Here is a 72089-nt window from a genome sequence, read left to right as displayed (position 1 = left end):
CTCATTCTCTGAGCAATTGAAGTGCTCTCTGCAGTAATTTATTTTGTTTATTGCCACATCGGCATATACTAAATAATGATTTTGCTTGACCTGCTCCCATCTGACAGGCAGAGCTCCAGGGATCAGTCATAAAAAACAACTGTTACAATCTTGGAAGCCACTTTGTGGATGACAACATAATAATATGCACATAAAAGTGCTGAAAAAATAAAAAAACAAAAAATAAGAAAACGAAGTGGAAAGGAAAGACAGAGTAGAGGGAAGAGAACATGGAGAAGATGAGAAAAAGTGGTATGGGGTGGTGACCATGAGTTCATACGTCCCAGAGGTGGATGCATCAAGTCTTTTATTATGTATTAGTATATATACAATTATGATGAAAATCATCTGTCCTAGCTCTGCAACCTCCTTCTACAATTCCACCCTCTCCTCTCAAATAGACATCATGGACTTTGCAACTTACTTCACTGACAAGATCTCTACAATCAGGCAAGAGATCTTCCATATTTCTTCTTCCCCTTACAATACTTTTCCTAACCTCACTCCCTCTGCTGTTCTATGTTCATTCGCACCCGCTACAGTGGAAGAGGTTTCTGCTCTGCACTAGTCGTCCCACCCCACCACCTGCTCCCTAGATCCAATTTCCTTGCATCTCATCCATACTCTGTATTTTTCTCTTTCTCTAACTCTCACTAAAATTCTCAATCTCTCTCTCTCATCTGGCATATTTACATCGCCCTTCAAACATGCAACTGTAACCCCAATTCTAAAGAAGCCCAACCTTGACGCTAACTCCCCATCCAACTACCGTCCTATCTCACTACTGCCTTTTGCATCCAAGATCCTTGAAAGAGTTGTGTATGTGAGATTGACAGACTTCCTTGAGTCCAACTCTCTGCTAGACCTGCTTCAGTCCGGTTTCCGGGCTAAGCACTCTGTGGAAACTGCACTGACCAAAGTATCCAATGATCTACTCCCTGCAACATCTCGTGGTCACTACTCTATCCTAATTCTCCTTGACCTTTCTGTGGTCATCAACAGCTTCTTCTCATCCTCCGCAATATCGGTCTACAAGATATTGCTCTCTCCTGGTGCTCCTCCTACCTCTCCCAGCGCTCTTTAAGTGTTTCTTTCTCTGGGGTGGCAACTTCCCTCTTCCGTTAGATGCTCACCCAGTCTCCACTCCTTCAAAAAATCATTAAAAACCCACTTCTTCATAAAAGCGTATCAATTAAACTGTTACTAGCTCCCGACTGATTCCTCTCTTGCAACTGTCATTAGTCTAATACTATCCTTACCTTTTGTGTCACTTTACCCCACTCCCTCTAGCACGTAAGCTCATTGAGCAGGGCCCTCAACCCCTCCGTTCCTGTGTGTCAAACTTTTCTGGTTACAACTACATATTTGTTCGTCCACCCACTGTAAATTATATAAATAATAACATCATAATAATAATAATAATAAGATGATGGTACAGGTCTGCTAGCAGTATCATCCCCATGGTGGTCGTACAAGTAATCCAGCCAGGGATACCACAAGCATATATGTTTTCCCATCAGATTTTGTACTTAGGCAAGCATAGCCTCAGAGGCTTTCATTCCTGATACCAGTCTTTCGGCAGATTTTCAAAACAAGGAGACCAAAGGTTTGGCCATGTTCTGTAAAAATCCAAGAATTGATTTTTCTATATTTAGAAATGGGTTAGACATAAAGGAGAAACTTCTTGGGCCAAAAGGGTGTAGAATCATCTAATATATCTGTGAAAGTGTATTTGACTTTCATCCAAAAAAAGGCAATGTCAAAGCAGAACCATCATGGATAAATATACCAATTGCAGAGCCACATCTCCAACATACAGGTAAGCAAGCAGGGAAAATCTTATAAAGAGTATCAGGTGTCCGATGCCACAAAAAAGGATTTTGTAATTTGTCTCCTGTAATATGATGCTAACTGAGATATGATGGTTAAAGGGACTCTATAGTCACCATATAAAAGCAAGAACGACAGGTCCCCCAGCCTTCCTTCTTGCTTTTATATGTACTTTCATTTATTAAAAATAAATTTCGAGGTGTTTTTATATTAAAAACTTACCTCCGTTCCAGCGCCGAGCTCCCCGCTAGGCCGCGCCCCCTTTTTCGTCAAAATGACGAAATCGCGGGGCCCAATGGGACGGCTTCGCGCTGGACCAATCGCGTTCTTCATAGAGCGGCATTGAATGCCGCCCTATGAAGAACCTGAGCGCTTTACCGCGCATGTGCGCGGAATGCGCGTTCGCGAGCTGAGCTGTCTGACTGACAGCTCAGCTCGCTTTCTAAAATTATCAATAAGGGGGGGGACCTACTGTCCCCCCCCGGCCCCCACCCCTGTGCGGCGGGTGGGGGCCCTAAAATTATCAATAAGGGGGGGACCTACTGTCCCCCCCCGGCCCCCACCCCTGAGCGGCGGGTGGGGGCCCTACAATTATCAATAAGGGGGGGACCTACTGTCCCCCCCGGCCCCCACCCCTGTGCGGCGGGTGGGGGCCCTAAAATTATCAATAAGGGGGGGACCTACTGTCCCCCCCGGCCCCCACCCCTGAGCGGCGGGTGGGGGCCCTAAAATGATCAATGAGGGGGGGACCTACTGTCCCCCCCCAGCCCCCACCCCTGAGCGGCGGGTGGGGGCCCTACAATTATCAATAAGGGGGGGACCTACTGTCCCCCCCGGCCCCCACCCCTGTGCGGCGGGTGGGGGCCCTAAAATGATCAATGAGGGGGGGACCTACTGTCCCCCCCCCCGGCCCCCACCCCTGAGCGGCGGGTGGGGGCCCTACAATTATCAATAAGGGGGGGACCTACTGTCCCCCCCCGGCCCCCACCCCTGTGCGGCGGGTGGGGGCCCTAAAATTATCAATAAGGGGGGGGGACCTACTGTCCCCCCCCCGGCCCCCACCCCTGAGCGGCGGGTGGGGGCCCTAAAATTATCAATAAGGGGGGGACCTATTGTCCCCCCCGGCCCCCACCCCTGAGCGGTGGGTGGGGGACCTAAATACAAAGGGGGGGGGACCCTAGTTAACCCTCCCCCCCCCCAAAAAAAAATATCTCCCTACCTACCCCCCTCACCCTAAAAATAATGAGGGGGGACCATTAACTAAAAACCTGTAAAAAAAGAAAAAATGAGATAAAATCAACTTACCATTCGATGTTTTCTTTCTTCTAAAATCTTCTTTCTTCAGCCCCAAAAAAGGCCAAATAAAAATCCATAATAACCGACGCAATTAAAAAAAAAAAAAAAAAAAAAACGAGCGCAAAAAAAAATAATCCATCTTCACCCATGGAGGGCTCCACGCAGACTGAGCTCCGCAGGGCGGGGGAAGGCTTATAAAGCCTTGCCCCGCCCTGCAATTATGCTAAGAACACTCTGATTGGTGGGTTTAAGCCAATCAGAGTGCTCTTTGTCATTTTACAAGCGTGGGAAAGTTCTTTGGAATTTTCCCACGCTTGTAAAATGACACAGAGCACTGTGATTGGATGGATTTCAAGCCATCCAATCACAGTGCTCTGTGTCATTTTACAAGCGTGGGAAAGTTCTTTGGAATTTTCCCACGCTTGTAAAATGACACAGAGCACTGTGATTGGATGGCTTGAAATCCATCCAATCACAGTGCTCTGTGTCATTTTACAAGCGTGGGAAAATTCCAAAGAACTTTCCCACGCTTGTAAAATGACAAAGAGCACTGTGATTGGATGGATTTCAAGCCATCCAATCACAGTGCTCTTTGTCATTTTACAAGCGTGGGAAAGTTCTTTGGAATTTTCCCACGCTTGTAAAATGACAAAGAGCACTCTGATTGGCTTAAACCCACCAATCAGAGTGTTCTTAGCCTAATTGCAGGGCGGGGCAAGGCTTTATATGCCTTCCCCCGCCCTGCGGAGCTCAGTCTGCGCGGAGCCCTCCATGGGTGAAGATGGATTATTTTTTTTGCGCTCGGGTTTTTTTTTTTTTTTTTTATTCCGTCGGTTATTATGGATTTTTATTTGGCCTTTTTTGGGGCTGAAGAAAGAAGATTTTAGAAGAAAGAAAACATCGAATGGTAAGTTGTTTTTATCTTATTTTTTTTTTATTTACAGGTTTTTAGTTAAAGGGTCCCCCCTCATTATTTTTAGGGTGAGGGGGGTAGGTAGGGAGATAAGTTTTTTTGGGGGGAGGGGGGGTGGGGGGGAGAGGGTTAACTAGGGTCCCCACCCCCTTTGTATTTAGGGCCCCCACCCACCGCTCAGGGGTGGGGGCCGGGGGGGGACAATAGGTCCCCCCCTATTGATAATTTTAGGGCCCCCACCCACCGCTCAGGGGTGGGGGCCGGGGGGGGCAGTAGGTCCCCCCCCTTATTGTGAATTTTAGGGCCCCCACCCGCCGCACAGGGGTGGGGGCCGGGGGGGGGACAGTAGGTCCCCTCCCTATTGTGAATTTTAGGGCCCCCACCCACCGCTCAGGGGTGGGGGCCGGGGGGGGACAGTAGGTCCCCCCTTATTTTTTATTTTAGGGCCCCCACCCGCCGCACAGGGGTGGGGGCCGGGGGGGGACAGTAGCCCCCCCCCCTTATTGTGAATTTTAGGGCCCCCACCCGTTGCACAGGGGTGGGGGCCGGGGGTGGACAGTAGGTCCCCTCCCTATTGTGAATTTTAGGGCCCCCACCCGCCGCACAGGGGTGGGGGCCGGGGGGGGACAGTAGGTCCCCTCCCTATTGTGAATTTTAGGGCCCCCACCCACCGCTCAGGGGTGGGGGCCGGGGGGGGACAGTAGGTCCCCCCCTTATTTTTTATTTTAGGGCCCCCACCCGCCGCACAGGGGTGGGGGCCGGGGGGGGGACAGTAGCCCCCCCCCCCTTATTGTGAATTTTAGGGCCCCCACCCGCCGCACAGGGGTGGGGGCCAGGGGGGGACAGTAGGTCCCCTCCCTATTGTGAATTTTAGGGCCCCCACCCGCCGCACAGGGGTGGGGGCCGGGGGGGGGCAGTATGTCCCCCCCTTATTTTTTATTTTAAGGCCCCCACCCACCGCACAGGGGTGGGGGCCGGGGGGGGACAATAGGTCCCCCCTTATTGATTATTTTAGGGCCCCCACCCGCCGCACAGGGGTGGGGGCCGGGGGGCCGTATGTGCCCCCCTTATTTTTAGGGCCCCCACCCACCGCTCAGGGGTGGGGGCCAGGGGGGGGGGAGGAGAGTAGGTCCCCCCCCCCCCCCCTTCAACCACTATTGTGGCCGGACAGCATCCCTGTGGGTTCGTGCTTCAGCTGTCAGCTGAAGCCACGCCCACAGCAGTGCTGACAGGCTGTCAGCACACAAAGCGCGTTCACAGTGCTTTGTGTGCTGATAGCCCGTCTGATGCATTCACCCAGAATGCATCGGACGAGAGGCCTTTTTAGGGCCTCTGAACTCGGAAGTCCCTCTGGTGGCCGTCTGATTGACTGCAACAAGAGGTGTTCCAAGCTTCTAATGTAAACACTGCATTTTCTCAGAAAATACAGTGCTTACAAGAAAAAGGCTCCGGGTAGCTGTAGCACTCACCTAAACAACCTCATTAAGCTGAAGTTGTTCAGGTGACTATAGTGTCCCTTTAAGAACCAGAATCTTGGATCACTGATTGTCTGAGAACGAGATCTCCAATATCTCCTCTCGCCTTCTTGTGAAAACCCTCGTAGTATGCAAAATTAGCAACTGGTTGAGGCAGGAAATTCACCTCTTAATAGTTTCACCCTTTGCGTGCAGGTCTTTAATGGTTGGTATTATAGTAATGATCTGGATTTAATGGCATATTTCCATTAAGGTTGGCACTCTAGGCGAGGTCCTCCAATCTCCTATGCCCAGAGCCAGCAAATTCCACATTGTCACAATATTTAATGAAACCGTAAATGCATAATTTATTATAACAACACAATTAAAGTCCACAATAAGTGACAAATAAACTAGACACAAGTGGTTGGCCTACAATCTAGTTATTCAAAACACTCAGCTGTTTGAACCATGAGAATCATGGTGTGCTACGTGTGCAATGCAGAATATCTCATGGATGGTTAAACTATGGAACCAAACGATAACAGCAATATCAATGTTAACAGATTACACACAAAACCTAACTAGTTGATTCAGATATCACCTAACACTAAGTGTCAATATCAGATACAAATTCAAAACCGCCCATGCTTTGATATGCTATGAAGAGCATCTGCATTCTGTTCTGTGTGATGGCTGTCTAAACTCCCACCAAAGATTAGGTAAATAAGACTTGATGAAAATGAACCTTGTCCCTCAAAATAAATTACAGTGAGGCTGCGAAGGTCTGAGCCATATATAGCTCCTGACTCTGAGTCCCCCAGAACAGGTTCAGTTAAAACAATACTATGTTCTTCCAGTCACACAAAACAACTAACGGAACAGCTGCTGCATCTTGTATGTAGGAAAAGAACAAGTAACAGCTGAGAACAAGGAGGGAGAATAAAGGGCATTGTTACCGCATGAGTGGTATTCGGCACTGATTTTATTGTACAGTCCTTTATGCATTTAAAAATAAAGAAGTTACATGTAAGAATGAAAAAGTATAAATACTTTGTACTTTTTTAGCAATCCAGAGAGAGCCAAACTAATCCGCTCAACTGCTTCCAAGCACGTGGATTGCTAGTGGATTGGCTAGGCAACGTTTTATTGCTTCAATCATATTTTACTGTCAGGGATAAGGAAATGGATTGAGAAACTAATTTAAAAAATAAAAATAAAAAAGAGATACTGGCCACAGTGTGATTTGTGCATCCGTGGCACAAATCCATCTCGGAAAACTCAAAACTTGTCTAATCTATTAAATTGTTTTGTTCTGCAATATGATTACACTGTTCATCATATTCATTATAAGTATAGGCTAAAATAACAAAACTGTCCAATACTCATGTCCAGTGGAAACCTTCATCTTTCTTGTCTGGTCTCATTAATGACCTCTTTCTTTGGCTACATGATCAGCATGCATTGCTTACTAGCACTTTGTTCACTATTTCATGGTTTAGGCAGCCTACAATACACATCTCCTGAAACCAGGAATAAACACAATGAACACATTCTTCGGCAGGAGAAGCTCGATGTCTGAGTGCAGCACAGCCCAATATAGAATACATATAATGGACTATATAATCTACCAAAGAGACACCCTATATATTACTATAGAGTACTTCTAACAAGTAAAAACACTGAATACCAATGGCTGGGTTGCAAAGGCTGATTTATGAAACTTTACAATGTAAAAAATTTAGCAGTATAAAATTAGTAAGAAAGTTACTCTTTCAGTTAGCGTCTTAGTCCACCGGCTGTTCCCTCCCTCCTGGGAGTGTAGAAAAAAAACAGTTCTCTCTGATCGGAGGACCAGCAGAACCTTAATGGTTGAAGTGAAAATATTTGATCAATACCTTTAAAATCTGGCATTTAAGATCCTGTGTTAGAGCCTCTTAGTTAGCAACCTTGTTCAGACGCATTTCGCCTTCAATGTGGCTTTTGTATCGTTGCTCTATTGCTCTAACACAGGATCATTAAAACAGAGTTTAAGTGGACATGTAACTTTGGTAAGTTGTCAAACCACTCTTAGATGGTTTTATAAATTACTCTTGGAGGAAGCCTGTGCACCCGTAGCCACTACAGCGGGCTATAATGGTTATGGTGCTTAGAATGTTCCTTTTAAAGTCACTACAATTACATTTTTAGTGTTATAAACCCAGTCTAGAGGAAATATATACCATTAATGTTTGTTTTGCAAATTGACAACTCACTTGTTTATTCACCTGGAACCACACCTCCCAACAGTCCCAGATCTCGTGTGACCCTCCAGATTTCAGTGTCATTCCTTCCTGGTTTGGATCCCTGGCAGTGCCGATTTTCCTATAGGCTGACTAGGCTTCAGCCTAGGGCCTCAACCATGGCAACGCTCTGATTGGGTTTCGCGAGATCCATGGTCTGCTGCTCTGCGGAGTTGCAGACCAGAAATGAGGGCCGCCGGACCACCAGGCAGCCCCCACTGGACCACCAGGGATTTAAGGTAATTTTTTTAGTCACCCCCCTCCCTCTCACAATCACCCCTCCTCTCCTCATCACCCCCCGCACTCTCACAATTACCCCCCCTCTCCTCATCACCCCCTCCCTCTCACAATTACCCCCCTCTCCTCATCACCCCCCTCCCTCTCACAATTACCCCCCTCTCCTCATTACCCCCCTCCCTCTCACAATTACCCCCACTCTCCTCATCACCCCCCTCCCTCTCATAATTACCCCCCTCTCCTCATCACCCCGCTCCCTCTCACAATCACCCTGTCCTCCTCTCGACTTTTTTTTTTATTTATTATCCGTGCCAAGGTTAGTACCAATCACAACATGTTTCATTTAACATATTGATATATATCACAGTAATGATGTATTTTATTGTCTCTCATGTAATTTACAAACTTAAAAATGGGAGGTGAAAGGGCCTCATAAGTGGAATAGCCTAGGGCCTCTTTTCATCTAAATCCGTCCCTGGTCCCTGGTGTGTCCAGATGTGGTTGATCTTTCCTGCATTGAAAACTTAGAAATCATTAAAACTAGAATCTACTGGTTGCTGGAAATGCAATGTTATTGAATATTGGAAAAGTAAGAATATTTAAATAATAAAGGAAGATGCTGAGAATGAATGAAATTTCTAAGGGAATATGATTTAAAATTTTTGGCTGCAACGGTTTTCTCCTAAATTCTCATTATTGCTTCTTATGGTTTTTTTTGGTCAACCTTTATTTTTGCAGTGCTTAGATGTACAAACAGGCAGGGCCGGCCCCCCCACCACCCACCAAGTTGCCTGAATACAGTAACACACACAGGCACCAGGGACGTGTGTATCGTGAGGCAAATATGTATATGTTCTGTATGTTTTGAATTAGATTCCATGGTATGCAACCACACATTGTTATCATAATGTATCAGAAGGCAGAATCTGTAATGTTCCTGGATCTCTGTAAACTTGATTTCACAGAATGTTGGATGGAAAGTCATACTAATTCTTTTTTTATTAAGGCACACTCTGGGGTTGTTTCTACCACGTATTTTAAATCCATTATTCATATAATACAATAAATGAAGACCAAAAAAAAGTGTTTTACAATAATAGTACAAACTGAATGTTGAATTGAATGTTTGTTAGATAAAATTGTATATGACAAAACCAACATCACATAAACAGTAATGCAAAATAAAACCCTTCCTACATAAACAGCACCCTCTTTCTAATATAAACATTTCTACCACCTATAGGGAAATAACATTGATGTGTGACATGTAGCAAAATGTTAATGGTCTTTTGAGCTGTTATAATATGGAAGGAAAAACAATCCCACCATTATGATACTTTTTTTATTATTATAGGATGAATGGAAAATAGATCCTATACCGTATGGTAAATACGTTTTGGTGATTAAAATCCTTCCAAAGAGAATTTATCAAAACTCTCATGACTTGACTTCAAAACCCCAATAACCTGAAAAAGGACTTGAAAACAAACGACCAAATCCGCAAATATTAGTACTCGAGTAAAATAAATGGCACATACCATTTAAAGGACAAATAAGTTTTTTTTTACAGTAAGAAAAACAAGGATGTGAAATTCTCTGCCAGAAGAAGTGGTTTTATCAGAATCAGATGTTTAACCCCTTAAGGACCAAACTTCTGGAATAAAAGGGATTCATGACATGTCACACATGTCGTGTCCTTAAGGGGTTAAACTGCAACTAGATGCATACTTGCAAATATAAATACAAATATAAATACAAAATATTCAAGGATATAATTTTTAAATTGTGGGGTAATAGCATCTTGATCTGAGGATAAATCTGACTACCATTCTGGGGTAAAAAAGGATCCCCCCCCCCCCCTCTAGTTTGTTGTAAAATTGAAAGTGCTTTAAACTGGATTTTTGCCTTCTTTTGGATCAACAGTAAAAAAAACTGATGGGAGAAAGGCTGAACTTGATGGACGCATGTCTCTTTTTAGCCTATGTAACTATAAGTACTTGACTGTCTGTAGCCTTCAATCTGTGATGTAATTAAAAAAAAAAAAACTTTAATACACCGATTTGATTTGGTCTTTCTTGTCATTAAACGGTGTGATATTGGTCTATCAAACGCAACATTGGGAGCTAAATGATGAAATTACGATTTAGGCCCAGTTTGAAAACTATAGTATTCTCTGGCTCTGAGAGACTATCTGTATACAAAAATTTTTATTATAAGTGAACAGAAAGGAACACCCAAATAAATAGTAATTGGGATATACTGACTGTAAGGTGAAAGGAGTAGGAGAATAAATACTGAAAAAAGGTCTGTGACAAACTCCACTCTCCAAGTGAGTTTGCCACGAGCTCCTGGAGGAGTCTGCTTGCCAGCCTTCTGCCCACAGACCCTGCAGGGAAACCTGTAAAAGACTACCAAACTTGACTGACTGTTAGCACTGATTTCCCTGGATCTGTTTTGGGCATAGAAACATAGAAACATAGAAACATAGAAACATAGAATGTGACGGCAGATAAGAACCATTCGGCCCATCTAGTCTGCCCAGTTTTCTAAATACTTTCATTAGTCCCTGGCCTGATCTTATAGTTAGGATAGCCTTATGCCTATCCCACGCATGCTTAAACTCCTTTACTGTGTTAACCTCTACCACTTCAGCTGGAAGGCTATTCCATGCATCCACTACCCTCTCAGTAAAGTAATACTTCCTGATATTATTTTTAAACCTTTGTCCCTCTAATTTAAGACTATGTCCTCTTGTTGTGGTAGTTTTTCTTCTTTTAAATATAGTCTCCTCCTTTACTGTGTTGATTCCCTTTATGTATTTAAATGTTTCTATCATATCCCCCCTGTCTCGTCTTTCCTCCAAGCTATACATGTTAAGATCCTTTAACCTTTCCTGGTAAGTTTTATCCTGCAATCCATGAACCAGTTTAGTAGCCCTTCTTTGAACTCTCTCTAAGGTATCAATATCCTTCTGAAGATAGGGTCTCCAGTACTGTGCACAGTACTCCAAGTGAGGTCTCACCAGTGTTCTGTACAATGGCATGAGCACTTCCCTCTTTCTACTGCTAATACCTCTCCCTATACAACCCAGCATTCTGCTAGCATTTCCTGCTGCTCTATTACATTGTCTGCCTACCTTTAAGTCATCAGAAATAATCACCCCTAAATCCCTTTCCTCAGATGTTGAGGTTAGGACTCTATCAAATATTCTGTACTCTGCCCTTGGGTTTTTACGTCCAAGATGCATTATCTTGCACTTATCCACATTAAATGTCAGTTGCCACAACTCTGACCATTTTTCTAGTTTACCTAAATCATTTTCCATTTGGCTTATCCCTCCTGGAACATCAACCCTGTTACATATCTTAGTATCATCCACAAAAAGACACACCTTACCATCAAGACCTTCTGCAATATCACTAATAAAAATATTAAAGAGAATGGGTCCAAGTACAGATCCCTGAGGTACACCACTGGTGACAAGCCCAAGCTTTGAATATACTCCATTGACTACAACCCTCTGTTGCCTGTCACTCAGCCACTGCCTTACCCATTCAACAATATTGGAATCCAAACTCAAAGATTGTAGTTTATTGATAAGCCTTCTATGTGCAACAGTGTCAAAGGCCTTACTGAAATCTAGGTAAGCAATGTCTACTGCACCACCCTGATCTATAATTTTAGTTACCCAATCAAAAAAATCAATAAGATTAGTTTGGCATGATCTCCCTGAAGTAAACCCATGTTGTCTCTTATCTTGAAATCCATGTGTTTTTAGATGTTCAACAATCCTATCCTTTAACATGGTTTCCATCACTTTCCCCACTACTGAAGTAAGGCTTACTGGCCTATAGTTGACCGACTACTCCCTATTACCTTTCTTGTGAATGGGCACAACATTCGCTAACTTTCAATCTTCTGGGACTACTCCTGTTATCAATGATTGGTTAAATAAATCTGTTAATGGCTTTGCTAGTACACCACTAAGCTCTTTTAATAGCTTTGGGTGTATTCCATCAGGTCCCATTGACTTATTTGTCTTTACTTTTGACAGTTGAAATAGAACCTCTTCCTCTGTAAACTCACGTGTAATAAATGACTCATTTATCCTTTTTCTTAACTGAGGTCCCTTTCCTTCATTTTCATCTGTAAATACCGAACAAAAATATTCATTGAGGCAGTCAGCTAGACCTTTATCCTCATCTACATACCTTCCTTCTTTTGTTTTTAATCTAACTAATCCTTGTTTTACTTTTCTTTTCTCATTTATGTATCTAAAAAAAGTTTTGTCTCCCTTTTTTACTGACTGTGCTATTTTCTCTTCTGTGTGTGATTTGGAAGCTCTTATAACTTGCTTAGCCTCTTTCTGCCTAATCTTATAGGTCATTCTGTCTTCCTCACTCTGGGTTTTTTTATAATTACTAAATGCTAACTTTTAGTTTTTTACTATTTTGGCCACATCTGCGGAGTACCACAGTGGTTTCTTGAATTTTTTGCTTTTACTGACAAGCCTAATGCAATTTTCTGTTGCCTTCAGTAGTGCAACTTTTAAATAATCCCATTTCTTTTGGACTCCATTTAAATTGCTCCAGTCGGATAATGACTCCTTTACACATATTCTAATTTTAGAAAAGTCTGTTTTTCTAAAGTCTAAAACTTTTGTTTTTGTGTGGTGTGACTCAGTCACTGTTCTTATATTAAACCACACTGACTGATGATCACTGGATCCTAAACTTTCACCTACAGTAATATCTGATACCAAATCTCCATTTGTTAACACTAAATCTAGTATGGCCTCTTTACGAGTTGGCTCCTCAACGACTTGTTTTAGAGACAATCCCAGTAGGGAGTTTAGAATATGTGTGCTCCTGGCACAAGTAGCTATTTTTGTTTTCCAATTCACATCAGGAAGATTAAAGTCACCCATGATGATAACTTCCCCCTTCATTGTCATTTTAGCTATTTCTTCAACTAGTAGATTATCTAACTCTTCAATTTGTCCTGGGGGCCTATAAATCACACCTACACGAGTTACTGTGTGATTACCAAATTCTAACGTAACCCAAACGGACTCTATGTTCGCCTCACTAACCTTTATTAGGCTAGATTTTATGCTATCCTTTACATACAGGGCCACCCCTCCCCCTTTCTTGCCTTCCCTGTCTTTTCTATATAAAGAGTACCCTGGTATTACTATGTCCCAGTCATTTTTCTCATTATACCATGTCTCAGTAACAGCGACTAAATCTACACTATTAGTTGCCATTATTGCCACAAGTTCATGGATCTTATTCCCTAAACTGCGAGCATTTGTAGACATGACTCTAAGCTTATCATTTTTTAACACACTTGCTACAGGCACCTTCTGTCCTTGTTTTGGGGGACAATTGGATTGATGTTTTATCACCCTTTTGCGCCCCCCCCCCTCCTAGTTTAAATACATCCTAGCAAAACCTCTGAACTGCTCACTGAGAACATTTGTTCCCTTTTGAGAAAGATGCAAACCATCTTTTTTGTACAGTTTATTTCCATTCCAAACAGAGCTACCATGAGCAATAAAGCCAAATCCTTGCTCCCGACACCATTCACCAAGCCACAAGTTAAAGTCCGTAATACGCATCCGCCTGTCGTTCTGAGTGTTATGCACAGGCAGAACTTCAGAGAATGACAGTGTGGAAGCAACCTGCCGTATATCATTGGCAAAAACACTAAAAACTTCCTTAACCTCTGAAACCTCATTGCAAGCCAAGTCATTTGTCCCTAAATGGACAAGTACATCCAATTCTCCTTCCTGCTTTGCTTGCTTAACAATATTACAGGTACGTCTCCTGTCTCTGTGAGCAGTAGCTCCAGGAAGACACCTCACAAGACCACCATTGTCCATCTCCACACCTCTTATAATGGAATCCCCCAACAACAACTGTTTTCTATTAGGCCTCACCATAGTCTTCAAGCCTCTCTGCACAACACCACTAGCCTCAGTGCCTCTCTGCACAACACCACTAGCCTCAGTGCCTCTCTGCACAACACCACTAGCCTCAGTGCCTCTCTGCACAACACCACTAGCCTCAGTGCCTCTCTCCACAACACCACTAGCCTCAGTGCCTCTCTTCACAACACCACTAGCCTCAGTGCCTCTCTTCACAACACCACTAGCCTCAGTGCCTCTCTGCACAACACCACTAGCCTCAGTGCCTCTCTGCACAACACCACTACCCTCAGTGCCTCTCTGCACAACACCACTAGCCTCAGTGCCTCTCTGCACAACACCACTAGCCTCAGTGCCTCTCTCCATGACACCACTACACTCTGAAAGTGCAGAAAATGAATTATGTAGAGCAACAGACTGTGCAATATGCCTTTTATCCACAACTCCAAGTCTACCAGATCCTACAGTAATCCATCTGCCATTCCTAGTATGTCTCTGCGGCAGTGGCTTTGCAGCAGTTCCAGCTTGAGTTTGCTTACCAGATAATTTACAAATCTCAGACTTCAAAAATACAATCTCCTGCCGCAAGATAGAGAACTGTCTACAGATTAGACAACAACCAAACCTCCAAAAAGTGGAACGTGAAACAAATGCAAAGCAACTATTACACTGAACTAAGTCTGCCATTCCAATGAGGTGAATAATTTAAATCAAACAAACCTTAACTTTTTATTTATCCTCCTGAACACCTCAGATTACCTCCAGTGTCTCTCCAGAATATCTCCAACCACACACACACTTAGAAGCAACACTTAGATGGAGCAACCAAGCTATATTAGCCAAGCTAATGACAACTACCCTTATATACTCCTAAAATCACCTCCCACTAGGAATGTTTAACACCTGGGTAGGCCTCTGCTTATTAGCAAACAATAGCTAATTTACACAGCTATATGCTGGGCATAGGACCATGTGCATAGTCGGTCAAAACTATGACTTCTAGGAAATTTCTGAACCCCTGTTCTGATTTGGGTGATTTTTGGATATGCTGTTCACCCAGATCAGGGATATCAGGGAATGTGACTTTATGGTAATATGTTGTGTTTTGGGGTACTTTTGGTACTTTTAAAATGTGTGCTTTTTCTGCCTGGAGATAATTGAGTTGATACAGTAATTAATTCAATTATCTGCCAAGCAGAGGGGAGTGATTGTTTGCCTTGTGTGGGAGTGCCTTACATTGTAAATGTGTTGTTATTGGTTTGGAGGCTTGTGTCCCTGTGCCCAACAATGTCCACCTGGATGTCGTTGTTGGGAAACTTGCATAAAATTCCAGTGTGCCTCCATTAAATTGCTTTTCCAGCTGACACTCCAAAACTGTGTGTCGTCCTGTTATTGGAGGGAAAGAAGATTTACTCCTGTGTCTGCTGTTCCAGCTTGCAGGGATTCAATGGGGAAAGCCCTTGTAAGGACTAGAGCTAATTCCCCATTCGGCTCCAGGAAGGAGCGGTTTCAGGGCCCCGGTCAAGCCACAGCAACTGTGGGCAGAATTGCTGCGGTTTGTCCCCTGTTCCTTCTATGCTCTCTTTACTAGGAGAAGTATACCCACTGGAAGCTGGATCCTGGTCTTGGGTCCAGGGTGGGTGGAGGACGGTGATACCCCAACCAAGCTGCGGCGGTTCGTGGGGTCTACGGTGGTTATGGTGTTCCAGTGCAGTGATTATGGTACTTGCAAGTACTAGGGTGCAGCGATAGATGGAGGTACCCGGTCGGGGTGCCCGGTGGTCCGTTACAAAGTCAAAACTGGATAATCAGTCACCAAATTCTATATTGACAATGCAGAAATATATACTCCCAATACTAAAATACCATGGAATAATCTGGAGCTAATATTCAGCCCAATATATGTGTATATATATAAGTAAAAAAACTAAGAGACCAAAGGGAGAGCCTAGCAGAATAGGGCAACAGTAGAAATATTACAGAGGCATCCTATATAAGATATAAGGAAGCCAATAATGCTTGCAAAAAGGCAATTTAAGTTGCTGAACTAGAAAATGAGAAATTGATAACCAAAGAAAGCAAAACCAACCCCAACATTTTTGTTCAAGTACATAAATTCTAAAAAAAAAAAAAAAAAAAAAAGTATATGTACACTGGAAACAGAGATGGGTTTGTTAGCTAATGAAGACCAGGAAAAAGCAGACATTTTAAATAACTATTTTTCTTCAGTATATATTAATGAGGATCCTATGGCAAGAGATATGCAAATGATTGCTGCAAAAAACTTGCAGATAACTTGTGATTGGATAACTCGAGACAAGGTGCTACAGCTATTAAAGAAAATTAATGTAAATAAAGCTCCGGGGTCTGATGGTTTTCACCTATGAGTACTTAAGGAGCTAAGTGGGGAAATAGGTGAACCTCTGTATTTAATTTTTTAAGATTTCAGGTATTGTACCGGAGGAAGGCAGATGTTGTTCCTATATTTAAAAAGGGTTCAAAATCCTTGCCTGGAAATTATAGACCTGTGAGCTTAACTTCTGTGACTGGGAAAATATTTGAAGGGCTATTAAGGGATAATATTCAGGAATTCATTGGGAAGAACTTTGTTATTAGCAATATTCAGCATGGTTTCATGAAACATAGGTCATGTCAAACTAACCTAATTGCATTCTACGAAGAAGTAAGTAGAAGTATAGTTCAGGGTGTTGCAGTGGATGTGATCTACTTGGATTTTGCCAAGGCATTTGATATGGTTCCTCACAATAGGTTAGTCTTCAAACTAAAAGAAATTGGTCTAGATGAATATTCTTGTTGTTGGGTAGAACATTGGCTTAAGGATAGAGTACAACGAGTTGTCATTAATGGTAAATTTTCAGGCTGGACAAAAGTGGTAAGTGGTGTCCCTCTGGGTTCTGTTTTGGGACCGCTTTTATTCAACATATTTATAAATGATCTTGAAATAGGCATTGAAAGCCATGTATTAGTGTTTGCAGATGACACAAAACTTTAGTATGTGAACAGTATATTGCTTTGCTGCAGAGGGATTTGGATAGATTGGCAGACTGGGCACTAAAATGGCATATGAAATTTAATGTAGAGAAATGCAAAGTTATGCACTTTGGGGTTAAGAATGCACAAGCAATTTACACCCTAAATGGTAGTGAATTAGGGATAACCACAAGAAGGATTTGGGAATTGTTATATACAACAAATTAAACAGCAATATGCAATGTCAATCTGCAGTTGCTAAGGCCAGTAAGGTTTGTCATGTATAAATAGGGGCATAAATTCTCGGGATGAAAATATAATTTTGCCTCTTTATAAATTGCTGGTAAGATCACACCTTGAATATGCTGTGCACAGGGCCGGCCTTAGGGGTGTGCGAGCTGTGCGGCCGCACAGGGCGCCATACACCAGGGGGCGCCCTGACAGCCGACAAAGCTCGCACATGGCCGGCTGACAGGGGAGCTAAAACAGATACCCGGGTGGAGGATTAATTATTCTCCACCCGGGTCTATTAAAAAAAAAAAATTCTCTGCGGCGGGGCTTAATGAGCAGCGGGGCGGGGCTTAACGAGTGGTGGGGCGGGGGCCTATACATACCCGAAGCTGCACAGGAAGAGGGAAGCAGGAAGGCGCCCCTGCTTCCCCAACAACCAACTGCATCCACTACCCCTTGCAGCCATAATGGAAAGAGGTAAGTCTGTGTGTGTGTTACTGTTTGCCTGTTCATGTGTCTGCCATTCTGTGTGTGTGTGTGACTGTCTGCCTGTGTGTTACTGTTTGCCTGTTCATGTGTCTGCCTGCCTGTGTGTTTGTGTGTGTGTGTGACTGTCTGCCTGTGTGTGTGTGACTGTCTGCTTGCCTGCCTGTGTGTTACTGTTTGCCTGTTCATGTGTCTGCCTGCCTATGTGCGTGTGTGTGAGTGCCTGCTTGTGTGTGTGTGTGTGTGTGTGACTGTCTGCCTGCCTGTGTGTGACTATCTGACTGCTTGCCTGTGTGTGTTTGTGTGCGTGTGTTTGTGTGTGACTGCTTGCCTGTGTGTGACTGCCTGTGTGTGTGTGTGTGTATGTGTGTGACTGTCTGTCTGTCTGTGTGTGTGTGACTGTCCACCTGTGTGTGTGTGTGACTGTCTGCCTGTGTGTGTGTGTGTGACTCCAATTGTGTGTGTCGCTGTAGCTGTGCCATTGTGTGTGCCTGTGCCTGTATGTGTGACTATCTGCCTCTAACTGAGTGTGTATGTGCCTATCATCCACTCTGCCAATTCAGTGCGTGCGTGTCTGCATGCCTGTAACGGAGTGTGTATGACTGTCTGCTTGTAATGGAGTATGTGTGACTGTCTGCTTGTGACTGTGTGTGTGACTGTCTGCCTGTGACTGTGTGCCTGTCTGCCTTTAACTGTGTGTTTGGCTCTGTGACTGTCTGCCTGTAACTGAGCATGTGTGACTGTCTGCCTGTAACTGTGTGTGTGTGTGTGTGTGTGACTGTCTGCCTGTAACTGGGCGTGTCTGATTCTGCTTGTAACTGTTTGTGTGACTGTCTGCTTGTGCCTGTGTGTTTGACTGTATACAGGCATCTTGGTAGGGGGAGGCATGAAGACATTTCGCACAGGGCGCTTAATCGCCTAAGGTCGGCCCTGGCTGTGCAATTTTGGGCACCTGTTCTAAAGAAAGATATCATGGCACTAGAAAAAGTGCAGAGACGAGCTACAAAATTGATAAAAGGAATGGAGCATTTTAGTTACGAAGAAAGGTTAAAAAATGTAAATCTGTTTAGTTTGGAAAAACGGCGCCTGAAAGGAGATATGATCAGGGGCGTATTAGCCGCGAGGCAAACAAGGCATTTGCCTTGGGCGGCATTTTCCAAGGGGCGGCAAAAAACGCCGCCCCCAAATGCCCAGGGCAAATGCCTTGTTAGCCTTGCGGCTAACTGACAAGCCCTCTGGGCGGGCGATCTGCTGGGCGGCGCTGGCGGGCGGCTGGCGAGGGAGCACTTCCTCTGAGCTGTCTGCTCAGCTCCCTCGCGCGCCGCACAGTGAGGCTGGGAGCCGGAATATGACGTCATATTCCGGCTCCGCCTCCCAGCCTCACTGGGTGGCGCGCGAGGGAGCTGAGCAGACAGCTCAGAGGAAGTGCTCCCATGCCAGCCGCCCGCCAGCGCCACCCAGCAGCGCCGCCCAGCAGCCACTGGACCACCAGGGAGAGAGGGAAACCCCCCCCCCGCATTCCCAAAGGTAAGGAGGCTGGGGGGGTTAAATAAAAAAAAATTAAAAAGTGAGTGTGTGTGTGTGTATGTGTATATGTCTGTTAGTGTGTGTCTGTTATTGTGTATGTATGTTAGTGTGTGTATGTCTGTTAGTGTGTGTGTATGTCTGTTAGTGTGTGTATGTCTGTTAGTGTGTGTGTATGTCTGTTAGTGTGTGTATGTTAGTGTGTGTCTGTTATTGTGTGTATGTCTGTTAGTGTGTGTGTGTCTGTTATTGTGTCTGTGTATGTCTGTTATTGTGTCTGTATGTCTGTTACTGTGTGTGTATGTCTGTTAGTGTGTGTGTGTGTATGTCAGTGTGTGTATGTCTGTTAGTGTGTGTGTGTATGTCTGTTAGTGTGTCTGTGTATGTCTGTTAGTGTGTGTGTCTGTTAGTGTGTGTCTGTGTGTCTGTGTGTGTCTGCGTGTCTGTTAGTGTGTGTGTGTCTGACTGTGTGTGTGTCTGTTAGTGTGAGTGTGTGTGTATCTGCTAGTGAGTGTCTGTTAGTGAGTGTGTCTGTTAGTGTGTGTGTGTTTCTGTTAGCTAGTGTATGCGTATCTGTCAGTGAATGTGTGTGTGTGTGTATTTAGAAGGCGGGGCGGGGGAAGGGTTGGGTGGGGGTGGCGTGGCCAGAAGGGGGAGCCTGAGTTTTGTCCTGCCTAGGGCAGCACAAAACCAGGATACACCACTGGATATGATAACATTATACAAATATATTCGGGGCACTAGAAAAAGTGCAGAGACGAGCTACAAAATTGATAAAAGGAATGGAGCATTTTAGTTACGAAGAAAGGTTAAAAAAATGTAAATCTGTTTAGTTTGGAAAAACGGCGCCTGAAAGGAGATATGATCAGGGGCGTATTAGCCGCGAGGCAAACAAGGCATTTGCCTTGGGCGGCATTTTCCAAGGGGCGGCAAAAAACGCCGCCCCCAAATGCCCAGGGCAAATGCCTTGTTAGCCTTGCGGCTAACTGACAAGCCCTCTGGGCGGGCGATCTGCTGGGCGGGCGATCTGCTGGGCGGCGCTGGCGGGCGGCTGGCGAGGGAGCACTTCCTCTGAGCTGTCTGCTCAGCTCCCTCGCGCGCCGCACAGTGAGGCTGGGAGCCGGAATATGACGTCATATTCCGGCTCCGCCTCCCAGCCTCACTGGGCGGCGCGCGAGGGAGCTGAGCAGACAGCTCAGAGGAAGTGCTCCCATGCCAGCCGCCCGCCAGCGCCACCCAGCAGCGCCGCCCAGCAGCCACTGGACCACCAGGGAGAGAGGGAAACCCCCCCCCCCCCCGCATTCCCAAAGGTAAGGAGGCTGGGGGGGTTAAATAAAAAAAAATTAAAAAGTGAGTGTGTGTATGTGTATATGTCTGTTAGTGTGTGTGTATGTCTGTTAGTGTGTGTATGTCTGTTAGTGTGTGTGTATGTCTGTTAGTGTGTGTATGTCTGTTAGTGTGTGTGTATGTCTGTTAGTGTGTGTCTGTTATTGTGTATGTATGTTAGTGTGTGTATGTCTGTTAGTGTGTGTGTATGTCTGTTAGTGTGTGTATGTCTGTTAGTGTGTGTGTATGTCTGTTAGTGTGTGTATGTTAGTGTGTGTCTGTTATTGTGTGTATGTCTGTTAGTGTGTGTGTGTCTGTTATTGTGTCTGTGTATGTCTGTTATTGTGTCTGTATGTCTGTTACTGTGTGTGTATGTCTGTTAGTGTGTGTGTGTGTATGTCAGTGTGTGTATGTCTGTTAGTGTGTGTGTGTATGTCTGTTAGTGTGTCTGTGTATGTCTGTTAGTGTGTGTGTCTGTTAGTGTGTCTGTTAGTGTGTGTCTGTGTGTCTGTGTGTGACTGCGTGTCTGTTAGTGTGTGTGTGTCTGACTGTGTGTGTGTCTGTTAGTGTGAGTGTGTGTGTATCTGCTAGTGAGTGTCTGTTAGTGAGTGTGTCTGTTAGTGTGTGTGTGTTTCTGTTAGCTAGTGTATGCGTATCTGTCAGTGAATGTGTGTGTGTGTGTATTTAGAAGGCGGGGCGGGGGAAGGGTTGGGTGGGGGTGGCGTGGCCAGAAGGGGGAGCCTGAGTTTTGTCCTGCCTAGGGCAGCACAAAACCAGGATACACCACTGGATATGATAACATTATACAAATATATTCGGGGCTAGTACAAACCTTTATCTGGAAATCTATTCATAAACAGGGCTCTACGTAGGACACGAGGTCACACATTTAGGCTGGAAGATAGGAGATTTCATCTAAGGCAAAGAAAAGGTTTTTTTTTTACAGTAAGAGCAATACGGATATGGAATTCTCTGCCTGAAGAGGTGGTTTTGTCAGAGTCACTACAGATGTTTAAACAGCAATTGGATAAATACTTGCAAAAACATAACATACAGGGATATAATTTCTAATTAGTGGGGTAATAGCTGCTTGATCCAAGGAGACATCTGAATGCTATTTTGGGGTCATGTAACTATGTAATTATTTAAAACCCATAATTATACACTAAAACAGTCTCAATGAAGATATAAAATATGCACACATAAAATATGCAACATGGATACTAATAACGAAGGTAAGTAAATATATAAGTATGACAAAATGCAGATAAATTAAAAAATAAATAAATATATATATATATATTTACACATATACACACACACACACATACGCAGGATATAGAAAGTAATAAGGAAACCCAGACTTCATAATAGCCCAAATACTAAAAAGTCCAGAATGGTAATAAAGTCCAACAATAAAAAGAGTAGTCGAGTCCAAAAAAGTAGTCCTAAATAAATAGATATATAAATATATATTGCAAGTGGGTCAATATGGTGCCACAAAGAGAAGTGACAATATGACAATATTGATGGAAATACTGTATATGCCCATATAGACCTGCTGGCTAAGACAATATAGCGATGAAGACGGCGCAATTACAATAATCCTGAAGTGGATTCAAATATGTAGTTATTAATAATTCCACTGGGTGGCCAAAGGTACCCAAATTTAAAAGGATATTCCAAAATGCTCACTGTATGGATTAAGCTTTATTAACAGAAAAAGTTTATAACACTCACATGAGATAAATATAAAAGAGAGCCAAACAGGGGATTAAAACCAGCATCAGTCCCAGGGATGGATAAGAGAGATTGGAGCTTTACTCCGCTTGCTGCACTGGTCCAGCACTGCAGGCCAAGTCGGCGTGCGTTCCACTCTGCAGCTTGTGCCTGCGTTCCACCTGATTGTGTTGTTTGTGGTCGTTGTGAATAGTTCTGGTGAGGGGCCATCCTTATGTATATCTGCATCCAGTTCGGACTGAATAGTATTTCCTCTGAAGAAGTAGGGCATTAACCCTAAGATTGCTCTCTCCTGGTGCTCCTCCTACCTCTCCCAGCGCTCTTTCAGTGTTTCTTTCTCTGGCTCTGCTTCTTCTCCCCAACTCCTCTCGGTTGGTGTCCCCCAAGGTTCAGTCCTTGGTACCCTATTGTTCTCTATATATACTGCCTCCCTTGGTAAACTCATTAGCTCCTTTGGCTTCCAATATCATTTCTATGCAGATGACATGCAAATCTACCTGTCCTCTCCTGATCTCTCCCCGTCCCTCTTGACTAGTGTCTCTGACTGCCTCTCTGCTGTTTCTAACTGGATGGCTGCCCACTTCCTTAAACTAAACTTAACCAAAACTGAAATTCTGGTCTTTCCTCCCTCAAGTGTTATTACTCCTGTGTCTCCCTCCCTCCAAGTCAACGGTGCTACCATCAGCTCCACCACCCAGGCTCGCTGCCTAGGTGTTCTCTTTGACGCCGACCTCTCCTTCAAGCCTCATGCTCAATCTATCGCCAAATCCTGTAATTTCCATCAACAGTTCCAAGTTGCTGTGATCTTCTTGCCTTGCTCCTGGTGCACAGTTTAGGGTTACCTGGACCGGAGTGACGTCATATCCCAGCCTCACCACAAGGCATGCGAGGGAGCTGAGCAAGAAGATTAGAGGTATCAGAGCTCCCTCGCCGCCTGCCCACAATTAGCACTGCCGCCCTCCTGCTGAGGCATTAGGGGGTGGCGTTTTTTGCCACCCCCCAGGAAAGTGCTGTCCTAGGCAAATGCCTTGTTTGCCTTGCACTAAATACAGCGTTGGTCACCAGAACAATAACAGCTTAATGTACTTGTTCTGGTGTCTATACTGTGTCTCTGCAGGCTTTTTGTTGTAAACACTGCCTTTTCAGAGAAAAGGCATTGTTTACATTGCAGCTTAGGGACACCTCTGATGGCCACTCCTCAGACAGCCACTAGAGGTTCTTCCTGGATCAGTGCTGCATAGTGTGCAGCACCGATGTTCAGCGTCTCCACGCTCTGCATATAGAGAGGCTGTGATTCAATGCATCTCTATGAGGAGATGCTGACTGGCCAGGATGGAGTTTGATCATCACTTCTGATGTCAGCCAAGGAGGTGGATCGGGGGTGGACCAGTGCCTGCGGATCCGTGTGACGCTGGAAATAAGATAAGAATATACTATATTAATGGGGGGAAGGGGAACCAGGGGGCCTAGATAGCAATTTTAATACTATAGGATCAGGAATGCATATTTGTGTTTCTAACCCTATAATGTTCCTTTAAGGTATAATAATTTAATAATTACTTTTTTTTGATGGTTCAAAGATCCTTTGTTGTAGAAGAAGCAATGCTCATAGCGAGACCAAGCATTGACTTGAAATATTCTATGCAACAATATTGTTACAGCTCTGTGTAATGATTATGCTGCCAGGAGTCTGATATGCTTTCTAAAGATAAGCATTGTACTCTATTTTTCGTCAAACCATTTTGAAGTAGTTTGTCAAAAATCAGAACTCTTCTCAGCATCCAGAGCCCAACCTCTTTTCAAGGGACTTGACGGTGTGAAATTTACAACCTACTCCCGCCCCTCCCCCTCCCCCCCATCAGAGCTCTCAGCCTATCACATCATTCAGGTTTTACAGATTTAATCAAATGTGGCAGTCGCAGGAAAGTGCTCGTTTTGTCAAATTGTCTTTGACAGAAAATAAAAAAGGGAATGGTGCCCATAGACTTTTGGCAGTGTAGTAAGTACACTGACCTGTAATGATTACTTGGCCAAGAGTGACCTTATAATAAATCTATATCCAGATGTCTCCTGGGTGACAATCCAAACAGCTGATAAATTCAATTTTATTAATCCTGGAACCTCAAGTCTTTTATGAATATATATATGTCCTTAAAGGGTTAAGTATGCATTTGCGTTCATAAATCCCTGTCTTCCAGTGAAATTGCTATGAATAGTTAAAATGCATAATAGTAAATAAAGAGTTATGGCACAGAGTTAACAAGTTGCAATATTACATGTCCTTTCGAGTACTATTACATCTTTAGATCCACCAGCAATTGTTATTTGTAGTGCTCTGACCATCTGCTGCTGTATTGTTACTTTAAATAAGATCACATATGGGTTGGGGCCCTCGGAGAAGCATTGGGTTTCTGTAACCTTCAGAATTTCTTTTGTCTCACATATCATCAGACTTCACAACAATGTGTCAAGACTAAAGACAAGGGAAAGGCTGGAGGTAACCTACCCTCCACTGCCAAAAGTGGGCATGAGTTTATTTATAACTGGTTTGGGGGGTATTTATTGTCTGGCCGAGCAGTGCCCTGGGATCTGGCCTTGGAATTTCACTGTCTTTAACATCACACAAAGCAACTCAACAATGGTAAGTAAAGTCTAGTGGGATTATTATATATATTTATATATATTTTTATAATGCACCAATGTATCCCAGAGTTATTTACAATTCAGACAAAACGATATAAGCAAACAGGAATGAGAGATGTCAAGGTCTAACATTTAAAGTGTGTTAGAATAATTACAAAAGGAACAAGAATATTAAAAATAAAAGGGAGGGTGGATGCACAATTTAAGGAGGGTGGATCACAATATACAGGGGTTTGATAAGTGCTTTATTATATTTTTATTCATGTAGCATATGGGATGGAATATAAAACTGATGTCTGAATGTTACAATGTATTGTTCATAGTGGTTGGGATGGATGTACATACATTTCCCTTTTCAAATGACTGTTGCAATCATTGTAGACTTATATTAGCATTCTTTTAGAAACTTTATATGCTACCTATTTTATTAAGGAGAATTATACAAGGTGCATCCTGAAAGGCAGCAATGATTTTACTTTGCCCACGCAGCATTGATTTTCTGTATACAATCTCTGTATAAAATAAGCTATATGATGTTTATTTATTCTTGTAAACTCCAACATAGTCCGTAATGTGGTACAATTTGAGTTTGCAGTAGCTTGGGAATACAAGACAAAATACATTTTGACATATCAGTCTAATAGGAGACTATGTCCCAGTTCAAAGCTGAAATTCTGTTCTAATCCAGAAGTGCTTAACTCCACACCCCAGATTGTGTTGGACTACATATCCCATGATTCTCTTCAAGACCCAGGCTGCAAGATGGGAGTTATAGTCCAACAAAAGTGAAAGCACCAGTTTTGATCTCTGTTATAGTTATTAGGAGAGATTCTTCAGTGCTGAAACTTTGTCTGAGGACCATGACTGAAAAGATCAAAGTGCATGAATGACTTCCATTACACTCTGTATTCACCATATTCATAACTCTACATTTCAGTTGAGAGAATGAATGTACCCACTCTGTCAAAATGTCTGTTTAATGTGTGATGAGGGGAAATCTACTAGTAGCTGTGCTATAAACCTAAAATTCCATTAGGATTGCTTATGTGATAAAAATTTAATTTCATGTGAAATGCTCTTGAGTATTTGCCATCCTTGTGCTGTGTATCACCATCATGTGGTACTCAACTTCAATGTAAAAAATCCTCTGTAAAACAATGTAAAAAAAGACTGTATATGTTAATAGTTGCTTTTGCTCTCTATCTATTCTATCATGCCCCGTAATTAACATTTATTACACGTGACCCTGACTATATCAAACTTATACATTATAAATGTTTTTTTTCCTGGAAATAATCTTGGTTGATGAGGCAAGTTTGAAATAAAATATAGTTTGGTCTCATTTTGTGTAACTATCTTAAGCTGCAATGTAATGTAACGCTTGGTTGTTTTACACAGGACCGAAAAGTAAATTTGTGGCCAAAATAACCAAAACTAGCTAGAAGGTTAGCCATCACTGCCTGCTATAGCTCAGCCTGAGAATATTAATTTCACCATTTGTAAGAAATATAGAGCATTTATTGATACAAATATACAGGTACTAATATTCACCAGCATTTATGTACAAATAATATCTGAATATCTCAGCTACAGTTATGTTTTAGCATAATTCTTAAAGCAACTAAATCTAATTTAAAGTTGGTGATTAATGATAAACTGGACCATTTAAAATTGTAATGGAAAACCTTCACGGTAGAGTTAGTAGAACACAGGTGATCACAGGTAAATACTCAGTTGTTATATAACTCCTACTCTGACAATGCTCTGCCATCAGCCCTGTAGAAGAACATGACAAGCAGGGCCAGTGCAAGGATTTTAGGTCACACAGGTGGAGATGCATCCCCCCACCCCCCCTAAAAAAATGCATCTTCACCTGTGTATTTGTTTTTGTTTTGTCAGTCCTTGTTTTATTGAGGCAGAAGACAAACGGTGACATGCCAAAGAGTTGTCATAGTAAAAGTCACAATCAACTGTACTATGCTTAGTAACCACTATAAATGTCACAGTTCCAATCTTTAATGTTTATCTACACTGTGTGCAATGCTGTGACAATGTCTCTGTTTGCACCAACTGCTTTGGTTTCTCTATATTATTTACAAAAAATAAATGAGGTATACATGTGTATAACCTAGCATTACATGCACAGGAGGTGAACATGAGTATTTCGGTAACGATATACGCGTGAGCTTAGAACTCTCGTTATGGTCTACCTCATTTATTTTTTGTAAATAATATAGAGAAACCAAAGCAGTTGGTGCAAACAGAGACATTGTCACAGCATTGCACACAGTGTAGATAAACATTAAAGATTGGAACTGTGACATTTATAGTGGTTACTAAGCATAGTACAGTTGATTGTGACTTTTGCTTCTCATGCCCTAGGGTGATGGGAGTTGCATAAAAGGTTGCTTAAGGACTTGGAGCACCATTTGCCTCTGTGTACTACAGAGGGTAGAAATAGGTAGGGACTGCCATGAGAGCTACAGAGTCTAAAAAACCCTGCTAGTGTAAATGGCAGCTTGGAGGGTGAGTAGGGGGGATGTTTAGGGTTGATGGGCTTAAGGTCAATGGCCTGTCAATTAGACAGTAATGGGTGAAAAAAAAGGAGCACACAGATTAAACAATAAACTTGTGTAACATTAAAACTATGAGTATAGTGTAGGGCATGATCTGCGAGTCAGGTCACTCGGGTTGTCAAGGCATCTCCCCGCCAGGCTACACCTGTCTATTTTTACCCACAGGTTGAGGTTCTTACCCCCTTTTGTGTTGGTTTTTTTTATCACCTCTTTTGAACATCTTACCCCCTTTAGTGTATCATATCCCTCTTTTCTGTGTCCTACACCCAAATCTGTGTTTTTTTTAACCCCCTGTCTCTCTTACTCTTTTCAGACCCTTTATGTATCTCTTATTTACTCTCATTCCCTCTCTGTGTCTCTTTCTCCCCCAGTCCCGTTGTCTCTTTCTGCCCACCATGCCACTTTGTGTATCTCTTACTCCCCCTAGCCACATGTGTGTGCTCTTTTCTTGGAAATCCTTGGCACTGTACTTTAATTACATCTAGAGATTCTGTTAAGAATATGTAAATAAAGAAAACCTCTCTGGTTCATTCTCTATACTTTGAATTATAACAAATTTAAATTCATATGGTAAAATTAGGGAAAAAACAGGTGATCTGGAAAAATGCTTCAACGCCCCAATAGTCACAGTTCGTATATTTTAGCCCAAATGTTTGGTTGTCAATTAGTTACAATCTGTTTAGTGAATAAACCCCTTAGTCAGACTTGTAAAACTGGAGGTCTGTGGGTAAAAAATGTATATAAAGATAAATATAACTGACCCAACTGCATATAACATTTAATACAACAGGAGATATTTTGAAGTAGATTCATTCTGAAACAGTAAACTCAACACACAGTAACTATAGACCATTATAGACAAAATGCATAAATGAATGTATTTTATGGAATAGAAACTTTTCTCAAAAAGATCTCTCCAGAGTAGATTGGTGGGCAGAGCATCATAGTTAAAGTAAAACACTCATCCTTTTAACGTGTTACATATATCCTTGTAGTCTTGAAGTGATTGTATACAGCGTTAGGTGAAACTGACCTAATTACCATTGAAAGAACTGAACTGTTTATTTAGGCGTTTACATAGACTAAAGGCTAGTTTATAATCTCTAGCTACACACTCACTGTTTTAACTTTTAATGTTTGTTAACAAATACAATTTACATTGTATAGCAGACACACTCTCTCTTCCTCTTTCATGAACTCATGAACTGGTTCTCCCATGGAATTCTGGCCTTATCATAGCTTGCTGTATGAATTATGAATTTGTGAGATCTAGTGATTCAATGAAAAATAATAATAATGTAATATCATCGCTTTTCTTGAAATATTAAAGAATGAAAGGTGAACAGAGCTGGTATCCATTTATTTTCTTTAATGAATAAGACGTGAGTAATGGCTGCTTGATGCATATGTCCTGTCTTTGGTTTGCATTTTTTTTTTTATCTTTATGCAGGGATTCTTGCAATAGGAACATCCCATCAGTTTCCAATTCAGGATCAATCTCAACATCTTAGAGTAGAATCTAGTGTAAAGTAGAATACACCTGATGAATAGACTCTATAGAATAATACAGGTGTATTGTAATACTATATGTAAAAGAGACACTATCTTCCAGAATCAATGCATTTTCATTGTACCAAAGTATCGTGCTATTACTGGTTATTAAAACAAATGACCAACCCTTTCCATTTACAAACCTTTCAGTTTTATTAATTGCAGTTTTCTACCATAGCCTTAATTATTAGATTAACATTTGTCAGAGGTTGATTAAATGCATACTTGGCTTATTGAGATAGATATATAGACTGTAAGCTCGTTTGAGCAGGGTCCTCTTGTAATTATCCTATTTATAGTTAAATCCCCCCTCTAATAATATTGTAAAGCGCTACGGAATCTGTTGGCGCTATATAAATGGCAATAATAATAATATAAAGTAGTAAAAGATTTAGTAACACAGTAGAAGTAATGTACGGTAATTGATTAAACAGTGAGATGCAGTGAGCTGAAATGCAAATTGCAAATTTAAGGCTAAAATAGCCAAGTTGTGACTATAGTTTGAAAATTTGAATTTATTGAGATGACCAAAATAATGACCAGATGTTAAAGCATCATAGTGAAAGAATGTTATGCAAATCAGAAATGATTTGTAGAATATGGTGTAACTGTAACTCTGTATTATGTCCTGCTGGACTAATCACATATTTTCCATTACCAAGTCTCCCAAGAAAGCCAAGAAGAGAGCAGAAGGTGCAAACTCCAATGTATTCTCCATGTTTGAGCAAACACAGATCCAGGAGTTCAAGGAGGTAAATAACCCATGCTTAATTGATAACATAATGGGACCAAAAATGCTGTGGGTTAGAGTAACTATTATGCCACTAAGGTTAACAAAATACTACGCAACAGCCGTGTTACTATTGAGTTATACATTTATATTAAATTCTGCAGCACGTAAATTGCTTTCATATTAAGTGCATTCTTGTTATCGTTTAAATATATAACAAAGTATCAAATTATCATTTTCAAAACTATACATAATTGACAAATAGGTATAATGAGAATTGCTGTAGGTAATAACCAACATCCAGGTAACTTACCATTGTATTTCATACAGGCATTTACCATTATGGATCAGAACAGAGATGGATTCATTGACAAGAACGATCTCAGAGACACCTTTGCCGCATTAGGTGGGTTATTAAATTGCATACACATTATATTAGACTGTTAAAAATGTGTATTTTAATTAATCAATTCAGATTATAAAATTAGAACTATTGGAATGGATAAAATGACTTTGTATACAAATTACTTTGTACTAGGTAAAAAAAAAGCTTCACAGGTTGTGTTAACCTTCTATTTATTTACAAAAATAAGTGCTGATCTCAAACTCCCACTACTGTGTGCCGTCAATGACCATAGTACATATCAGGCCCAATGCAATAAAAAACAAAAAAGTTAATTGCACACTATCCCAAATCCCTGTGCATATTTAAATACCTGGAGGTTTTTGGTATCACTCCTAAGGCCATTAGACCATCGATCTATACTTACTGTCAGAGTAATACTTACTTATCTCTCCTGAGCAAATTGGCATGTAGAAATTTGGGTGTGGGGGCACAACACAGTGCACTGTGGTCATGTTAAAATATAGAAATGTATGTACGTAATGCAGATAAGAGATTCCTTATAAATTAGTTGTTGGCTCAGGCAGCAAACTAAAGCAAAAAGAAGGCACACCAAAACTGGCTTCGCCAATTAGAAGGGCAGACTGGTAACAAATAGAGATGGGACTGATCTAGGCAAAAACAGCTCTCTACAGACCTGGCACAGCTGTGGGGCATCTTACTATGATTGAGAAATATACAGGAGAGTAAGCGCCAAGTGAATGTGGGAGTTGGAAATGTGTGTATGTGGAGTGATGAGTATATGGCCATCTTTTTACAGGGAACGTGCCATTTTACTTTGGGTAAGTAAATGTAGACACACACCAGAACAATGCTTGGACATTCTCAGAGTATAGTACAAGACTGACAATAAGCCAATGAATCAAAATCCATCTCCAGCTTCATAATCTCACGTATAAGCCTGTACCCAATATGTTTCTAGTGAAATAACAGAAGTAATGAAGGAAAATATCCGATTTTAAAATATTTTGGGTGTGATATTTAAACATAATTTAAAATGATATCTGATATATGAAAAGGCTTCAAATGAGTTATTTCACAGCTTAAACAAAGTTAAAAAAAAATTCTGGTTTCAGAGTACACACTTTTAGTTTTCACATAAGGCGACTGTATAGTGTTACAGTTAGAAGAAGGGTGGATTAATGTATGTTCATACAGAGATATCTCCAAATGTCCGGGAGAGTGCATTCACAAGCCTATCCGTAGAGCCATAGACTTGATGGGAACAAATCATTCTCTGCTCATATACGCATTGCAGGAATTCCACAGATGGCATGTCCTAAATGCCGAATGTCTATACATACATGAATTTGGAAACATGATCCGTGTGATCATTTTAGAGTAATTTACCATTCTTATTATCATCAGAAGGAATACAGTTGTTCGATCCATTAAGAACAGATAAAAATAACTTCTTTATTACCCAGTCTTGCATACAACATTGGAATGGATTTGTTTCTAGATTGAGCACTAAAATAAGTCTGCATAGTGTGCATAAAGCTTTAAAATCTGTGCACAACCTTTATTTTAATTAAGATTTTATAAGAGACTCTCTGCTCTTCCAGCCTCTTGTTTCATCCCCATTCCTACTTCCCTTTAACCCCTTAAGGACCAAACTTCTGGAATAAAAAGGAATCATGACATGTCACACATATCATGTGTCCTTAAGGGGTTAAAACCTTATCCACGTAATCTCCTCTCTAATGCATCTGCCTCTATACTGTATATATATATATATATATATATATATATATATATATATATATTCCAGTCTCCTGTCCATCCTAGTGTTTGAATGTCCTTCTCTTTATTCTGTCAATCTGCATTCTGCTTGCCTTTGTCAGTCTTTACAGTGCTGTGTTAGTCAGTCTCCTCTCACTCAGCGTGGTGATTGGCTGAGCAGGTGTGAGTGACACATATCTCCTAAACATGTATTTATTTATTTTAGTTTTACATTCTTGTAGTTCATCGACATCGATTCAGGCAGATATAAACATGTCACCATAGGACAAAGTCAAAGTGGATTCAATTTTGGATACGGTACACATGTCGAAAAACATGCACAATTTTAGATAGTAAATAATCAATAGTATAAACTAAAATAAGCTGTATATCAGGCCTGTGTTTGCTATACTTCTACTAAGAATCTGAAAGGCTATGTTGCATTTGGCCTAGAAACAGAATCTTCAACAGTTCAACAGGTACTAGACTTGTAAACTCAAACAATAACGCAAACAAAAGAAAAAATAACTGAAATACTGCTGTCTGAGTTAATTAGTAAAACAATTTGCATGACATAGCAATATATCAGCCTAAGCCTAGGCAAGGGAATGTGTATTGAATGCATTTAAAAAATTGGCAGACCCAAGTGAGATCAGTCAAACAAGCACATTTGCACTCTCAGATCCCCATCCCACACAAGTATCAGTGAACCAGCAGGCACTGTCCAACCTTCCCACTACACCATGTGCGCAGGGCAATGTTCCCAAAAATTCCTTATTCAGAGCTTCCCCAGGTTGTGGACTGCATCCTGGGGTTGCACCCAATTTGGTCCTTGTCTGGGAAGGGAACAAGGGACCAAAGCACCACTGGATTCTGGTCTGGTACCCGCTCCTTGAGTCTCCTTCAAGCAGCAGCAGAGATATCATTAAATGAAAAGAAAATCCCCAAAAGTTAAAGGTTGCTGGAGAGGAGAAAGAATCCGACCTCCAACCCACGTTAACCAGAGGTGTGCCCATACAACATAGTATATGGCTCAATGTGCCATGGTAAACCATAGAAAAAGTATGTATGAATAAAACAAAAAAACTTTAATAAATCGTTACATAAAGGTAAACAGACAAGAATAAAAACTGTAAAATACAGTGCTATCCTCTGAGGGTCTAGGTTGTAGATGGGGTCTAGATGCTATTATGCAGATTATTGCAGGAGAGCTTTGAGCAACTTTCTAGTGTAGAAATAATAATAGTAATACGGATAGTATAGGGATAAACCCAATTTTCAGGTAGAGAGTTGCTCCTCAAGGTAGTGGAGACAGAGACAGTACGGGATATCTACTAATAGGTAGAGTGCAACTTACAAGGACAGGTGCTGCCAGTAGTGGGGGCAACCCTGAAATAATATATGAGACACGAAGTATATGTCTCAAAGTTGAATGCGCCTATAGGGGCCTCTAAATCTAAGCTGTATCCTTAAACATGCTATCCCACACGCAGTCGGGTCAGATATAGAAGGCAACCCTAGATTAATACTATGTTAATATATCAGTTAACTTTTAATCTAGAGTGCATACAGTCTAACACCTGAAAAGCATATACTTGTGGCCACAGTGGCAATAGTAGACCAACTAACTGGTAGGTATAGTAGATGACAAAACCGTATAGGATGGTCAGGCAAAGGCGACAACTCAAAAATATATACATATGCAAGGTTTAAATTAAATTAAATCAAATTAAACTCTTGGTAAAGGAGTGTCAAGTTCCTTATACCTGTCCGAAGGTTATAAACAGTCAGCTACTCATGCCCTAAAGACCACCTTGGTACAGAGTGGCTAGTATGGGCAAACAGTTAGTGGTACCTAGAAAGCCACCTTTGTAGTAAGTGGCTCTAAAGTGAGAGTAAATAAGGTTTAGCTTAGAAATAGATAGAGGTTCACCTTAGGTAAACAGGCTAGTAGAATCCCTAAATCTCCTGTCTCATAACTCCCCTGACTATAGATACAACTGCTTGTAAATCGATCATGCCAAATAAGGACTGACTAGACAGTCCATCATGTACCCCAAACCCATGAGAGGAAAAAACCCCAAAACGTGGAACAAAAAACTAAATAAATGAGGTAAAAACGGCTAACTAAGAGCCTAAAAGTGGCATCATGAATTAGTACAGCCTAAAGTCTGGCGTCCTTGCTGACGCGCGTTTCGGCGCTATGTGGCGCCTTTATCAAAAGCTTCGGACAGGTATAAGGAACTTGACACTCCTTTACCAAGAGTTTAATTTGATTTAATTTAATTTAAACCTTGCATATGTATATATTTTTGAGTTGTCGCCTTTGCCTGACCATCCTATACGGTTTTGTCATCTACTATACCTACCAGTTAGTTGGTCTACTATTGCCACTGTGGCCACAAGTATATGCTTTTCAGGTGTTAGACTGTATGCACTCTAGATTAAAAGTTAACTGATATATTAACATAGTATTAATCTAGGGTTGCCTTCTATATCTGACCCGACTGCGTGTGGGATATCATGTTTAAGGATACAGCTTAGATTTAGAGGCCCCTATAGGCGCATTCAACTTTGAGACATATACTTCGTGTCTCATATATTATTTCAGGGTTGCCCCCACTACTGGCAGCACCTGTCCTTGTAAGTTGCACTCTACCTATTAGTAGATATCCCGTACTGTCTCTGTCTCCACTACCTTGAGGAGCAACTCTCTACCTGAAAATTGGGTTTATCCCTATACTATCCGTATTACTATTATTATTTCTACACTAGAAAGTTGCTCAAAGCTCTCCTGCAATAATCTGCATAATAGCATCTAGACCCCATCTACAACCTAGACCCTCAGAGGATAGCACTGTATTTTACAGTTTTTATTCTTGTCTGTTTACCTTTATGTAACGATTTATTAAAGTTTTTTTGTTTTATTCATACATACTTTTTCTATGGTTTACCATGGCACATTGAGCCATATACTATGTTGTATGGGCACACCTCTGGTTAACGTGGGTTGGAGGTCGGATTCTTTCTCCTCTCCAGCAACCTTTAACTTTTGGGGATTTTCTTTTCATTTATCGCTTTGGGTTATGCCCATTTTGTTGCCCATCTAGTCCTATTTCTGTGTCTTTAGGATTGGACTTTTGTCTAATCCTTCAGTCACCTTTTTCTCTAGAGATATCATTAAATGCTATGAATAAAAGGCTCTTTCCACCCTTTTAGTGTCTCCTTTGCCGATAGTTTTGATGCGTCATGGGTAGCTGTGATCTTGAGGTGCTGAGGATTTTGCACATTTTCAGCCTGCAGAGCACCCAAAGTAAAGATTCTAGTTGATAACTGAACATTCCAGTTGGTGAGGACCGGTATAACCCTGCCGGTCCAGAGGGGAGAGAAACGTACGTACAACGCTGTCCAAAACAAGGGGATAGTGTTCTCAGAACAGAAGAGAAATGGGGATCTTGATTTAAGGCTGAAAGTATAAATTTTAAACGGTTTTGGTGGGTTTCTTTAAAGGAACCCCATGCAACATGCATCCTGCTCAGTTAACAGCCAAGCCCTACCCCCCTTCTAATCAAATTGGAGATGGATGGATGAAAAAGGTTTTATGCCAGAACCATGACAACAGTGTGAATAGGGCTGCCAATAGGCTGGTACCAGCTGCAACATGGCCAATGTTCGCTTATTCAGCAGTTTTACTGATCCCAAGTGATGAGAGGATCTGCTGCTGGAGGCTCAACCACATCCTCCATAAAACTCAGCTGTACAGAATCAGATGAGACCAGAAACATTTTTTTTTATAAGAGTTCTTTATACATATTATTATTATTATTATTTTATTATTTATATAGCGCTAACAAATTCCGTAGCACTGTACAATTGGTGGACTAACAGACACATAATTGAGATCAGACCACTGGACGTACAGGAACAGAGGGGGTTGAGGGCCCTGCTCAATGAGTTTACATGCTAGAGGGAGTAGAGTATAGTGACACAAAGGGTTAAAGTAGGGGAATTAAATAGTTTGTTAGAGAAGGGTTTATTGATACATGACCAGGACTTGTATTGCAATGAGAGTGGCAGTGTGTGATCCCTTTCTACATGGTGGCAACCTCTTCCCAGTCCTCCTCCAATATAGCCCTCCCCAGTTCCAGAGCCCTTCTAGTCTGATAGGTGTGTGGCTCAGGATATTTATGGGGCAAAAATCTTATAACAGGCTGAGAGATCTTATAGCATGCCACTTCTGACTAAGACATGTTTGGATGCTAATGGAGAGAAAGTGGACACCACTGGGACTGGGTGAATTCCCTCTTGAATTTTGGTTGTTAAGGAAGTGATGGATTTGTAATAAATTCGCAATTGAAAAGGTTATCTTTAGAGCATATGTCTGAGAAAGGAAACAGCGTACCTCTCCAAATAATTTCTCCCATATGATGTAGTCCCCCCTTCCTCCATGATTGTAAGAGACAGCTTAGTAGTCGGCATCAGTTTATCACTCAGGTGTCTTTCAGTCAGTGGTGTTTTAAACTCCTGGTTATTTTATAAAAGGAACAATGCAAGCACCATAGCCACATGGAAAATGTGGGACAAAAGTGATTCAAGTGGGTGACCAAGTGTCATGGGAGCCATAGTTCTATGTAAGCCAGAGGTCCATTCATTGAATGTTCGTGATTTAGTGACTAAAGTTAATTTCAGTCTATCATACTCGAGGACAGGAGTAGACAACTTTCAGCACTCCAGATGTTGAGGACTACATTTCCCATAATGCTTTTACAGCATTAACCCCTTAAGGACACATGACATGTGTAACATGTCATGATTCCCTTTTATTCCAGAAGCTTGGTCATTAAGGGGTTAATCCTGGTGAAACATCAGAGGAGATGTAGTCCACAACATCTGGAGTGCCAAAGGTTGCTTACCCCTGGTCTAGGAGGATTTCAAAATATACCGAATGATAATTTAACAAAAAGTAAAAGAGTGCAGGCCAAACTAAGAATAGCTCTTGACACAATATTGTCTTTCCAAAGGTCGCTTGAATGTGAAAAATGAGGAACTGGACGAGATGTTAAATGAAGCTTCAGGACCAATTAACTTTACTGTATTTCTGACAATGTTTGGTGAGAAGTTGAAAGGTACGCCTTGGTGAAATGAACTGCTACAGAAATGTTTTTCTAACTATTTTTTACAATTTAGACTTAATGATTGTATAATTAGTTAACTCTGAACCATGGCACATTGGGTAGGGATATTTTCACAAAATAACTTTATTCTTCCTACTTTGGACATACTGTAAACTCATCAAGGATCATAACCTTTTCCCATCTATAAGGTAGTGCTCAGTACCTGAAGGTCACTTTCAAGGTCACTCTATGATTGTGCATCATGTATACCATAATTTAACAACTGTAATATACAATAACAGAGTTAACTTAAAAGCATGGCCAAAGCACCAATACCAGTACAAAGCCCTGTAATGTTTATAGTACCACTAGTCACCTGGACCTATCACTTAAGTAGTCAACATGGTTTCACTTTAAACATACCTGGGATCTCCTGACACCATCTCTTCATATATAGTCATAGGTGAAATACCCATTTGACAATAGCTATATCAGTTTAATCCTTGTTTTGGACTGAATACATTGGTTGAGATAACATATTAAACGTAAAACTGATTTCATAACTGTGATATCATATAGTTTTTAAAATTGAATTAATTGGCTAAGATATATTGTTTCTAAAACTGAATTCATTGGGTCATATGGCACATTATCTCTAAAACGTATCTTCCAATATTTATATAAAGCATGCATGACTGAATAAAAAGTACTAAAAAAAATTGTAAATTCAAGTTAATTACATAGTTACATAGCAATCTCAGTTGAAAAAAGATGCAAGTCAAGCGAGTTCAACCATTAAAACATATCTTATTATGTTGTAGATTTTCAAAAAGGCAAACAAAAACAAAAACATTTTAAGCAATGGCCAATTAAACTGCATAAAGATGAAAAATAAATTCCTAAACTTTATAGTAGCAATCCGATTTCTCCTTGGATCAACAACCTGTTAAAATAAATGTTAATTATATACTTGAATATTTTTTTTTCCAAAAAACATCCAAGCTTTTTTTTTTTTTTTAATCTACATAATCTGATAAGGCAAGCTCTTTGGGTAGAGCATTCCATATCTTTATTTATCTCACTGTAATGACAAATTTCCTCTGCAGTAAGCAAAAATGCATTCCTTCCAGTCTCAGTGGGTGATGTCTTGTCTTTTGTGTATTCCTGCTAATGAACAGGTTAACACAACGGTTTGTACTAAAAGGGAAACTATAGTCGTCAAAAGTCGCCAAAGGCCACGGAAGTCCCTTAGTGGCTGTCTGGTAGACTGGCCACTAGAGGTGTATGTATGGTAGACAGCCACTAGAGGTGGTTATCCCTCAAAGGTAATTATTGCAGTTTATTATTTATTATAAACTGCAATAATTACCTTTGCAGGGTTAAGGGAACAGGGACTACGTACCCATTTTATTTTTTAAGGATCCCCAAACAGCAAATGTATCCTATGTATATATGTGTTTCATAATACTAAATAAATAAATTGGAGTTATTTTCTAATTCAGTGTAAAATTTACTTAAAAATACAATTCCCGGGGGCGGCGCCTGAATGGCAAGCGGACAGGTCGCACGCTGGAGCAGCTCCTGCCACACGAGCCGCAAATACAGCAATAAAAACCCAACCAAAGCTTGAAAACATGCCGAGGTGCTTTACCCAGGCAGGGAGCACCAAGGCGCATCGTTTGATATCAGACAGAAGCATTTCTGGCCCTGTGAAGACACTCTGCGGCCCACTGGGGATGGAGTTGGAGAGAGGCGGCCGCTCTCTCCGACCCGGCACCGGGGTAGCGGAGACACAGAAAGTCAGTCCCCCCCCCCCCCAGGACCGGTGGGGGTAATCCCGGTCCACCGCCCTGAAGCAACTGGGCCGCGGCGAACACAAACTGCACGCCAGCAAGGACGGCACCCAGACACAAAGAACCACAAAATGGCGGACGCCACATGCACACCAGAGTGGCACACAGAGGTGCCGGACTACTCGGCCAGGATAAACGCCATTTTTGAAGCATTCTGGGCAAAGCTGGAGAACCGGGAATGGCTGGAAAAAACGTGCGCACACCTGAGCAACGAAAAACCCAAGCAACCCCGCCACAAGCGACTTACCCCTCAACCACATAGTGCTCCAAGATGGTGCCGCAGAATAAAATGCCCTCCGCCTACAGGCAAACACAAGAGAGGATTCCACGCACCAGAGCAAAGCGCCAGCTGCAAACCCTCCATGTACCCAACAGCCAACCGGGTCGAGCCAGACAGCCATGGAATGCACAACGCCACTCACCGCTCCGGATGCTGACAAAAATAACGAAGACACGGTGGACCTCTACTGATGCAGAATTGCCCCGCACTCCACTAGCTGAGGTCCGCCGCAACGTGTGTTCGGAATGAACAACAAGAACCCAGAACGGGAGGGTCCCTTTGGCGATCACACTTCTGCAGTCCTCCACCGAGGGGCATCGGCTGAGCAGCCCACCTGGACAATTAAGGGGGACCTTAGTTCCATTGCTAGTTATGTTCATTTCTAGTTATTTTCATTTCTAGTTATTTTCATTTCCAGTTTAAAGTGTTCACATGCTAACAATAATTCAACTAAAACATATGTGCAAGTAAGTTAAAGATTTAATTAATTACCAATTCTGTCGTATCTCACCTACAATAGGCGCATCACGACTCTCAGAACACACAGCATGCCGCCTCAGTGCCTACCTTAAGCTAGCTATCTAACATCCACCAGACAAGCCATGCATCTAACATTTACACTTTATTACGATACATCATAGTCACTCACATGATACCCGCATGTATGTACCTAGCTTGACCTTCCTCACATAAATATAAAAATGTGCCTACAACTCAATGCCATAAATGTGAAAATGTTGCGTTACTGAGCCTGTACCATGCTGTTGTGGCATCGTCTGCTGTTATGTTACCTCACGCACAATAAAAATAAAGAATATAATTTTTTTTAAAAAAAATACAATTCCCGTTGTAAAATGTTCTAACCATGACTCATGTATGTATTGTCTTTCAGGAGCTGATCCAGAAGAAACCATATTAAATGCTTTCAAAGTGTTTGATCCTGAAGGTAGTGGACTTCTAAAATCAGATTAGTAAGTTTTCTCATTGTAAATTGCATTCTTGTTAATATCTCTTAAGGCTAAATTGTAACTTTTAATTATTTTAATTTTTTTAATTATTTTTTTTTAGCATTAGAGAAATGCTTATGACTCAAGCAGAAAGATTTACAAAGGAAGAGGTAAGACTTAATTTACTCTACTTTGCTTAAAGGGTTAATATGGGCAAAAAGACAACTTTATCTTAATAAATTTAGGAGTTGAATCACTTTGTTTATGCAGCTCTTGTCAAACATCCCTGCATGTGACTTCCATAGTCTTCCTAAACACTTCTTGTAGAGACAGATCTAACATTTACACTTCATTTCACACATTAAGTTTAATTTACAATTTCTTATCACCTGTTCTGCTGATAGACTTCTAGACCCTTCAGGAGCTTGCTTTGTATGATAAAAGTCCAATTTACAGAACAGATGATACAAACTTGTACAGAAAGTTAACATCTGATTGACAATGAAACCATTTTGTCATGCAGGCTTTTTTTAATCACAGTCAGGGGAGGTATGGCTAGGGCTCCATAGACAGAAACAAAAGTGATTTAACTCATAAATGTCAGAAAATTGAGCAGTGAAACTGCAGGGGCATTATCTATACACCAACACTGCTTCCTTAAGCTAAAGTTGTTTGATGCCTATTGTGTCCCTTTAAGGTTGAAATAGCTAAGTTGGAAAATTGTATAAGTCATATATGCTTCCAGTTTGGCTACTTTGGGTGATAAATACCGAAATCACTTTCAGTTCACTTTTAATTTCCTCTTAAGTGAATAACACTGTGTGTAGATGTTTAAATGGTCATAAACAGCTTCATTAAAGGGAAACTATAGTGCCAGGAAAACAAAATCATTTTCCTGGCACTATAGTTTCCCCTTCTGTCAAGATCCACCCCCGTGGTGCAGAAGGGGTTAATAACCCCTTCTGCCACTTACCTGGGTCCAGCGCCGATGTCCTTGATGGGGGGGGAGACCTAATGCACATGCACGGCAATGTCCACGCTCGCATTAGGATCTCCCCATTGGAAAGCATTATTCAATGCTTTCCTATGAGGATTCCAGCGATGCTGGAGGTCATCCAGCGTCGTTTAGATGACCAAAAGTCGTCTAAAAAGCTGTAAGTCCCTCTAGTGGCTGTCTGGAAGACAGCCACTAGAGGAGGACTTAACCCTGCAAGGTAATTATTGCAAATGCTAAAGACTGCAATAAGTACACTCTCAGGGTTAAGGGTGATGGGAGGTGGCACCCAGACCACTTTAATGGGTTGAAGTGTTCTGGGTTAGTGATGTCACGAACATAAAATTTTCAGTCCGCGAACGGCGAACGCGAACTTCCGCAAATGTTCGCGAACGGGCGAACCGGGCGAACCGCCATAGACTTCAATGGGCAGGCGATTTTTAAAACCCACAAGGACTCTTTCTGGCCACAATAGTGATGGAAAAGTTGTTTCAAGGGGACTAACACCTGGACTGTGGCATGCCGGAGGGGGATCCATGGCAAAACTCCCATGGAAAATTACATAGTTGATGCAGAGTCTGGTTTTAATCCATACAGGGCATAAATCACCTAACATTCCTAAATTGTTTGGAATAACGTGCTTTAAAACATCAGGTATGATGTTGTATCGATCAGGTAGTGTAAGGGTTACGCCCGCTTCACAGTGACAGACCAAACTCCCCGTTTAACGCACCGCAAACAACCGCAAACAGTCCATTTGCACAACCGCAAACTCCCCATTTGCACATGTTTTAGTGCAAACTAGTCTAACTACTAATATAGTTGAAACATGCTACTTTTATTCATGCCAGACAACCATGCAGGCCAGACTAACAAACATGCCAGGGCCAATCATAGGTAACCACCTCAGATAGTAACATGGCTCCCTCTATATACAGAGTAAACATGGTTCCCTCTATATACAGAGTAACATGGCTCCCTCTATATACAGTGTAACATGGCTCCCCTCTATATACAGAGTAACATGGTTCCCCTCTATATACAGTGTAAACATGGCTCCTCTCTATATACAGAGTAACATGGCTCCCTCTATATACAGTGTAAACATGGTTCCTCTCTATATACAGAGTAACACGGCTTCCCTCTATATACCGTGTAAACATGGCTCCCTCTATATACAGAATAACATGGCTCCCTCTATATACAGAGTAACATGGCTCCCTCTATATACAGAGTAACATGGCTTCCCTCTATATACCGTGTAAACATGGCTCCCTCTATATACCGTGTAAACATGGCTCCTCTCTATATACAGAGTAACATGGCTTCCCTCTATATACCGTGTAAACATGGCTCCCTCTATATACAGAATAACATGGCTCCCTCTATATACAGAGTAACATGGCTTCCCTCTATATACCGTGTAAACATGGCTCCCTCTATATACAGAATAACATGGCTCCCTCTATATACCAAGTAACATGGCTCCCCTCTATATACAGTGTAAACATGGCTCCTCTCTATATACAGAGTAACATAGCTCCCTCTATATACAGTGTAAACATGGCTTCTCTCTATATACAGAGTAACATGGCTCCCCTCTATATACAGAGTAACATGGCTCCCTCTATATACAGAGTAACATGGCTTCCCTCTATATACAGTGTAAACATGGCTCCCTCTATATACAGAATAACATGGCTCCCCTCTATATACAGTGTAACATGGCTCCCTCTATATACAGAGTAACATGGCTCTCTCTATATACAGAGTAACATGGCTCCCTCTATATACAGTGTAAACATGGCTCCTCTCTATATACAGAGTAACATGGCTTCCCTCTATATACCGTGTAAACATGGCTCCCTCTATATACAGAATAACATGGCTCCCTCTATATACAGAGTAACATGCCCCCCCTCTATATACAGTGTAAACATGGCTCCTCTCTATATACAGAGTAACATGGCTCCCTCTATATACAGTGTAAACATGGCTCCTCTCTATATACAGTGTAAACATGGCTCCCTCTATATAAAGAGTAACATGGCTCCTGAGCTGCGGGTGGGGGCCCTATAAAAGAATAATGGGGGGGGACCTACTGTCCTCCCCCCACCCCCACCCCTGAGCGGCAGGTGGGGGTCCTAAGTTACAATAAGAAGGGGGACCTACTGTCCTCCCCCCCTGAGTGGCGGGTGGGGGCCCTAAATGGAAATCCCCCCCTCCCCCATCAAAGGTGACTAGGGGTCCCCAAGCCCCTAGTCACACACCCAAATAAAAAAGCCCCTACCTATCCCCCCTCACCCTAAAAAATAGTGAGGGGGGAATAAAATTACTACCCTGTAAAGTAAAATTCAACTTACTATTCAACGTCTTCTTTTTTCTAAAATCTTCATTTTTCCGCCCCAATAAAGGCCAAATAAAAAGCCATTATACCCGTCGAACTTAAAAATAAAAAAAACGAGCGCAAAAAAAAATTAATCCATCTTCACCCATGGAGGGCTCCGCGCAGACTAGGGTATTAACATATACCCTATTGTTACAATTGTTACTTGAAAAGCATGAGGAATGCCGTTGGGGTACCACATGCTCATTTGTTATACCGCCATGCACTACAAAAATAAAGAATTTAAAATAAATAAATAAATAAATAAAATAAAAATGTATGCAGCTTCCAAATGAATCTAAAATGGATGCTGTCCAGGATTGGCTGGAATGTGTCTGCTGACTGTGAGGGTCAAAGTTTACTCAATGATGACGAATAGGGGGCGGATCGAACCGCGCATGTGTTCGCCCGCCGTGGCGAACGTGTACACGCTATGTTCGCCAGGAACTATTCGCCAGCGAACCGTTCGGTACATCACTAGTCTGGGTGTCTACAGTGTCCCTTTAAGCTAAAGTTAGCTTGAGGCCTATAGTATCAAGTATTAAGTCAAATGGCCATCTAGAAGAATTACTAAACAGCTTGAATAATGAATTATATTAGTCCAAGATTTGATACAAATATTTAGACATCAGTATTTTTACTGTGGGCATCTTAACAACTTACTAGCATTAAATGAAACACTCTCCAGTAAGCATTTCCTGAATGTAAATACGAAAAAAGGAAAAATATGAAAAAGGAGATAAAGCAATGCGATCTCTCTACATTTTAATTTTCCCTTGACCTCTTACCTTTATTCCAGGCTTTTATATGTCTCTACAGTGAGTGTTTTGTTTAGCACGTTGCCTACTTAATATTCCACGAGTTCACGAGTAAGTCTTTTACAAGCATGACACCTACCCTGGTTTCTAGTGAAATGCCCTCATAATATTCTCCACTAGAGTTCAGTAGAAAATAGGCCTAACAAAGTAAAATGTCAAAATTCTAAGCCTTGAATTTTAAATTGTCACATTCCTATATATACTGTCTGTAAATAACTCTGTAAACTTGTCATGGTAGGGTAAACTTTAGCTATTAGAGCTCCTAAAGCAGTAAATCATATATTCATTTGCTTTAGGGGCTATTATATATTTACCTCTTGCTCAGCATTTCAGTGACACCATTCCTAGATTTCCATGGATGTTACACTATTGTAGCACCAACGCTCTGATCCTGCCTAGCTCTGCCTCTCTGTAAAGTGATTGGCTGAGCTTGGGGACTCTTTATCAAGCAGGGGAATCCTTGTCTGTTTTGCTGGAATGCTGGTTTCACTGCAAACACATCAGCATCAGACTGGAGTGACCTCTACACTATGACAATACAGCACCGTGTTAGTCTTTCTAGAGATGTAGAAATGTAGACCTCTATATGCAAGTTCACATTTTCTTTTTTTTCAATAGGTTGATCAGATGTTTACAGCTTTTCCACCCGATGTTACTGGAAATTTAAACTACAAAAACCTTGTGCACATCATTACCCATGGTGAAGAGAAAGAAGAATGAGGTCAACATAGCATCACCTTGGTCTTGACTTTGTTCTGGACAATAATTATCTCTCTGCCTTTTTTGTAGTCTTGTTTTCCCTGACTAGAGAAAGATACATCACAGCCGCTAATATTTGAAGGGACACTTTAAGCACCATAACTACTACAGGTTTATTGGAGTAATTTTTTGTGCAAGAGTTTTGTCTTTGGCTACAGTCTCTCTAGTATATCTGTACAATACTGAAAGGTACTAATAAAAGGCTGTGAGGTAAGCTGCATCCAACACTCACAGCCTATCACTGCTGTCCAAACCTGGGCAGATTATGCAAAAACTAATTTATGCATTAACTCAGGGGTTAGCTTTTGGTTAGAAATGAAATCCAAAGACAGTTTGACAAAAAATGAAGGGACTCAATCCAAAGCTGTCTTGTACCATACCTATCAAAATGTAGTTTAGTGCTAATTGTGCTTATAGTTCTCCTTTCATGTGATCACGTCATGTAAAATAAAACATTTTCTATATCTGATTGACGTTATTTGTGTTATTTTTAGCTCCATATTTCTTTAAATTATATTTATTTGGTAATGTTTAATTTTTATTGGTTCTCCCCCCCATTATGGAATTTCTATTCCATCTTATTTCAAGTAGGTACATGACCTTCCTAATGGTTATCAATATTAATTAGACCCCAGCAGATACTTAGAACCTATTGAAAACTGAACACGCTTCCTGGTTAAATACGTTGACAGTAATTTTATAACATGACAGGAGGCTTCGTATTTGCTTAAGCCTTTCTTTACTTAAGCTTCACAGCAGCACTTTTTTAACATAGTAACAGGGTAACCAATCAGAAAAAAGCTAACAAGGTATAAAACTCCCTCCCCGTGATGTCACTTCCTCTTTATTTGCTGCTTCACACCAGTACAGGTCCAACAAGTACAGAGTCCAACTGTCTCCTACTTTATGTGGGTTTCTGTGGTTTACTTATTGATTTACCTGTTTTCACTCATATTTATTTGTTTATATATGCTTCTTATAGCTTATCCCTTATGGGTTTTTATTTATTTATTTTATTTACCTTTTTTCCTTTCCTAAACTTTCCTCACAAGTGATTTTTATATGTTTTCCTTCATCTAAACTCAACTCTTTGGTTTTTTATTACATCCCTTTTTCTACTCTATTTTCTTTCCGTTTAAGTATTCTTTTCTACCTCTTTTTAGCCCGGTTTGCGAGCAGCATTTTGTGCCCCGTTTTCCCGGGCTTTTTGGGCTGTGGAGAACACCTCCAACAGCTCTCAGTGCGCACGGCGGCCATCTTGGATCTCGCGCTCCTCCGCGAGATCCAACCGGCCTCCTCCTTTCGCTCGTGCGCATGCGCGAGATCGCGGCGGCCATTTTCTTGGAGCCGCGATCTGCAATTACTCGGGCCGTGCGGCGGCTATTATACCGTTAGAAAAAGAAAAAAATAATGAAAACTGAATATGGGGAACACTCACATACAATGAGTGTAGACCAGATCCGTCTTCATGGGTTATATACCTCAAAATAGTGAAAGTCACATATAAAGGAGGGGGGGAAGAAAAGAAAAAAACCGGGTAAACCTTTATTAATGCAATTTAAAGTTAAAAAAGGCCGTAAAAAATGGCCACAAGTGGGTGCCAATGCACACTGGAACCTAAACGGTGGGCAAATAAATTGTCATAGAGTATATACTCATAAGGGGCCAGAAGCTCCAAAGTATAGGTATCTAGACAAAGGGGAGGGCAAGAGAGCAAAAAATATATTGTATTGTATCCTTGTGGGTACTCAGTGCCCCTATCTCCAGGGTATATTGACTCAATATAGCACTATTATATATGAAAGTGCAGAAACTTGTGGTAAGGGGTATAGAGGGCTATTATTACTGCAAAAGGAGGGTGTGTAGAAGGTGGGATACACAGGAGCGAGGGAGGTACTCCAACAAAAGGAGATACAATATTGCTGCTACACAATGCGGCCCGTGTCCATACCTCTCCCATGAACCCCACAAAACGTCTCAAGCTTGCCCTAGGATAGCTGTCTAGCTCACAACAGTGAGTGTCAGGACTAACTGCTACTTCAAGGCAGCCTCAAGATATCCCTATATCCCCAAACCAAAACGATATGAACAAATATACCACAATCTCTCCCACCCCTTAGTAGATGAGCCACGTAGTGGAAGCTTCAAACAAACAGAACATTTGCCCATCCGGATAGGAAATGAAAAAAATTAAATAAAATTATAGACTCAGTCTAAGGGGTAAGCATCGGCTTAAATCATTCCAGGTTTCAGGTAGAGAGTCTAAGTGTGAGCATCGGCTCAATGTTTAAACGCTCAACGCGCGTTTCGGCGTATCTACACGCCTTTGTCAAGAGCTGAGAAGTCGGCAGTCCAGTTGCCGGTTTTAAAGGGAGAAACTATGCTTCTATTGGCGGAAAAGCCGCCAATTACTGTGCAGGGGGCGTTCCCAAAGCGCCCCACGTGGGTTCCTTCACACCTGCCCTCCTATTGGTGGAAGCTTCACCAATCAGTATGTAGGGGGCGTTGCCGGATTGCACCACGGTGTGCTGGTCCCCTCCTCCATTAGGTGTCAGCCACTCCGAGGAAAAAGGGGAGGGGCAGGGGAGGAGAGATCAGAAGCTCCGTTTGGATCCAAAGTTAGAATAAGTTAATCAGTAAGTCCCAATACATTATACATATTTCGCATTGTATCTAAAGTTAGGATACATTTACCAGTAAATCCCAATATATTAAACATATTTTGGATTGATTAAAATCGCATTAGATGCGTATTGGACTCGATATGAGCAGCCATAAGGAAAGTCTCAGTGTATAAATAGTGATTCAAAGTAAAACGGACCATAAATGTGCATAGGGGACACCAGTAAAGATCTCCTAAACAGTGCTGATCAAGCCAAAACCTCAGATGTTATATTAATTACCCCTTGATGGGGTTAATCTTTTCTGGTAAGGAAAACCGGCTCAGTATAGTGCCTGATGCCATCATACAGATGGTATAATACAGTACAAATAAGTACCCCGGTGGTTATATAATATATAATGTAAGCGGGATTTAATAGACTTGGAAAGTGTTCATAGACGGTGCAAAAATATGACTTTATTAAAGCGCACAATGTGGATGTGCCAAACCCATAAGCGACAGATGGATGCTGTTATTCCCATATTTACTGTTATTTGTACTTTCAATAGAGGGTAACAGTAATGCTCAAAGGGAAGAAAATAAACAGAAGTTTGGATATTATGTCGCTAAAAAATATATATATATGGGAGACGGGAACCAAACGACTCCCACTAATTATAGTGAGAGAAGACAAAAAATCCCCCCACAGGAGAAAGAGAAATATGATGTGTACAAAAATTAAATATAATAAGACAGTACAAAAATACATTGATTTGACGGGTCTTCCATCCAAGGAAGTATACGTAATGAGGACGTTAATGTAATGAAATGAAATTCTTGAAAATAAGCATAGTCATAACAGATCATTCAATATAATAGAGTTTCTGATACTGGATTCAACCAGGAGATAAATGGCTGCTCCAAAAGGGTATTAATATATGGAGCCGATTGTGAGACGATGCCCAGGATCCTATAGGGTGTTTATTAATATGATTGAAAAAGAGAGGGGTGTCTTTGAGCGGATGAAAAGGGAGAGCGGGCAAAGGAAGAAAAAGGTGGCTATCATACTCAGATGAATGGGGCAAAGGAACCCAGGATTTTAGCCTGGTATAGATATATCGACGATATCTTGCTGGTCTGGCAAGGTGACAGTTTTGAATTTGACCAATTTGTCTCTCTTCTCAACGTCAACGAGGACAATCTTAGATTCACCGCTGAATTTGGTGGGTCTTCCCTTAATTTTTTGGATTTAACAATCTCGATATGCGAGGATGGTTCCCTTAATACCACTTTATTTAGGAAGCCATCAGCATCCAACTCCCTTCTCAAATGGGAGAGCCACCATCCGAGAGTCCTGAAACAGGGGATCCCGACCGGACAATATCTTAGACTCCGACGAAATTGTTCGGACCTAGAAGACTTCCAAATTAAAGCTAGAGCCCTGAGAGCACAATTCAAGGAAAAGGGGTATCCAAACAAGTGTTTGAAGAAGGCATATAAAAGGGCCCTTCTCACCAATAGGAAGGACCTCCTATTAGAAACATCCAACTCCAAAACCACTCCGAATAAAACCATCCGAATGATTGGTACATTCGACACCGGCTGGGACGTAGTAAAAGGGTCTTTCCAAAAATTTTGGCCCATTTTACTCAAAGACACCCACTTGAAATCAGTACTGACGCCGCAGGTCACTATCACTGTTCGCAGGGGGAAAAACCTACGCGACATTTTGGTCCCCAGCCACTACGTGGCCAAACAGAACCCCCAGACCACTTGGTTAAGCAGCTCCATCCCAGTTGGCACTTACAAATGCGGCAGATGCGTAGCCTGCAGACTCATCCTAAGAGACTCCAAGAGAGTCCAGGATAGCGAAGGAAAACAGTCTTTTCAAATTAAACATTTTTTCAACTGCAACTCTATGGGGGTAGTATATCTCCTTACTTGCAGCTGTAAACTAATGTATGTTGGCAAGACCTTCCGCCCCCTCAAGGAACGCATGAAGGAACATGCGAGATGCACAAAAAACCGTATGGAGACACCAATCTCCAGACATCTCAAAGATAAACATGGGGGCTCATCCAAAGATATACGTTTCTGCGGGCTTGAACTGGTGAAGCGAGAACAGAGACGGGGGGATTTTGATAAAATCCTGCGCCAGAAGGAATGCAGGTGGATTTTCAATTTGAAGACTCTAAATCCCAAGGGGCTCAATGAGGGCTTTTCCTTTGCCCCATTCATCTGAGTATGATAGCCACCTTTTTCTTCCTTTGCCCGCTCTCCCTTTTCATCCGCTCAAAGACACCCCTCTCTTTTTCAATCATATTAATAAACACCCTATAGGATCCTGGGCATCGTCTCACAATCGGCTCCATATATTAATACCCTTTTGGAGCAGCCATTTATCTCCTGGTTGAATCCAGTATCAGAAACTCTATTATATTGAATGATCTGTTATGACTATGCTTATTTTCAAGAATTTCATTTCATTACATTAACGTCCTCATTACGTATACTTCCTTGGATGGAAGACCCGTCAAATCAATGTATTTTTGTACTGTCTTATTATATTTAATTTTTGTACACATCATATTTCTCTTTCTCCTGTGGGGGGATTTTTTGTCTTCTCTCACTATAATTAGTGGGAGTCGTTTGGTTCCCGTCTCCCATATATATATATTTTTTAGCGACATAATATCCAAACTTCTGTTTATTTTCTTCCCTTTGAGCATTACTGTTACCCTCTATTGAAAGTACAAATAACAGTAAATATGGGAATAACAGCATCCATCTGTCGCTTATGGGTTTGGCACATCCACATTGTGCGCTTTAATAAAGTCATATTTTTGCACCGTCTATGAACACTTTCCAAGTCTATTAAATCCCGCTTACATTATATATTATATAACCACCGGGGTACTTATTTGTACTGTATTATACCATCTGTATGATGGCATCAGGCACTATACTGAGCCGGTTTTCCTTACCAGAAAAGATTAACCCCATCAAGGGGTAATTAATATAACATCTGAGGTTTTGGCTTGATCAGCACTGTTTAGGAGATCTTTACTGGTGTCCCCTATGCACATTTATGGTCCGTTTTACTTTGAATCACTATTTATACACTGAGACTTTCCTTATGGCTGCTCATATCGAGTCCAATACGCATCTAATGCGATTTTAATCAATCCAAAATATGTTTAATATATTGGGATTTACTGGTAAATGTATCCTAACTTTAGATACAATGCGAAATATGTATAATGTATTGGGACTTACTGATTAACTTATTCTAACTTTGGATCCAAACGGAGCTTCTGATCTCTCCTCCCCTGCCCCTCCCCTTTTTCCTCGGAGTGGCTGACACCTAATGGAGGAGGGGACCAGCACACCGTGGTGCAATCCGGCAACGCCCCCTACATACTGATTGGTGAAGCTTCCACCAATAGGAGGGCAGGTGTGAAGGAACCCACGTGGGGCGCTTTGGGAACGCCCCCTGCACAGTAATTGGCGGCTTTTCCGCCAATAGAAGCATAGTTTCTCCCTTTAAAACCGGCAACTGGACTGCCGACTTCTCAGCTCTTGACAAAGGCGTGTAGATACGCCGAAACGCGCGTTGAGCGTTTAAACATTGAGCCGATGCTCACACTTAGACTCTCTACCTGAAACCTGGAATGATTTAAGCCGATGCTTACCCCTTAGACTGAGTCTATAATTTTATTTAATTTTTTTCATTTCCTATCCGGATGGGCAAATGTTCTGTTTGTTTGAAGCTTCCACTACGTGGCTCATCTACTAAGGGGTGGGAGAGATTGTGGTATATTTGTTCATATCGTTTTGGTTTGGGGATATAGGGATATCTTGAGGCTGCCTTGAAGTAGCAGTTAGTCCTGACACTCACTGTTGTGAGCTAGACAGCTATCCTAGGGCAAGCTTGAGACGTTTTGTGGGGTTCATGGGAGAGGTATGGACACGGGCCGCATTGTGTAGCAGCAATATTGTATCTCCTTTTGTTGGAGTACCTCCCTCGCTCCTGTGTATCCCACCTTCTACACACCCTCCTTTTGCAGTAATAATAGCCCTCTATACCCCTTACCACAAGTTTCTGCACTTTCATATATAATAGTGCTATATTGAGTCAATATACCCTGGAGATAGGGGCACTGAGTACCCACAAGGATACAATACAATATATTTTTTGCTCTCTTGCCCTCCCCTTTGTCTAGATACCTATACTTTGGAGCTTCTGGCCCCTTATGAGTATATACTCTATGACAATTTATTTGCCCACCGTTTAGGTTCCAGTGTGCATTGGCACCCACTTGTGGCCATTTTTTACGGCCTTTTTTAACTTTAAATTGCATTAATAAAGGTTTACCCGGTTTTTTTCTTTTCTTCCCCCCCTCCTTTATATGTGACTTTCACTATTTTGAGGTATATAACCCATGAAGACGGATCTGGTCTACACTCATTGTATGTGAGTGTTCCCCATATTCAGTTTTCATTATTTTTTTCTTTTTCTGACTTCTCTGGGGTTAAGCCCCTTGTATATACCTCAAGTAACCTATTTGGAGTGTGTGGGAGCTGGTGAGTCCAACTACACCCACTCCTCTTTTTCAATTTGGCTATTATACCGTTTATCGCGGCGGTTAACTCATTAAACAATTCTTTAAATAATTCATTATATTATCCATTAAATAATTATTTTTGTATGATATTTAAGCCCTCCATTCCTTACTAAAAAGGAGGGGGTTTAACACTAAGATACCAATTACATCTCTGTCTCAGACTGCCTCCCCCTGGTGGGGAATTGTATATACTGCATACAATTACGTTTTTCCATTGAATAAACAGTACATCATTCTAATATTGTTTCATTGGGTATACACCCAATATCACTCAACCAATAATTTGAGTCACATTTCTTTAGGCATTTATATTGGGTAAATTCTCAAATATACTTTATGATTGATACAACCCATATTCACACTCTGCATGTGTATATGGTAAAATACCTAAATATAATATATGATTGCTGTTAACATATATAGCCCATGATTGGCCCGCTTTGCCTGTGCCACTATACTTCTATACGGGTTTTAATAAGTATTCCCGGAGGTGTATTATATTGGGTGACCCCCAATTACAGCTTGCATTGTCAAATTATAACATATTGTAATATATGATACGGCCTTAAAATACATTCTAATGCTGGCCTATTCTGCTCCATAGGTACCAACACTGTTGCTATGGAGGCTTCAAACCAAGACCAAAACTTGCAAGCAATCATAAATGCGGCTGTTGCCGCTTCATTAGAAAAAGCCCTGGCTCGGGTGCTGCCCATTGAGCCCAAGGATCTTAAAATTTCTGAACCTCCGCTTTCTGACGAAGACGCGGATGATTCCGATTCCACAAAAAAGAACCCTTCCAAATCCAATAAAAGATATTGGAAAGGGGATGGGCCAGAACCACTCAAACGCAAGGGGAAAGAAATGGCGAAACGCCCCAAACAGGCGGACGCTAAAGAGAAAATTTCGTCTAGCCTACTCTGTCGGAAGAGGAGGAAGACTCTTTCGACTTGCAACCCTTGGCCATTCTAGATGAATGGCAAGCTGATCACTCTTCAGAAGATGAGGAGGACTGGCCTGAGACATCTTTTAGAAGAGCACCTCTTCCTCAAACTACTATGGGAGACCTCACAACCGAAGATACGGTGCCCGGATCAAATCCAACTGGGGACGCTGAATCCTTTCTGGATACGCTTGGTCAACCTCTACAACCTCTATTTGACCCGAGACAGATTAGATATCCTCGGTCATCTGAATGGTCACTCCCAGACCACCTCTCCCAGTATATCCATTTCTGGATCAGGAGACCCCTAGACCGAGAGGTCCGCAAACGCCTAATGGCCGAATGTCCTAGACCCACTCTGCCGGACAAGGTCGCTGTGACCCCGGAGTTTGATATGCTGCTCTACACATATCTAGCCAGATCTGGCCGTGACCCAAAAAAGGGCATTGAACGCAGCCTACGCCTCACCCAGGACAAGATGTTAGATATCCTGGGACCCCTGGCTAACATTCTGCTACTCGCAGATGACGCCCTCTCTAATGAAGGTCCTTTAGATCCATCTGTGATCAGAGAATGGGAACTACGCTCCATTTGCCTGCTGGGCAACGCACTAAACAAGGCGCAGTCATCCATGAAAAGAGTTTTTCATCATCAACCCTCATGGGTTTTTGGCAGGGCTGGCCGTTCAAGGGGTCGTGCAGTCAGCCGTTTCTGGGCCACAAGCCAACGCCAAAGAACCCCCACTTCATTGTTTTTCCCCAACTATCAATCAAGGGGTTATTACACCCAAAAGGTGGATAGGGGACGAGGATACAGAACCCGTGGACGCAACAGATACCCAACAGGTGAGATTTCCTACCTTTCACCTTTCTACTGTTTATCATGCGTGCAGGTTGTCACATTGTGTAGACATGTGGAAGACGCTGTCTTCAGATACCTGGGTTCTAGACACAGTTCAGGGTTATTCCATAGAGTTTTATTCTCTCCCTTCTCAAACAGGTTACCCTCATTATCCGACAATGTAAAAATCTCAGAGCCTCCTTCTCGATTCAGAACTATGTTCCCTACTAACAAAAGGAGCGATTCAACTCGCCCCACACGACAAAGGCTTTCTCAGGGGGAACTCAGGGGCCCGTTTGTTTTGGACCTGTTCGCCTCCCGGACGAATTTTCAAATCCCACAGTTCTTCAGCTGGCTTCCAGGCCCAGAATGCTCGGCAGTAGATGCCTTCCTTCAGAGGTGGCCGACGACAGGAGCCTATGCCTTCCCTCCATTTGCGATGATTCCCAGAATCCTTCTTCAGATTCGCAGACAACAGGTCACACTTGTACTACTCACCCCACTCTGGTGGGGCCAAGCATGGTTTCCGGATCTTCTGGACCTCTCCTGCCAACATCCTCTCCTTTTGCCCCCATGGCCAAATCTCCTAGAGGACCCTCAAGGGAACCCTCATCCAATGATAATACAAGGCCACCTCCACCTAGTAGCTTGGACTCTTTCAGGGGAACCTGGCATTTCGGAGAATTATCGCAGAGATCTAAGGAACTCCTCTGGGATTCGTGGGCCCCTGGAACCAGAAGATGCTACCTTTCCTCCTGGGGTACTTGGTGCAATTGGTGCCTGGAACGGAATACCGATCCCCTTACAGCCCCTAGACAATTCATATTGAATTTCCTCTCTCATCTATTCGACCTAGGCTGATCCTACCGATCCATCAACTTTGCCCGGTCGGCCATTTCGGCAGCCCATGTCCCCCTAGACGGTGCTCCAGTTGGCCAAGACCCGCTGGTTTGTAGACTATTACGGGGCATCAAACTGGCTCGTCCTCCAACACCAAAATACCCCCACCTATGGGACGTTCAGATCATGATTCGTTTCCTGGAAGATTGGCCGATCAACGAAGTTCTCTCCCTTCGCCAGCTCTCAGCGAAATTGACACTGTTACTCTGCTTAGTGTCTTTCCGACGAGTGTCGGATGTTCAAGCTTTTGACCATGTTTTCTGTGTCCAGACGGACTGAATCGAACTCCTCTTCAGTTTTCTACCCTTATTTCACTAACCATCCAAAATTGTGTGTGGTTTCACTCCTCTCTCGTTATTTATTACTCACCTCCACTCTCCGTTCCACCTCTTCCAGCCAACTATTGGTCTCATATGTCCGACCACATAACCCAGTGTCAACCACGACCCTTGCCCGTTGGGTCAGATGGTTGCTCTCCCTGGCCAGAATTGAAGCCTCCTTCGGAGCCCACTCCATCAGAGGAGCGGCAGCATCGGGAGCATTCAACGCGGGAGCCTCACTTCGAGACATTCTCCATTCAGCAGATTGGTCCCGGGAACAGACGTTCCGCAATTTCTATTTTCGTCCGACTGTACACGCTTCCTTAGCCCTTCTAGGGGAGCGTTAAAACAGCAAATACGAAGCCTCCTGTCATGTTATAAAATTGTAGATAATGCTAGCTTTAGTGTACCTATAATCTTAATTTTATTAATGACAGGAGTCGAGTATTTCCCACCCTCTATTTCGGTCCCCCTCCCCCCCCCCTAAGAACGCCTCTGTAGGTAAGTTTGTCTATGACAAGAGTAAATACACAATGTTTTGATTTCTGGGTTCCTAGAAGTTACACCCTATGGGGGATGGATTCAGGCTATGTGACAGTCGGCTATAATATATGGGCTTTTTTCGTCTACTGGATAACATGATTTTAGAAGTCCAATTCTCAGATTAATCTCTGGTTTCGACTCTGCTCTCTCGTTTCAGCTCCTTCAAGAGTACAAGCCTAGTTGCGGTTCCAACTCAAGCATCATCTCTCTCAAGTGGACATGCTTAACTACCGTTTCCTCTCAAGCATCAACTTTCTCGTCTGGCATTCTGAAACTCTCATCTGGATCACGTACAGTTCACTGTTCCGGTTTGTTCGCAGCCAGAAAGAGGAAGTGACATCACGGGGAGGGAGTTTTATACCTTGTTAGCTTTTTTCTGATTGGTTACCCTGTTACTATGTTAAAAAAGTGCTGCTGTGAAGCTTAAGTAAAGAAAGGCTTAAGCAAATACTTGCCTCCTGTCATTAATAAAATTAAGATTATAGGTACACTAAAGGAAGCATAATCTACAATTTTATTTGGTGATTCAAAATGAGTGGCTCAGTTCAAATGTATCCAACTGACAGTCATTAGCCTCCAGAGATCAAGGAGGCAACTACGAATTACCGATACTGGTTAGTTAACACTTGGTTATATCAACCTGCCATTTAATATTGTTGATTGCATTGAAAATAGATATACAAATCAGTGGTGGCTGGTGAAATTTCATGTTGGTTGGGAACCAGACTGGACACAGGGATTTGACTTGTCCCCTATTTTTCTTGCAATCATGAGTAGGAAACTACAGTAGAAAAGTGGGTGGGTATGATGCCTTAAATGACATAAAGGTAGAAAATAAGGGAAATGATAGTCTATCTTAAGTATTTGAAGGATAAGAAGAAAACTTTTCAGGAGCTATTATGTAGTTCCCACTTATGAGCTTGAGCAGAATGAACCCAGCCTATTTAGATTAGTGTACCTCTTGCTTCAGAAATAGTTCATCGTTATGGAGTGTATTCATCGTTAGATTTCATGGGAATTAAAGGAAAACAAAATAGAACAATATAGTGTTGTAAGTTCAGCAGTGTAGTTGATGAATAGATAGATAGATATGCACTGATGTCTTTTCGAGCCCTACTCTTAAGATATAGCATGGAGTAGTATAATGTCCACACTGTGATGTGTGGGTAGTGTAGGTCCTCTTCGAATGGATATGGAATGAAAAAACAAAACAATATAGTGCACACCATTGTGTGAAAATATAGAAAGAAGTGGAAACTTATTTTGATAGAGCTGAGCAGATCTGGTTTGCTCAATGCTTGAAGCATAGGTGGTATATATCCCCACCAAGGAAATGGGGTCCAAAAAAGGTAAGTAGCAGCACAGGAAGGACACAATTAAATAAAATACACTAACGCATTTCACCTATAATCCATGCTTTTTCAAAGTGTTCGATTTGATATAACTTTGATAAATATAATTACAGAGAGAGAGAAAAAAAAAACATGCATTGAGATTTTTTTAGTTATAAAATATTCTCTCCTCACTGGCCAGGCTGATTTAGTGACAGGCACCTGCTTTTGGAGTCATGCCTGTCACTATGTGGCTGGGGTGCTGGGCTAAGGGCAGGCAGGGTGTGAGGGGTCTCTTACACTGAAGTAAGGCAGGCACCTCTTCTAACATTGGGTGCCTGCCTTACTTTGCTATACAGCTGGGGACGAGCTGTCTGTGTGATGCCTGTCCATATAAAGCTCTGTTTTACTTTGCACTAATGGCGGCAGGCATGGCTGTAACATGAGGTGTCTGCCGCCGATCTGCCTCTCACCGCTCTCCCCTGCTAGTTCCAGAGCTAACTGACATAAGAGCTTATTAATGCAGGCACTGCTTCACACATCGGGTGCCTCAAAAGGACCCAGCAGGGACCCAGCAGAGGAGCACACAGTGCCCTCTCTGTCGCTTCACACAGCCCCATCTCTCATGCCTCACACAGCGCCCTCTGGTAACTGGGCTACATGGTGGATGCAGCAGCATTGAAAAGTCCAGGTGTTAATTGCATCTCTTGTTGCCGTTGCAGACTTTCTTGAAAAAGAAACAATAAATTCTGAATGTTACATTGAAACTCTTACTGTATTAAAAAGTAGAATCAAACAGATTGGTATGCGAAATTAAACACAACAATACCAGGCCTCACACAAGTGCAGCAACAAAAGATGCAATTTAATGCCTTGACTTTTCAGTGCTGCCGCATCCAACGTATAGCCCAGACCTGGCTCTTTGTGATTCCATCTGTTCCCAAAACTAAAGGAACACTTGAAGGGCCAGCGCTTTAGCTGGGATGAAGAGGTGAAGTCTGCATTGAGGAAATAGTTTCAAAATCAAAACACAGACACCAATTTGAATGCACAGACAGATCCCATTTCCTCTGAGCAATTGGATGAGGCAGGGATGTCCACTGTCTTCTCTCCTTTTCGCTATTTCATTAGAACCCTTATTACAGGCCATCAGACAGAATCAACATATTTGGGGGGCAGACACAGCCGTGAATAAATGTAAAGTATCACCATACGCCAACAACGTCCTCCTCACTTTGACAGAACCGCTTAGGTCTCTGGAACACTTGACTGGCTTACTAGACTCCTTTGATGAGTTAATGGGATATAAAGTTAATCTAACTAAATCAGTGGCAATGCCCTTTAACCATTCGACCCTGGACACGGCACTCATAAACGAGAGATTTCACTTATGGATAGAGAACTTGACATTTACTTAGGGATACAGATCACTGCAGATCCAATGCAACTCTTTAAATATAACTATTCAGTACTATTCCTCATGTTAACTAGGAAGATTGAGCAATGGACAGATAAGCCTTTTTTGTAGTTGGGACATATACATTCAGTAAAAATGAACATTCTACCCAGACTGTTTTTTCTTCTTTCAGTCTCTGCCGGTTCTGGTCACTAGAAAGGATCTGGGGGGTTTGCAGCAGTTTGACAACGTAAAGGCCCTAGAATAGCACACTATTCTACTAGTACACGTGTACTTTATAAACCTTAAGGCAAGATTAGGAGGATTACCCCATTTGTATTTCTCTTACCTAGCAGCACAGTTAAACCAAATCATTCACTTGCATTCTCCACGGACTGAAAGTTTTGGGCGGACAATGAGCCACTTTTAATGGGTGGGGTCCTCCCCTAGTTTTTCATCTGGGTTCCTAGATCCCAGAGAGGACTACATACCAAGCTATAATTAATTCCCTATGTATATGGGACTTGGTGGCTCAAATTCTCACTCAGCAGCTTCTTTTCCCCAATGACACCTGTATTCAGAAACAGGGCTATTTAACCTACGTAGCTGCCCATGTGCTGGCAAATGTGTTAAATTCACTTGAGTGAATGCTGCACCTTATGGAAACAGCTTCTAACTTGTCAATCACAGTAGCAGATATTATCTTGTGAAGAATGTCCAGCTCCAAAAATCTGCTTTAATAATCAACTGATACTCCACATTGTTCCAGGTGTACAGATCGATAGCAAATACTTGACATGGTCTATCAGAAACTTTGTGATGATCATCGGTTCTTTGGTGTTAGAGGGGCGATATGTAGGGTGATATGTGTGTAATTGATTTCACATTCAGTTAGCAATTTTGATGCATAAGCGACAGTCTTCCATCTTGAAGTGCTGCCCGAGTTCATGTTAGAGGGGCGATACGTGAGTCAGATTAAACTAACAATCTCTCAATTTTTTTCCCCCATCCTAGGTCAGAACATGATATTGCAAGCACTCTGCTTAAATTTTCCAATGCCTAGGTGACTGTTATTAATGTATGACAGCATCTGTGGATTAACACCTTTAAAGAGTATCCCAGGCAGGTACAAAAGCTCATTATGATGGTTCCAGAACTCTGACACACTCAGAGGACATTATTGTCTTTCTTCAGGCCAACCTCATTGTATAACACCTCTTAATGCCTGGAACTGCGGGTCCCTTTCAGTTTGAATTCCTCTAACTTGGGGTAACTGACAGGAAGACTGCTGTACACTGTAAGCACTTGAATGTCCATATCTTCACTGAGGCTCCTATCTTGGTCAGTTAGTGACTTTCTGGACAGAGTGTCTGCAACAGGACTGACTTTGCCTGGCCGATATTTGGCTTTCCAAACAAACTTACATGATTCCTTCAGGAGCTGGCTCAGTGGTGCATTGATATCGGTAAGGCAGAGTTTAAATTTGGAGACTTAACCGTGCCTTACATCGTCTCAAGTTCTCCCTTAAGTTCAGGTGGGTCCATGACCCTTACAGGCAGGGTCTGGCTTTATTCCATCAATAGTGAAGAGATGCCCCAAAAAAGTCACTTCTGTAGCACAGATGATGCTCTTTTCTGAATTGCACTCAGGGCCGGCCTTAGGGGTGTGCGAGCTGTGCGGCCGCACAGGGCGCCATGGCAACAGGGGCGCCGGGCGGCCAACACAGCTCGCAGGCCGGACGAGTTATGTATTTCAAGTGAAGAGCAAGTCAAGTGCATAATGCTGATTTGCACTTGACTTGCAAATTATGAGTAGAGAGTCGCGTCCGGGAATACACTTCTGTATGGAGTTTGGAGGAGGAGCGTGGGGGCGTGACGTCGACGTGCTCTGTCATCAGAGGGAGCCGCGGAAGGATCCAATTCAGTGAGTGAAGGCGGCACCTGGTGCTCTTCAATCGGCGGAGACAGCTCAGTCCAGGGAGCAGCAGCCTTTATTGTGAGTGACTGTTCTTTTTTTTTTCTTTTTTATTAAATAGGTTTTGTTCAAGGGGTGCAGGAATTTAATTAAGGGGGGCAGGGGATTGATGAAGGGGTGGCATGGATTGGATTAATTGGCAGGGGATTTATTAAGGGGGCTGATAAAGGGCGGCAGGAAATTGAGAAGGGGGGCATGGGGCTGATTAAAGAGGGCAGGTGGCTGATAAAGGAGTGGGAGGGGATTGATGAGGAGATCAGGGGGCTGATGAAATGGGGGCAGATGGCTGATAAAGGGGTGGGAGGGAATTGATGAGGCGGCAGAGGACTGATGAAGGGGTGGCCAGGGGTTGGATTAATTGGCAGGGGATGTATTAAGGGGGCTGATAAAGGGGAGCAGGGGATTGAAAAGGGGGGCATGGGAGTGATTAAAGGGGGGCAGGTGGGTGGTAAAGGGGAGAGGATTGATGAGGGGGTCAGGGGGCTGATGAATGGGGGCAGAGGGCTGATAAAGGGGTAGGAGGGGATTGATGAGGGGGTCAGGGGGCTGATGAATGGGGCAGAAGGCTGATAAAAGGGGGGGAGTCAGGGGACTGATGAATGGGGCAGAGGGCTGTTAAAGGGGTAGGAGGGGATTGATGAGGGGGTCAGGGGGCTGATGAATAGGGGCAGAGGGCTGAGAAAAGGGTGGGAGGGAATTGATGAGAGGGGGCATGGGACTGAGGAAGGGGTGGCAGGAATTGATAAAGGGGTGGGAGGGGATTAATGAAGGGCAAGGGGTGGCTAGGAGTTTGATGAAGGGATGGCCAGGGCGTTGATGAAGGGGAAGTGGTGGCCAGGGGCTTGGTGAAGATCTGGCAAAGGGTTTTGGTTAAGAGGTGCAGGGGTTTTGTAGAAGGGGGTGGAGGCGACAGATTGTGAATTCTCCTAAAATAGTTTGAAGGTGTCCAAACAGAGACAGGTGGGGGGGGGGGGGCGCGCCACGAGATTGTTTCGCACAGGGTGCCTGAACACCTAAGGCCGGCCCTGATTGCACTGGACACCTCTCTCTGGAATGCTGTACCATAATTGTGAGGTTTTTTATCATGCTCAGCTTTAGTTTTCTCATAAATTAGAATGTCATCGACTATGGCTGTGACCCCATTCAAAACTTAATTCAGGGGCGGGGCTTGGAAGCCATACTGGATGGTCGCAGATCAGTGGCGCTCCAGCCAGGAAAAACTATTAAAGCAACTTTAAGGGTGATAAAACCCCATTTACAGACATACCTGTACTGGACCCATGCTGGGTACACACTGGGCGACTTTGGAGTGAAATCCGCGTCTCCTCACGTAAGCCGATCGACTATTGCAGCCTCCAGCTACTCACGGCCTGTGGGCTCTCGGCGGGAGAAGCGGCCGTTCTCTCCGCCTGAGGCGACCCAGGCTCTTTGCATTGCGGAACATAGGACCACCCAACCCCCCCCTTTGGACCGGTGGGGGTTATCCCGGTCCCCACTGGGTCACTCTAGTGGCTTAAGCGACGAAACACAAAAACTACTGACACACGTGGACCCACTCCTACAGGCTCTGGACTGCTTATTTGCCGGATTCTGGGAGAAGCTATCTGCTCGGGCACATGCCCTACCTGCTACTCCCACAAGCCAAGCCAAGACTCTCTTGATCCGTTTTGAAGACAGAGTACGCAGAGCTGGGCCAAAACCAAGCATCCCCCACTCGACACCACAGAGGCGAATGCGCAAACAGTTGGCACCTAAACGCCGAAGATACAACTCACACACCTACTACTGCTCACATAGATGGCGGAAACATCCCAGCCCACCCAGGCGAAGGTACCATGCCAAGCGAGACCAGTCACAAGTAATTGGAGGTCTGGGAGCACAGCCCATGGCGGTCAGATGCGGCTTACAACTGGAGGGCCTCAAAACACAGCATCTAGCAATCAGAGTCCGGCGGGACCATCTCTCTCTTAGAGCTGCGGACGGAGTTAAGCACCCACCTGCTACCAGCCTCCCATCCCTGGGCATCGGCTGAACTGCCCCATGGACTGTACTCACGCGCTACCGACACACAGAGTGGCGCGGACCAAGCGGCTCACTACCCTTAGGCATCAGATGAGTGGTCACTGAATTTTGCAGCAGCCTGGCTGTCATAGTCATGCTCCTGAAGAGCATAAAGCCTGAGAAGCTATTGTTATTATACTCTGTTTTCCTTTTCTTTTACGCTATTATAGATCATCTCAGCTAACATAGTGTGATGCACTCCATGTTTTCCCTTAACTCTCCATCGACATGTTTCCTATCGAGCTCTGTCCCTGTTCTAATACTGTTGGCTATATTCTTGTATTAACACTATACCTACTGAGACAGCTGAAGCAAGTATAGGGCTTTGGGGGGATGTAGGGAAACCTCATTATTGACATGCATTACAGCCTGATAACTCGCTAGACCACTGTTATACCTACCTTTAGAGGGGTAAAGGAGGGGAGTGTCTGACAACTCCATTAGTATTATCTGTCTAACCCGTTTGTTTTTTATATTTGCCAGCGATAGCTGAACCGGTTCATGAATAAATGCATGATGTTAAAAAAAAAAAAAAAAAACACCTTAATTCAAACCTTCAAATTCAACCTTCTGAGCTCTGCCTGTCCTGTGTCACTGAACTGTCATCTCTAAACTGTGGTTTAAGTTCCCACATATTTTGCACACCTTTCCTTTTGCAGGACAAAGGGATCAATCGGCATGTAGCCCCAAGGAGCCAAAGCGCAGCTTAGCGGAGGAGGGCCTTGACAGGGGTTAGGAGGCGGGCTTAGGAGGAACCGGCAGGACTGGGTGGTTGTGGGTAATAGGGCTGGTCTACTTAAATAGGCAGCCATTTTAGTCAGAGCACATTAATTTCTTACCTAGCCGAGTTTGTCCCGCCCACCCTCCCCTGGGGTTTTTTGTTAAGATCGCTAATGGTTTCCCGTTTTGTCACAGCGGCAGGTTAGGGAGCCGAGGAGGAGGAAATAGGCTCCCATGAGGAACGTCACGGACATGGAAATTGTGGTCACTGGTGGTTGGTAGGTTTCGAGTCCTGGAGGTGGCTCAGAACCTGGTGGGGTAGGGGTATCCGGGTATACCCCTACCGTGGTTATTTATGGTTGGCACTTAAATGGTTAAAAATGGTTATGTTGGAATAAGGTTGAAAATTGTTAAACATATATTTATGTGTTGGTATGTTGGGGGTCATTGCCCGTTATATTAAAAGAAGGATGCGGTTGCGAGGGCGGAGTATGGGGGCAATGACCCATATTTATATGTTAAATTATTATTATATTTATGAATATTATTAAGATGATAACTTATTAAACAAATGGTTATAATGGTTAATAAAAGCTGTGGACAATTTTACCCATATACCCTAGTGTCAGCGTATTATTGGGTTAGGGATGTGGGGTTTTGTCCTAGGTTACGGCTGCCCATATGGCGACTATACACCTGTCATGAGACTTGTTTCTAAAATAGCCGGATTTTTCAAAATGCTCTGAAGAAACATTACTAGATTGTGAATTCGTACTGTATTTCTGTGTGCATTTGGTATGCCTCAAAACTGTGCTTGTTAATCTATGGTGGGAGATTATATGCGCAGCATGCTCCCGTAGAGTACTCGAGTATTGAAAATACCTTGACCCTTCCCTCAGTGGCATCGCTATGGGGGGGCCAGAAAGGGACATGGCCCCCACTTGTGCCCCCCCAATTTAAAATAAAGTTATATGGCTAAAGATAGATAGCCAGCGTTGCTGTTTTTATTATAAGGGAAGTTCTGACAGGCACGAGTGAGACGCGAGGTGGGAGTCTCACCTCTCTGTCAGAACTTCCCTGATGATTTTAGTGGTTTCGGGCAGCTCGGCTGCTTGCTGACCGGCGCCACCATGCGATCCGCCATTACATCATAGCCTTGTTATAGAAAGAAAAGTGGTGGAGTGCTGCCCCAGCTGCTCATATGGACAAGCCTCCAATAATAAAAATGCAGATTGCATCATAATTGTACAATAATTTTGATAATGTGTGTTTGAAAATACAGAGCATTGTAATATAACACTAACCACTAACCATAAGCCAACACCTACAAATAATCAAACCCGACACTACATGAAACCCTAACCTGTATCCCTACGTAATCCCTAACTTTAAATTAATGATATGAACAACCTAATTATAGAAATAATTTCATATGAGCAACAGCATAAGTTAACACGATGGAACTTACATTAATTTGATGTGAGCAATATTGTGGCTGAAATTGCAAAACCAAGATAATGCCACTGGCTGAAATTATAAACTCAAATTAATAATCTAGTCAAAATGATATGTTGGAGTTTATAAAATTGTGGTATTTATATCAATGACACCCATGTACAGAGAAGCCCTTCTGCTAATAATTTTTCCACTTGAACATTTTATTTACATTTTCAGAGTTACAGAGCATCAAATATACATTTCACAATGAAAGTTTGAACAGTTTCTGACAATGCACAGTATATCATGCTAGAGCAAGTTAGATTTATAAAACATTTTTCTTAGAATAACTTTTACAAGAAAAAAATTGTATAACCATAGTGGGTATGATAAACTAGGATGAGGGAATATAGGTTTATTGGTTCCAATTGCTTGTGATTGCAGGGATCGAGAATTACTCTAGCCAAACATCTCCATTGTGCTCAGTCTCCTTATTGTGCTTGCACCTCAAGACGATCAGTTTATCTAGTATACACAATAGTTACCTCACGGGCATCAATATTTGCCCTTGTCTCAAGACAACTTTTGAGATTAATTCTTGTATAGTTGGAACAGCACCAATTTCCCATTATATTATATATATCATTAGAATTGCCGCAGTCAGAATCTAACATATTATTTTAAGACTGGCTTAGGGAGATCGTCTGTCAGAATAATGATAAGAAATATTTCCATGTTCGGTTCTAATGAGATTCCTGACGTTGAATAAATAAATGTGGCCACTTTTGAACACTAGGCTCCACTGTCAGGCATGTCACCATACGTGAAACATTGTATGGCATCTCCAAAATATGCTGCACTTGTCCAGTAAAACGGGACATGTGTGCCAGTTTTACTGGAACAAGGTACAGTCTATTTTCCTGATGATTTCTATATGTGTGGCACATGCTGTAAGCCCTTTGTAGACTGTATATGCCCAAGACCATTTAGCTGGTTCAAGAGCATACCCCAGATTAGGCATGTGCATGGGGAAAATTTTCGGTTTGGTTCGGCATTCCAAAATTCGGGATTTTCGCAATTCGGGATGTCAAGACTTCGGAACTTCGGCAACTTCGGCACTTCAGCACTTCGACACTTTGGAAATTCGGCACTTCAGCACTTCGGAACTTCGGGGCTTCTATTGCAGCCGCTTAGTAGATAACTCCATAATTCCCACGGTATGCTCACTGTTTTAAAAAAAAATAGGGTCACTCCTCCCGAGCTCCCACCGCTTTTAAACTAAAGGGGGGACCTACTGCCCCCCCCCGGCCCCCACCCCTGAGCAGCGGGTGGGGGCCCTAAAGTAAAATGATGATGGGGGACCTATTGTCCTCCTCCAGCCCCCACCCCTGAGCGGTGGGTGGGGGCCATAAAGTAAAATGATGGGGGGGGACCTATTGTCCTCCCCCCGGCCCCCACCCCTGAGCGGTGGGTGGGGGCCCTAAATACTAATAATGGGGGGCCCTAATGTCCTCCCCCCTGGCCCCACCCCCTGAGCGGCGGGTGGGGGCCCTAAATTGGTATAAGGGGGGACCTAATGTCCTCCCCCATGGCCCCCACCCCTGAGCGGCGGGTGGGGGCCCTAAATACTAATAATGGGGGGAACCTAATGTCCTCCCCCCTGGCCCCCACCCGTGACCGGCGGGTGGGGGCCCTAAATTGGACTAAGGGGGGGACCTAATGTCCTCCCTCTGGCCCCCACCCCTGAGCGGCGGGTGGGGGGCTCTAAATACTAATAAGGTGGGGGACCTAATGTCCTCCCCCCTGGCCCCCACCCCTGAGCGGCGGGTGGGGGGCTCTAAATACTAATAAGGTGGGGGACCTAATGTCCTCCCCCCTGGCCCCCACCCCTGAGCGGCGGGTGGGGGGCCTAAATACTAAAAAGGGGGGGACCTAAGGTCCTCCCTCCCCCCTGGCCCCCACCCCTGAGCGGTGGATGGGGGCCCTAAATACTAATAAGGGGGGGACCTAATGTCCTCCCCCTGGCCCCCACCCCTGAGCGGCGGGTGGGGGCCCTAAATACCAATAGGGGGGGACCTATTGTCCTCCCCCCCAGCCCCTCCCCTGAGCGACGAGTGGGGGCCCTAAAAAAATGTCCCCCCCCAGGTTGCTAGGGGTCCCCAAACCCCTAGTCACCCCCTCCCCCCCCCAAAAAAAGTATCCCCCTACCTACCCCCCTCACCGTAAAAATAATGAGGGGGGGGACCTTTAACTAAGAACCTGTAAAGAAAAAGAAAAAAAACTTACCATTGGATGTTTTCTTTCTTCTAAAATCTTCTTTTTTCTGCCCCAAAAAAGGCCAAATAAAAAAACATAATAACCGACGCAATAAAAAAAAAGAGCGCAAAAAAAAAAACTGAGCTCTGCAGGGCGAGGGAAGGTTTATAAAGCCTCGCCCCGCCCTGCAATTAGGCTCAGAGCACTCTGATTGGTGGGTTTAAGCCATCCAATCAGAGTGCTCTGACAGGTAAATGAAGAGACTGACAGGAAAGTCTCTACATTTACTTGTCACAGCACTCTGATTGGTTGGTTTGAAATCCACCAATCAGAGTGCTCTGTGTCATTTTACACAGCGTGGGAAAGTTCTTTGGAATTTTCCCACGCTGTGTAATTTAACTCATAACACTCTGCTTGGTTACTTAATCCACCAGAGTGTTATTTTACATTAGGACCCCCACCCGCCGCTCAGGGGGGTGGGGGGCAACTGGTCCCTTTAGTTTAAAAGCACGGGTGGGGGCTCGGGAAGGGGGAATTTTTTTTTTTTAACTGTGAGCAGCCACAGGCTGCTCACTGTTAAATAGACATGCCCCTACTCATGGTATAGCGAGTAGGGGCATAATTTACTAATACTAAGTAATCTTTACTTAGTATTAGTAAATTTGTCTGAAAGACCAATTCAGGTCTTTCAGCCTTTTAGTAGATAACTCCCTAATACCATGGGAATTAGGGAGTTATCTACTTATTCATTCCTGTCATTACATTGATTGGCCAAGTAACTTACATTTTATATGAATGTATGTTACTTGATTGTTGTAAGTGTTGCAAATGCTTACAGTTGAATCCTGGCTATGTTTGTATACATTTTATTTAAATTGTATACAATGTAACATTCTTCTTCTTTCACTGGGTAAGTATATTAGTACTTAGGCAATACTGTGCTTCGGAACTTCGGCACTTCGGCACTTTGACACTTCGGAACTTCGGCAACTTCGGAATTTCTGCACTTCGGAATTTCGGTTATATCGGAACTTCGGGACCTCGGCAATTCGGACATTCGGAAGTACCCGAATGTCCGAATTGCCCGAAATTCGTCCGAATACATATTCGGACCGGAATGAATTGCACATGACTACCCCAGATCTTTATTGGCAGAACCCCAACTGGCATCAGGCGACCTTTAGTTTACAAGTGAGTAACACACTGATGTCAATTTTTGTGTTTGTCAGTCGTGGTGGCTCCAGGAATTTCTCGCACCTTGGAGAGTAAAGATTTTAGTTGAAGAAAGGAAAATATTACCCCGGATGGTAGACTAAAGGTGAATTGCAAGTTAGAAAATGATTTTACAACCCAGTTTTGAAACAATTGCGATATATGTGTCACCTCACATTATATCCATGGTTTATGATTAAAAGTAAGGTTTTGTATATAAAAATAATATATGGTTAGAGACCAAGGAGGAAACCCACATGACATTTCTTGACTGATCTCAGATCGACAGCAGTTTTCGGGTTGTGGGAAATGGTTTTATTGGGATTCTCACCAACTCTCCTTTTTAGAAAATTCATTTTGCACATCATGCAGAGGTTTCTGTGCAGATACATTTAACTGTAGTGGTAAATTATAAATGGTCACTGGGTCAATGCCAGAAAACACAGAAATTATTGTAGAAAATTATACATTTACGGAGAATTGTATTATGCAAGACAGTAATTTACCAGTATCAGTATTTTATTGTTAGCACGTGGTTCAAACTGGTTTTAAGACAAACACTGATGATCCATAATAATGCTAGGATTATTTTATGATTGTTCCAATGAACAATGACAATCATTTTTTCAGATTTCACAGCAGTAATGTTGTTTTTTAACCTTTCCCTTTCTTGCTAATCCCTAACAAGATGACAAGCAGATCCTTTATATTCTAGAGATAATACATAAAAAATAATGCAAATAATTCAGAGCAGGAACAAAGTATCTTATTTAATGTAGTTTAAACACACATTATTGTCAGAATGTTGCTGTGGAGCTCTGTACACACTCAGACATACCAACAACATGGAGCTCCTAGAAAATAGGAACTTTAGGATCAGTGCAGCCAGCAAAGTTACCTATAGACGCGCAGTTTAGTGAGACATACTGGAGGCAGAGCTCCCCCCCGCCCCGACTCTGCTGCCAAAATGCCAACACAATGAAAATTCCTTCATGAAGGACACCAGGTGTGTGCAAAACCTGCAGAAACAGGACAGAACCGGCCTCATTTTGACATGCCTAAAGGTTCTCAAGAAAGCTTCTCCAAACAGCTACCAATAAGGTATAGGGCACTGCAGAACTGAAGCCTATTATACAATTAAAGAGACGTTATTTCTCCCCATATTTTGTGTGCTGCCAGAAACAAGCCTGCACTGATCCTAATGTTCCTCTTTTCTAGGAGCTCCGTGTTGTTGGTATGTCTGAGTGTGTACAGAGCTCCACAGCAACATTCTGACAATAATGTGTGTTTAAACTACATTAACCCCTTAAGGACCAAACTTCTGGAATAAAAGGGAATCGTGACGTGTCACACACGTCATGTGTCCTTAAGGGGTTAAATAAGATACTTTGTTCCTGCTCTGAATTACATCTTAGTTGCATAAATTGTTATTAGTAAGTCACCTGAAATTCCTCAGAACAGTCACGGCCACAGCAACATCACACCCCTAAAATTAAAGTGTCCCTCTTTGTCCATCTGAAACGTTGGGAAGTTTGTTACCGGAAAAGATGAGGTATGAGCCAGCAGGGCATTTGTCTAAAAAAAAACAAACAAAAAAAAAAACCATGAAAATGTAACTGAAACCCAGTAAACTGTTTAGCTTGACCAATTTGTGAGTATATAATTTCCTGTATATATCCATGGCAGCCCTACATATGTGTATAGCTCCTCCCACTCCTATATTGGACAGGCACACCTCTTAATTAAACAATAAAAGAGACTCCATCCCATACTTCCTCAGTCTTGTTTCCTGTACACTTGAGTTGGTCTTAGGATGTTTTGTATATCCTCTTTTTGCTTTTGTGGCTTAGTTGGGTCTAATAGTACTAATAGACAAAGAATACAACTAATCAGGTCAGATGGCTCCCCAGAAAAAGAGAGGCGCTGTACCCCACCGGAATTACCTCTAAATTAAAAAATCATCTTACAGGTAATAACCTTTATTATAAATTGACATACAAAATAGGTGCAACAAAAAGTGAAAAGTGATAATCACGATCAATTAAAAAGGAGGGGGAAACCTACATAGCTCAGTATCAATTATAGTGAAAAATGGAACCAGTCTGAGCAACTAAAACAAATTTAAACTATATCCCAGATTGGTATGTATCAAAAACCACAACCTATCGGGGGGCGTGGCCTGGCAGCTCGAGGATATGGTTGTGTGAGCTGTCAGCTCCAGCGAGGGTACGCAATAAACAGCAAATAGAAGAGCTATACTGACCTGAACCAACGCTTACACACTACCATCCGACGCCCGAGATAGCCATGGCACAAAGGGCAACCAAAAAAAACAAAATACGCCCTGCAACGATGCAAATCGCGGCCTTAACACCTCCGCGACGGACCTCTTAAAATGGCGCCGGCGGCCCAACATCACCCGCGGCGCGCTCAGATAAGAGCGACAGCACCTCCATTTCACTGGGGACTGCCATACCAGCGTCAGAAACGACACTTCAAAGAATGCTGCAAGATCTACAGCAATCACTCCAGGCAGACTTCTCCAAGCTTGCCCGTGATGTGAGGGCAGATATCCAGGCTATTGGGGAACGCACCTCCTTACTAGAGGATAAGTCTGAAGAAATTATTACAGCTCACAATACCCTTGCAGGAGCATATGACTCCATGGAAGAAATTATTGTATATCTCACAGCAAAAGTAGCCGATCAGGAAGATCGAGATCGGCGTAATAATATACGTATCGAGGGGCGTGGCCTGGCACCTAATGTGAGCAGACGCACATAAACGAAGCTCCCCCTCGGCGGCATCAAAAACGGGTGAAAAAGCCTCATTTATCGACGATATGGGAAATAAAAAGAGACCCACAACTAACCTGAACACTCCGGATCCGGGAGCACCCAAAAACCCGGGTGGATTAGATAAGTACTTCCGAGACACGGTGAAAGTACTCGGAGCAGGCTTGGAAGATAGCCAAGAGCCGCCATCTTCACCACGCGGCTCTCCTCCAAACAGCCCGGAGGGGTCGGAGGATGCATCAGACCTCAGAATGGCAGACTTAAAAGAAATATTACAAAAATTACCTTCAAAAGACGACATTGCAGGCATGCTGGCGAAAATGGAGTCATCCCTGCAGGAACAGATCACCTCTCTGTCATCCGATATCAGGCAAGTGAACAACAGGGTAGGTGACCTGGAGGAGGACAGGGACCAAATGCTAGACAGGATTATAGCACTGGAAAAGAAGCAAGAAAGCAGGGATGCCAAATTACAATATGTGGTGAGAAACACTGAGGATTTAGACAACCGCAGCAGAAGAAATAATATAAGAATTAGGGGGCTGCCAGAAACTCAGGGTTCCCCTGAAGACCTTCACAGTGTATTACAATCCCTGTTTAATAACATACTGCAAAGGCCTGAAGATACACCTGTCATGTTAGATAGAGCCCACAGGGCACTGAGGCCAAAAGGCCTGCCCCATGAATCTCCCAGGGACGTAATTTGCAGAGTACATTACCACTCAGTAAAGGAAGCTATCATGAGAAGCGCTAGAGACTCTACAGAAATCATCTATAACAACACAAAAATTGTATTACTCCCAGACCTCTCATGGCTGACGTTAAGAGGGCGCAGATTTCTAAGACCAATCACGCAGGCTCTCCAACAGGCCAATATTAAATACAGATGGGGATTCCCCTTCTCACTAACTGCTTCACATCAAGCCACACAAGCCACACTTTCATCAGCAGCAGAAGCAGAAGCATTTTCCCAACGACCGGGTATCCCCAACTTTGAGATACCAGATTGGTATGATGTTTCAGAAACAGAGACATTGCAAACACAGCAACAACAGCGACCGGGCAGACAAGCAATGGAGA

The 72089-nt window shown here is 42.6% G+C and overlaps 1 protein-coding gene across 1 annotated transcript; it reads left to right on the top strand.

The window, feature by feature from the left end:
- The first annotated feature begins 24811 nt into the window (after nt 1-24811).
- MYL2 (myosin light chain 2) lies at nt 24812-45523 on the top strand. Its single transcript, XM_063454228.1, has 7 exons — nt 24812-24919; nt 29711-29800; nt 30109-30184; nt 36925-37029; nt 40043-40121; nt 40219-40267; nt 44914-45523. Exons 1-7 carry the CDS (start codon nt 24917-24919, stop codon nt 45013-45015), a joined length of 504 nt encoding a protein of 167 aa, XP_063310298.1. The 5' UTR covers nt 24812-24916; the 3' UTR covers nt 45016-45523.
- The last annotated feature ends 26566 nt before the right edge of the window (nt 45524-72089 follow it).

Source organism: Pelobates fuscus, chromosome 5 (assembly GCF_036172605.1).
Source record: "Pelobates fuscus isolate aPelFus1 chromosome 5, aPelFus1.pri, whole genome shotgun sequence".
Taxonomy (NCBI): domain Eukaryota; kingdom Metazoa; phylum Chordata; class Amphibia; order Anura; family Pelobatidae; genus Pelobates; species Pelobates fuscus.
Note: the sequence above shows the minus strand (reverse complement) of the source record. Positions and strands in the feature narration are given on the sequence as shown.

What these genes read in the sequence shown, in the direction of transcription:
- MYL2 (XM_063454228.1), top strand. An exon ending in AGATCCAGGAGTTCAAGGAG is followed by an intron (nt 29,801 to 30,108) that starts GTAAATAACCCA and finishes TATTTCATACAG; the next exon opens with GCATTTACCATTATGGATCA. An exon ending in AGACACCTTTGCCGCATTAG is followed by an intron (nt 30,185 to 36,924) that starts GTGGGTTATTAA and finishes GTCTTTCCAAAG; the next exon opens with GTCGCTTGAATGTGAAAAAT.